The sequence below is a fragment of the Myotis daubentonii genome, chromosome 16 (genome assembly GCF_963259705.1).
Source record: "Myotis daubentonii chromosome 16, mMyoDau2.1, whole genome shotgun sequence".
NCBI lineage: Eukaryota > Metazoa > Chordata > Mammalia > Chiroptera > Vespertilionidae > Myotis > Myotis daubentonii.
This window is the reverse complement of record NC_081855.1, coordinates 19139771-19211859: the sequence shown is the minus strand read 5'-3', so window position 1 is coordinate 19211859 and position 72089 is coordinate 19139771. Positions and strand designations below refer to the sequence as shown.

Genomic DNA, 72089 nt, shown 5'->3' with positions numbered 1-72089 from the left:
TATTTGAAAATGCTACACTATCCGTGTAATAATAAATCGTTAGCAGATGCTGCGAGGATGGAGATTGTTATTGATGACTGTGGGAAATGTTTGATTCAGATGGAGGGCACCATTCTTGCTCAACTTCTACGGGCCTGGCTGGCACAGAATCTGAGGTTTATAGCCTGGTGTGAAAAGCAGAAAAACACAGTGTGGCTTAGCTAAGTTCGAGGGCGCTCTCCTCCCATAATGGGGGGTCTGGAGCTCCCCCAGGCCCCTCCTCAGAGAGAGTGCATCTGGGCAAGTCTCCAGTCCTTGGAAGTCTGTGACCTCGCTCCTCCTATGCACACCTGAGGGGCATCTGGGTGTAAGGGTCAGACTCTGGCCTGGAGAGGAGGAGCCACAGTTTGATGGATAATGCGTACTGGATGCACAGTGGGTAAGCGTGGGCTCTGAGGTCAGCCAGGACCAGCTTTGCCTGTGGCGTTGGCACTGGTTAATGGTGTGGTATGGTTTTTAGCAAATGGATTTACCTCTCTGATCCTCCGTTTCCTCAGCTCTTCAATGGGCAAACTAATAGCTTCTATACCCAAGTACATTTGAGAATTAAGATAAATAAAACACTTAGTCCCATCGTTGGCCAGTAGTAATAAGCCCTCACACATTTGTGATGGAGACACTTCACACTCCTTACCGTGAGGGTCTTCATAGCCCAGCTCTCCACCTCCCCCCACCCTTACACACCCTGCCTCCGTGAGCATTTCAGGGCATTAACTTTGGGCCCTACAGCCCTCCCGCCCCCCCCCAAGCCCTGCTCCTCCACTCACTCACTCTGTGGACACAGGATCAGAGATGGGAAGAGTGAAGCCTGTCGGCACTAGAATCCCCTGGCCATCAACTTGCTCAGGAAAGGATACGTGACCAGACTGGAGCCAGTGAAACACAGGATGGGGTTTCCTAGAGGACTCTGAGAGTAAAGTTTCCTTGTTCTTATGAAAAAACTTCCAGAAGTGTCCTCTTCCTCTGGATTTTATAGAGTGTGGATGGGAAGCCAGAAACTGCTAGCTGTGTTTGGCCTGCATCAAAGGACCCGTCTGAAGACAAAGCAAGAGGAGGCCACAAATGATAGGACTGCATGAAAATGGACCCTGGAGCCAGAGAGTGAGCCAGCCTGAACCCCACTGGACTTCACATTACATGAGCCAGCACATCTCCTTTTCTCTAAGCCAATTTGATTCCAAGTATACCCTCTCTGCAGCCAATGTCATCCTAACATCGCCTCTCATGCCATGAAGAATAGATGTCTCCCAAGTGACTCTGCGTCCACCCCGCCTACTCCCCCTTGCAAGCTCTTCTCTGATCCCTCCCAAAAGCCAGAGGTCCTTGGTCAGGGAATGAGCACCTCACTCCTTCTGAACCAAAGAATCTTGGCCTTGGGGATGTTTTCATTTGTGTCCTAGAGAGTCCGTCTCTTTGGTGTCTTTGGTGTTTAAAGCTGTGAGAAGTAAGATTCAGAACTGCCTTGTGTTCTGCCACATGAAGAAAGATATTCATCATGAAACAGAAAATGAAATAGACATGCCCAAGAGGCAATGTAGAGAGAGAGACACACACACAGAGCAATTGGCATCAAAGTCTTTGCTTCTAATTGTTCTTGGTACCCAGGCACTTTCCTGCCTTCTCCACAGCTTGATGAATCTGCCTTCCTAGGATGCTGGGGGCCAATAAATTATCCTTTTTGCTTAAGCTTGTTTGGAGTTTGTTTCTGTCATTTCAGTCTGTAGGATTCTTTAAAATGTGTTCTGCATCCTATCCCCTGATATCATCCTTGAATATCCAAGATGGTGGTCGTCTGGCACCCTGATCTTACAGTTCTGCACCCACCTCAACTTCAGTGACCTCCTCTACTCTACTGTCCCCCCGGCCTAGGGCCCTGTCACAACTCTGCAGTCCTCCACCTCTAATGTCCCAGATGCAGCAGCAACATAGTGCACAACATGCCAGATTTCAAGTCAGAGACCTGAATTGACATTTAAGCTCTTAAAGGATGATTTGAGGATCTGAGCTTGGAAATCAAACCTACCTATTTCCACAGGCCAACAGTCCAGCTCCTGGTTCACTCACCACCTTACAAATTCTGGGCCAAGGGCTATTCTTTTTGATACCGTGGGTTCTTTGGAACCTAAGCCTTACAGTCTTGCCCCCATTATGAAGGCCCCTGTCCTTTGATTCATTTCTAGCTCTCAGACCACTGAGTTCTGCTGGAAATTAAATAAACATCATGCATTTCTCAGTCATTCAGTCTACAAACATTTACTGAGCTCTGATTATGTGCAATGCACTGAGTAATCAGAGATTATTCAAACCCAGTTCCTGCTTTTGCCAAGGGCCCAGTCTAATGAGGGATGCATACCCTAAACAAGTAACATCAACATGATATAAGAAGTCCCATGTTTAAAACCAGAGTCTGATGATGGCCCAGAGGATAGGCACCCCCTAGGGAAAGTGCCCTAGAGTTGGTGACTCCTGAGTATAGTCACGAAGAATTAGAATTTGGAGGCAAAGGATATTCCAAGCAGAAGGTAAATGCAGTCACTAGAGTAGTCATTCATAATTTAACAAATAGTTATTGATCACCTACTAAGTTCCAGGTGTCATTACAGGCACAGAGCATACGGGGAACAAACTTCTGCATATTTATTCCCCTTTCCTCCTAAGTTAGCCCTCGACCAGGGGTATGAAAAACCATGGCACAAGTATGTAGAGGGCTGTTTGACACCTTAGTCACCCATGAATCTTTCTTCACCCCAGCCATTGAGAGTCATTGATCATAATCCTTTATATTAGTAACACTTCAACACCGTGTTCAGTGCCATCTTGTTAATTTCAGGCAATTCTGTCAACCTCTCAAGATATATTCAAATACTGAATAATCATGCAATGTGTTCACTATCACTTCCAAGTTTGTACTTCCTGCAAAGTTGGTAAAGCATTTGCTCCTGGCAATGTCCCCCCTCCCGCACCCCCTCCCCCACTGACACCAAACCATTCCCTCCCTAAGCAACCCCAAACTCTGACCCTGTACTTGGCATTGATGGATGACTAGATATGCAGATGTAACTAACTCTGCCCTTGAAGCGCTCAGTACCTAGCCAGACATACAAAGGAGGCAGCTACTAACCCTGACAGGGGAAGGCAGAAATATTCTGAAAGAAAGGGACAATTGGGCTGTCTCTGAGCAGACTCACGGGGATTTGCAATGCATGAAAGGAAAAGGACATCTGAGGGGAGGAAACAGGATGTGCAAAGCATGAGACACCTGTGAATCTGTGAGGATGTGGCTATGGCTGCAGCTTGGGGCTATGGGAGCTGGAAAGATGGGGGGGTGGAGAGGAGAACCAACTAGTGAGAGGCCTCATGTGCGGTTCTTTAATCCATGTCCTCATCCCTCAGGGAAGCCGCCCGGTTTTGTTGTGGGGCTGAGTGTGCCTAAGGTTCCAAGTAGCATCCCTTCTTGATAAATAATCCAAAGCCCAGTCTTCATGGACCCGCACACATTTCTCATTCGGGGAGCATTATTTATGGACACAGCTTTTAAACACAAGAGGCTCTGGTTCTATTTTGTTTTGTTCTATTTTTTTTAAATAAAAGCAGAAGCTCTCGGGTTTTACTGCACTGATAGGCATGCACAGAAAATGAAAGCAAGAAGGCCCGTGAGCTATGTGATAGAAATACACAGGGATGCTAATGCAGTCTAACTGAAGAACTGTCTCGCCACCTGACTCCCAGCCCCTCCATCCTGAGGGGCAGAGAGGGACAAGAGTACCATCTGTTGGCCCCCATGTTTCCCTATTACAGCTCAGCCCCTCTGCTTCAGAGATGGGAACATCGTCTAAAAGCACACAAGAGACGTGGCAGAATTGGACCACTTGGAGCGCTGCATCCCAAACTAATACAGTTTCTGCTTCTCTGAGGCCACACCAGTGTCTTCAAACCCAAAGGATTTGCTTCTGTGGACCCTACATGGAGACAGCCTGCTTGAACAGACAGAACGCATCCTGACGCCATGCAGGTGTGAGTTCAGTTTCTAAGTTCTGCCACTCACCAGCTGTCTGATCCTAGGCAAGCTACTTCATCTCTCCAAGACTCAGTTTTCTCATCTCTGAAATGGGGGCAATAATGCGTAGATGTCATGAGGATTAGAGAATGATTGAACCATGCTCCCTACACACACTCATCTTTAGTTCAACCTTATGCTGAAGGAGCTTTATGTCTTTTGCCATCTTTTTCTATGAGTTGTTGGTGTCTTTCATACTGTTTGTGCATGTCGATGGTGTAGAGTAGAGACTTCACTTACTTTTGAACTATAAAAATAACATAAAAGGAGCCACTTTAAAATGGAGTCAGAGCTGCCAACCCAGAAAAAAACTGCCTTCGACACCTTATGCCTCAAACCTTTGGAATGTTCAAACAAGGCAAAATAACCTTTGGGCTGGGCCTAAAGCAACATTGGGTCCCGAAGGACAGTTTGTAAGGATAACAAGAAAGCAGATATTAGGACTACTCAGGCGGGTGACCACCAGACTGAACATCAAAAACATTGTTTAGAATTAGCATCACTATGTTATGTTACCTGCACTTATAGAAATGCCTTCCTTCTATTGATGCAACTAGAATCCCCCTTCCCTGTCTCATAACCACCCCTTGCCTTTGTCTGCTAATCAGAACACTAGTTGGGCTTCTGCCTGAATAGTTTTTCTTTAATCTCAAATAAATGCTTATTGCCTCTCACTTGGAAAGGCCTCTTATTTTTAAGTTAACAGTACAAACATCAACATCTTTATCGTGTACAAAATTGGATGGTTCTTAAATCCAGCAGTTATCAGAAAGTCTGGTGTTACTAAAGTTGAGTAAGCAGGTTTTCTTATTACTCTGTCAGTGACAATATAATTGGCACTCTATTTTGGCAAAAATATATAAATATATCATCAAATTTAAAATATACGTACACCCTAAAATCCTGTGATCCCACCTCTAGAACTCATATCTTACGTAATTCCTAGCATGACCAAGTTATTCAACATTGCTTGTAATGGGGTGTTTTCTGTAAGTGGAAATACAGTGATGCCTTGCTTAATCGCAGGGATATGCTATGAGAAATGTGATCTGGTCATTGTGTGAACATCAGAGAGTGCGCTCACACAAACCTGGATGGTCTAGCCTACTACACACCTAGGCTGTGTGCTCGAGCCTACTGCTCCTAGACTATAAACCTGTACCGCATGTTACTGTACTAAACCCTGTCGGAAGTTGTAACAATGGTATTTGTGTAAGTAAACATCTAAATATAGAAAATTACAGGAAAAACATGGTATAAAAGATTAAAATGCTACATCTATGTCAAGTAGTTACCATGGATGGAGGTTGCAGGACTGGAAGCTGCTCTGGGGGAGGCAGTAAGTGGTGGTGAGGGAGTGTGAAGGCCGGGGCACTCCTGGGCACTGCTGTCATCTTTACAAAGACTTTCCCACAAGCCCTGTCCCTGCTGCCTGCCAACAGGATCAGAACTGGAACATCGAAACTGCCAGTGTTGCTCCATGAACAGGAATGTGGGCAGGATGACAGGAAATATCCAGGAGCAGCTGACCAGGGAAGGTGTAGATCACCGTAACAGTGACTGTCAGGAGGGAATAAAAGGCAGCCTGAGGATCAGTAGGAATAAAAATCAAGATGAAAAGATAAAGGAACGTGGTGATGTGGTTGTGGCTATTACACGTGGAGCAGTGGTCAGATTAAGAAACTTTGTGATCTCCGCTAAGAAAAAGAGGGTGTTAGCCCTGGCCAGGTAGCTCAGTTATTCAGCACATCAACCCAATTTGCCAAGGTTGCAGGTTAGATCCCTGGTCAGGGCGCATACAGGAGTCCACCAGGGAATACACAAATAAGTGGAACAACAAATCCATGTTTCTCTCTCTCCCTCTCTCTAAAATCAATTTTAAAAAAAATTTAAAGAGGGTGATTAACATGAAGAGGGTGTAGAACTGAGGGTTCAATATTTTGACTTCAGAAATTTGTCTTTGGTTCTGTCTGGCACAAAGGGCTCTCGATGGCGTTGAGCTGATGGAAGAAATAAACCATCTCTGCTTTACATCATTACAACCTGAAAGTACTTCCACAGTGCAGGGACAGCAGGGCCTGGTGGGCTCCACCCCACCCTACCACAGAGAGCTTTTCCTGAAGTGCCTGTGGCACTTACTGTGTGTTAAGGTCGCTCCTGTGGGCCTGTGTCCTGTATGGGATCTTAGGTCCTCAACAAAGAAGTGCAGCGATGCTCTCTGAAGCCCATCAGCGGGCCGGGGAGGGCTGCGGCGCCCTCTGAGTATGTAGCCTGGGGAGGCCCTCTGTGCTGAACCAGGTCAGTAGCTGAATGGCTAGAAGGGAATCTGTGCGTTCAAATCGAGGTGCTGTGATGGAGGAAATCTATTGCCGGGCCCCACAGATATTGCTCCCATCAGAGAAAAAAATCCCTCCTGAACCACCTATCATTCCATTTCTTAGAGGAAATTCAGCTCCATTATAATCTTATAGGACCACCGTTGTCTATGCAGTCCACTGCAGACTGGAACATTGTTATGCAGCACCTGACCGTAGTGTGAATGTCTGACCTTATTGAAAAGAATAAATGATAGTACCTTCATACAAATAAAAGTCTACAGGGACCATTTTAGGAAGCGCCATATGTACCGACTTGGAAAGAAGCCTACAACATATTGTAAAATGAAAAAAGGGAAGTTGCGGCACAACATGTATAGCGTTAACACTCACTTTGGATTTTACAAGCCATATTTAATAAAAATAGCTAATGATGTATTGAATATTCTTTGCCAGGCACTTATCTAAATATTTAATCCTTACAATAATCTCATGAGATAAGTACTACTATTCCATTCTTTCAGATGCAGAAACTGAGGCCCCAAGAAGTGAAGCAATTTTCCCAAGGCTGTGGGCTTGGTGAAGTGCTGGAGCCCAGAATCGGGCCTGGCAACCTGACCCCTGAGCCGGCACCGTCAACCACGTGTCAGGAGCTTAGGACCAGGTCTCAGACTGGGCTGGGAGAGGAAGGGCCTTTCTCTGCCCACTTTCCCCATTTACATGTTGTTTGATATGTTACAATGAGCATGTAATTGGAAAATAAAAATTTTATAAAAGCGCTCAACCATGTGGCATGCTTGCCTGGGATGGGAGCCAAGAGAGGGTGGAGGGAACCACAAACGTTCTTCTCAGGCTGGTCTGAGCTCAAACCTGACTTCGCATTATCCCCCCTACACGCACCTTTCTCATCAGCCAGCAAAGGGACAAGGGAAAGGGCCCAACTTCAGCGTAAGACAATCTGTCTTCCAGCTCTGTCCTGGCACTGGCCAGTGGCGAGGGCTTTGCACGGCATCATAACCACTGTGCCCCCTTCTCATCTGCAGACACTACCACCACCATCAGGGCTTCCTGCCAGGCTCAGAGAGCAGGACTGGCAAGCAGCAGGTGGTTGCTGAGGCTGCTGCGCCCCCTGCTCTCTGTAGCTGTGGCTCCTGGGGACCTGGTGGCACTTGAATTCAGGTGAAGTCTTGGGCTGTCCTCATCTGGGAAGGTGTATTGTCCCCATGGCATCCACATCCAGCCAGGTCCAAACTCAGTTTAGAGGAAGAGGGTTTCACAACAATATTACGAATTCAAAAACCCAATGACTCCCCGAGTCTCCCCCTAATTTCAAGTCCCCTCCCATCTCAAATAATAAAAGGGCAGGAAGAGAGGTTTCTGTTCCCATTTTGCCCTGTGATCCAGCCTCAGTCCGTGGCGTGGTGAGTCTGGTGCAGTGTTTGAAGGAAGTCATTTGCCTCAAGGTTCCTGCTCAGTGGGTCTGGGAACCGCCAGGCCTTGCCGCTAAGCTGGGACCAGGAAAGACAAAGCCAGACACAGAAGTCCTGCCAGCCGTTAGGAACCCGCTCTGGAGGCCGCCTCCAGGAGTGAGGGGTGGAGAAGATTGGGGAGGGGTTTCAAACTCTACTTCAACCTTATATAACTTTCATATTAGTCCTTCAACTAGTGCTCATTATCACCTGCATGGATTGGATTATCCAGAGAATGGCTCGAGTCTCCTCCACTCACCCACCCCCACCCGCTAACTGCATTCTGGCCTCAGACTGTCCACTCTTCCTTCTGAGGGTCCTTACTGAGCCCATGTGATCTCTGTAATCTCCCAGGCAGCTTTGTTCATCGCCGTAGCGCCATAGCGCGTTCCTACTGATTCTTCCTTAATGGCACCCTTTCTGAAGCAGCAGCGGTGGTGCCAAATGGCACTTGCATTTCCAGGAAAGCAGCCAAACTCATTAAGTTAATAAAGGAGTTTAGCTGTACAGAGATGCCCCCTCACAAGCATCCCGCAAAACCCGAGCTCTCGCTGCTGCTCTTCGGACCATTAGACCTCTGTGTGCACCTGCAAAGCACTCCTCCGCTGAGTCACAGGTAGTCACAGCAGTGGCCCCACAGGGCTGGGGAGTGCCAAGTGCTTCCTGTGAGAGCTGGCAGGGCACACCTCAGAGCCTGCCACCCCCTCCTCCATGCCAGAGGGAGCCCAGTGGAGCCCCCGTGTTCCTGGCCAGTGATGGGACAGGCCCATCGGTCCCCTTGGTTGTGACAGCAGGATTGTCCATGTTCACAGCACAGCCCTGGGTGGCAGGAAGCAGCGTCAGATCCACCAGTACGGCAGCTGCCTGCAGAGTTGCCGGCCTCAGTCCTACTCCTCTGCCCTCATGCTTCCCCTTTGCAGCCAGGTGATGATCTTCCTCAACCACAATCTGTTCCATCACCCTCCCCGCCTCATGCTCACAGAACCCCAAATCCACCAGCAGCATCAGGCCTTGCAGGACACCCTCCACCACCACTCACCTCTCCAGTCTCCCCATCACCACCCACCCACCCTCCACCTCACCCTACACCCACCCTACACCCCAGCTCCCAACACACGTCCTGCTCCCTCCTCACCTCAGGCCTTTGAGCACCATTCTCACAAGCCTTCCGCACCTCCCCTCCCCGCAACCCACTGCGTCCTCTTTTCCTGGGAAACTGCAACAGATCCTTCCAGACCTCGCCCCAAAGTCCCTGCCTCCTAGAAGCCTCCCCTGGCTCCCACGTTGGCCCGGGTAGGTGCTTCTTCTTCGAGCTTCCACAGCAACGGGCGTGCCCCTGTGTGAGAACACTTACCACACAAAATCGTGAACATCTGCTTTATTGTCTGTCTCCACACCAGGGCGTGAGAGCCCATCATTCCCTTCCCAGGAGCTGTGCCTTTTTCACCTCTGTGTTCCCACTTACCTGGCACCTGGAGGCACGAAGTCAAGGAAGACACTCCCGCCAGGTAGCATGGTCATCAGCGCCCTGCGTGTTGAGTTCCTGTCTTTCCTATCTCCTGGGCGACCTTTGAGAAACACCCTTCTCCTCTGGTGCCCAGGTCTCTTGCCCATGCTCACTCTTAGTGCATTCTTTCCTGCTCTCTCCTTGCTCAGTGAGACTCATCCTGACAATCAAACTGAAGCTTTAAATGTGTTTGTTTCTCTGCTCCAGGGGAAGCATCCTTCCAGTGGCCACTCCACCTCCTCTCCAGCCCCACTCCCTGATCTCAATCCCCACACCTTGACCTCCTCCAGAGGTAGGAAAGAGTCTCTTCACCTCCTGCTGTTCTGCAGAGGAGCATGGACCACCCCTGGGGCCAGCCCTGGTCCACCCAGACCCGTTCCTGGCTCCAGACAGGTCCCGGAAGGTCCATGATCCCTGCTCCAGTGGGATGGCCACATGACAGGCTCACTCCCCTTAATGATCCTACATAGTTCACTTGTGGAGTTCTGCCAGCCTCTCAGGAAGGGTTTTATATTTCCTACTGGCACCAGCTCTTGGCATAAGGAATTCCTGAATTTTACTTCCCTCTGAGTGTGGTTCAAACATCCTTCTTCCAAGTGTCAAGGCACAGGAGGTAAGGAGCATCCTGGAAATAGTGGCCACACAGGGGTTTGGTCTTGCACCACCGCCCTTACCTCGTTCTGCCAGGTTCCAAGATCCTCCTTCATGAGAACCACAGGGCACGTGATGATGGTTTAGTCAAGGACCCAGATCTCCAAAATCACCCAAAGGGAATCATAGGCATATGCTACATAAGGCACATTTATGTCATTGTAAGACAGGTAATGGCAGGCTCTTATATGGGCCAGTAATGGCTGCCTTACAGAAATACTGTGGTCAAGGCAAGGGACCCTGGTAAGTAGAAGCAAGGACAGAGATTGAGCCAGGACCCAGGTCTGAACCCTCAGCTGGTCTAAGCAAGAAGACTGGAATGGCCAGGGTCCAGTCAGGAAACTGAAACCACTCTGGTATGTCACATACAGAAAATGGGCCACAGTGGCATGAAAAGGCTAAATAAGAATCCAAACAAAGATGGTGAAGCAACACAAAAATGAGCAACAGCAGGATGCCGGCATCCCCCCAGGGCTGTGGGACATGGGGGGGGGGGCAGGGGGGGATGAGGGATGGTGTTATTACACACCCAGAAGCCAGGGCCCTGAAGCCTGAACTAGGATCACAGCAGAGGAGGGACATCCAGCAAGAATCTGGAACAGTCGGGCAGTTGGAGTCAGGGCCAGGAAATGCCCTCCTGCCCAGAGCAGAGAGAGAAGCAGAAGTGCCCGGACTTCTCCCTTCCTCCCCAGCTCTAAGCTCCTGCCAAACCTAGACAGAAGCCATTGGCGAGGGCCTGGGGAACAGCCTGCAAGAGCAAGGCAGGGATGGATCGGAAAGCAAAAGACAACTGCAGTCCAGGGACCAAGGAATAGACACACCCCAGTAGTTTGTGTGCCCTCTGTTTTCCTTAGGGTTCCATCGCTTTCATTCGTGTCCTTTCTCAGCTTTTGTCCTTCTAAACTCAAGAGTGTGTCACCACAGGGCAGTCTCTGTGTCCATCCTTTGGGCTTTATATATTGTACGTTTTTCAAATTCTTATGACACACCAAATACATGTCGAGCCACCTGCTGGGTGGTGGAAGGAAGAGAATATGAAAATAAATAAAAACAACTGTGTGTTTTTTTAAATAGAATTTCAAGTTGATTTTGAGAAAGAGAGAGAGAAACATCAATGTGAGAGCAAAGCATCGACCAGCTGCCCCTGCACGCCCAACCAACTGAGCCACACCAGCCAGGGCAAGGTACAATCCTTATTGTCAAGGAGCTTGTAGTCTGAGGCACAGGGGAGACAGATAGGCACACAGCTCTCTGTAACAATAAATATATAATTTCTGTGAGGCCAAGGAAGGAACTGTGCTTGGGGAAATGGGAAAGGGCTTCCAGGGAAAGGTGACATCTGAACTTAGATGAGAAAGAGTTCACTAAGTAGGAAAAAGGCATCCCAGAGGGAGGGAACAGGCTCACCCCAGGAACTAAGTGGGTAACAGGATATGGTGGCTCCTGGGCACTGAGAAAATACAGCCGGATGGGGAGTACCTGGGGAGGGCGTATAAATAAGGCCTGAAAGGTGACTGAGGTCAGAGCTCTTTGCATGCGCACCACAGTGGGGAGTGATGGGAGAGGTTGTGGCATGAGTAGGTTTGTGTGCTGAAAAGATCTCTCTAGCTGCCTACTTGGAGGATGGGTTGGAAGCGGTAAGATCAGAGGCAGGTAGAAGAGTTTAAGAGGTGACCATCACAGTCATCCAGAGAAGAAATAATGAGGCGCAGAGGGGATGGAGAGAAGGAGCAGACACTAGAAATGAAGATGGCTCACTGGACAGATTAGTGTGCGGGATCATGGAGAGACAGGGCGCCGGGCACAGGGTCTTTCACGTGGCTTCTGTAGTCTCTGCATATTTTCAAGGTGGTGAGGAGCCCAGAGCAGAGCCCAGAGTCCTGGGAGTTGTGGCCTCAATTTGTACAAAGAGAAGGAAGTTTTTCTGTCGTGCTCAATGCTCTGCCTGGTGATCCCTGGCCTTAGGGATCCTTTCCGCTGCTGGTGCAACGTGGGCACTGACATCAGGGCTCCGGGTGTCATGCCAGAGCTTGCAAGGTTTGAGTCATTTTCCCCAAGGCACTCCCCATATCCACCTCCCAGTTCATTTATTTCGGTGGCTCTGAAATTGCATCTCTTCACCCACTGGTTTCTGAGCTGGGCAGCAGAACACTAATTTCCTCAAAGCCTGTTTGCCAACCTAAAGTCTCTGGTCTTAGGCTCTACCTTTCGTTCCTGAGTTTAACCTTCTCACTTCCTGTCTTAATCTTGTATTATATGCGGGTGTGAGAGAGTGTGGAGCAATGTAGAATAACGAAGAACTGGTATCTTTCATCGATATAGATGTGAGTGAACAAATGCAAGTAAGAAATCACTGGACATAGCATCCTTTCTCTCCTACTCCTCAGAGAGTGCTGATGGAGCCAGGCCAGTGGCCGAGCTTAGAACCAGGTCTGCATTTCCCAGGGCCTCTGAACAGTCCTTCACAGCTAGACATTGTTCATCTTTTGCTGAGCAGTTGCTTTATGCCTGGAATTGTGCAGGACACTGTGAGTACTCAGCGATGGACAAAACACACACCCTGCTTCATGAATTCATTTCTGTTGAACTATCACCACCTGGTGGCCTACATCGAATTTTGTCAAGAAAAGAAAGCCTTGAGTCCTGGAGCTAATGATCAGTTGGCACGGGAGTGGTAGCTTTCTCAGGAGGCTTAGCAAGGCGGTCACAAGAGGCCTTATTAATTCTCCATGCTTAAGCCCAGATGGCTGAGGATTTGGCATATTCTGAAAGGCTATTAGAAGGAAATTCCATACTTACCTCCATGTTTAACTCCTTTTTGAAATTAGTCTCTCTCACTGGGCAGAAGTCCTACCCCAGAGCTAATCCCAGTTCCTCCTGCTACAGCTGAAGTCTTTTTGCTTTGATTGACATCAATGGGGCTTGTCACATACACTCAGAGGTCATCCTCTGACCTCTGTATTTTCCAGCTCAAAGCCTCCAGGGGGAAGGAGTGGGTGACAGTCCACTTAATGCAATGGACACAGGCCTCCCCCGTAGTGAGGGCCAGCACAAGCTCAAGGTGCGCCTCTGTCCTGCATCCCAGCTGCCCTTTAGAAGTAGCCTTGGAAGTTAAAAGGATAAGTTTCTTGGAGATGGATACACTCACCGGTCACCCTGCGAGCTCACCTGTCAGAACACTCATAGTTGAAGGGGGCATGGGATGAGGACATGGGCTTTAAGTCTCCCAGATCTGGTGTCACCTGCAAGCTGGAGACCATGAGCCCCATCTTAGAAAAGGGTTGGGAAGATGCAGTGAGCCAGCTCCACAAAGTGCCTGGTGAGAAGCAGATCCCACCAGGACCTGCTATCATCTGGCCCTCCCCCCACTCCCAGACCTGTCATGAGAAACCTCAATTCAATTGGTTTATGTACTCACAGCCCATCTGGTTCTGAAAGGACTCAGTATACAAATTAACATACATAAAAAGTAAAATAAAAATTGTATTAAGTTGCCACACATATCAAGCGAAGTTAAAACACAATTACAGAGGCATAAGATGAAACCAAAAGTTAAGGCGGCACATGAAGCATGTGCTTTAAGATGACATTTCGTACAAGCTTTGAGAGGGGTCAAACACTGGACTTAAAAGCTCATAGAGGACAAACTGAAGAGGCACAGTGGCCAGCTGCTTGATAAAGTGCTTGAAAGAGAAAAATAAGTCAGTTCTCAAAAAGAGCTAATTTCTGAGCCAAATTTGTTAAAAGTTTGTTCCCTTCAATCCAGAAATTGCTTTTCTAGGACTCTAACCCTTACAGGTACTCACACGTATGCACAGACATACATGTGTGCAAAGTGCAGAGTAGCTGTTAACAGCCAAATACAAATGAAAGCAAGCTAAATTACCATAGAAGTGGACTGATTACATCCGTTCTAGTCCATACAAACTATGGGATACTCTACAAATACAGAGAGGAAAAGGAATGACAGGGCCATAGGTATTAACATGAAAGGGTCTGCAGAAAAAGAGAAAAAGAATCAACCTTCAAAAAATTCATGTCCTCTGTCTGTAGTTTGTAGAGAACTATAACTCCATTTATATAAAAATGTTAATGCTGGTTACCCCTGGGGAGTGGATAAGATGGTAGGGAAAGTTAAAGGGACATTTTTACTTTTTACTCTACATATCTTTATATTTTACTAGAGGTCCGGCACACAGAATTTATGTGCAGGTATGGTCCCTAGGCCTGGCCTGCGATCAGGGCCATCTTCTCTGGCTGCCCAGAGCTGGCCCTGCCACCCACAGCTGGCCCTGCCACCCACCTCTGGTTCCCCATTCACCATCAGGTGATGGGTGCCTGATGGCCTGGAAAGGAACCAAGAGGTCGGCTGTTCCCACATGCTCACCAGCCCTGCCCCCACTATGGGTCACATTCCGTGTGTGGGGTGACTGGTGGGGTGGAGGCCTTGGCCTGGTGCTGCCCACTCCGGTTCCCCATTCACCATCGGGCGATCAGAGCCTGCTGGCCAGGGAAAGGGACCAAGAGGTGGTCAGTGCGCCTCACAGTGACTGGTCCAGCAGTCACTCCCGTCGTTTTGCCCTTAGGGTCAATTTGCATATTACCTTTTTATTACATAGGACTAGAGGCCCGGTGCACAAAAATTTGTGCACTCGGGGGGTAAGGGGGGCCCCTCAGCCTGGCCTGTGCCCTCTCACAGTCTGGGACCCCTCGGGAGATAATGACCTGCTGGCTTAGGCCTGCTCCCAGGTGGCAGAGGGCAGGCCTAATCCCTAGGTGCAGCCCCTGGTCGGGCTCAGAGCAGGGCTGATTGGGGAATTGGGGCGCTGCCCCCTGTCATGCACAGAGCAGGGCGGATCAGGAGGTTGCAATGCCACCCTCAGTCACGCTCAGGGTAGGGCCGATTGGGGGATTGGGGCACCACCCCCTGTCACACTCAAGGCAGGGTCGATGGGGAGGTTGCAGCACCACCCCCTGTCATGCACAGAGCAGGGCCCGTCAGGGGGTTGGGGCGCTGCCCCCTGTCACGCACAGAGCAGGGCCCATCAGGGGGTTGGGGAGCTCACCCCTGTCACGCACAGAGCAGGGCGGATCAGGGGGTTAGTGCGCCACCCTCTATCACCCACAGAGCAGGGCCAATCAGGGGGTTGGGGCGCCTTCCCCTGTCAGGAACAGAGCAGGGCAGATAGGGAGGTTGTGGCCCCGCCCCCGTCACACACAGAGCCACAGGGCGATCAGGGGGTTAGGGAACTGCCCCCTGTCATGCTGATCCCGGTGCTGGGAGGCATATTACCCTTTTACTATATAGAATAGAGTCCGGGTGCATGGGTGGGGGCTGGCTGGTTTGCCCTGAAGGGTGACCCGGATCAGGGTGGGGGTCCCCACTGTGGTGCCTGGCCAGCCTGAATGAGGGGATGATGGCTGTTTGCAGCTGGTCACACACCCTTCAGGGTGGGCGTCCCCACTGGGGTGCCTGGCCAGTCTGGGTGAGGGGCTGAGGGCTGTTTTCAGGCTGGGACTGAAGCTCCCAACTGCTCCTTTTTTTCTTTCTTTTTTTTTTTATTCTGAGCCAGCTTTAACTTTGAGGCTCCAGCTCTTAGGCCTCCGCTCCTGAAAGCAGGTATCTGGTTTGTTTAGGTTCTACAATCAAAACTCTGTATCAACTCCAGGTCTGAGATCCCAGCTAGCTGAAAGCTGGTTTCTGGGGTTTTGTTTAGCTTCTATTTTTGTAACTATGTTTCAAACTGCCAGCTCAGAGGCTGGCAAGGCAGGCGGGGAACGTTGGAGTCCTCCGTGACTGAAGCAAGCAAGCCTCATGTTAGTTTCAAGCTGCCTGGCTTCCGGCCGCCATCTTGGCTGACAGTTAATTTGCATATCCCGCTGATTAGCCAATGGGAAGGGTAGCGGTCGTACGCCAATTACCACGTTTCTCTTTTATTAGATAGGATTTTTTATTCCTAATAATTTGATTTAAATAAAAAAGGGAAACTGTCATTTTAAAAGTTGCATGTAATTAGATCGTGTATTACATTAATGTTACATTTTCTGATTTTGATCATTGTATTATTGTTATGTAAGAAAATATTGATACTTGCCAAAGTCCTTCCAAGTCAAAGGTCCTAACATCTACAACTTATTCTCAAATCATCAGGAAAAAATAAATAAATAAAATAGTAGTAAGTATACAGAGAGAGTTAGAAAGTCAATATGTCATAATATTAATAATTAGAGGATCTAGGTAATGCCTATGTGGGAGTTCACTGCACTACTCTTGCAATTTTTCTGTAAGTTTGAAATATTTTCAAAGTAAAATGAGTTTCTAACAGTCATGCATGATTTCTTCCTTCTAGGGTGGAGACTTCGTGTGTCTTACTTGGGTTCTAGGAAGAGACCCCCATTGCTGGGTCCTCTTAACCATGTAAGACAGGCACCAATCATTATGCTTGATTGAGACTTAAGTGCAGTTAAGAAGGCCCAGTGAGAATACTTGTGACAGGGTGCGTTCTGTTTAAATTATGTAAATCCGGTGTGGCCTTTGGAAGAACTACACCTGCAGGTTAGGTTAGAGAAGTGAGTTGGGTGTTTGTCCTTAATCTGCCTTGTGACCACTTTGCAACTGTATTGTTGGTTCTTGGAAGATGGCAATGTGGGTGTGTGTATTCCTGTCAAAGTTGCCAGGAGAGTAAAAGCAAACCATGCTAAAGGGAGACCCCAAGTCCTGATATTTTCTTCAGACTGGACAAGAGATTAGAAAGAGGACAAGAAGGCACCGGGGAAGGGAGAAACGGATGGACTAGATCAGCCGTGGGCAAACTATAGGCCGTGGGCAAACTATAGCCCGCGGGCCGGATCCGGCCCGTTTGAAATGAATAAAATGTAATGATGTTTACTTTGAATTTATATTAGTTCACACAAACACTCTATCCATGCTTTTGTTCCGGCCCTCCAGTTCAGTTTAAGAACCCATTGTGGCCCTCGAGTCAAAAAGTTTGCCCACCCCTGGACTAGATTGTATTTTAAACAAAAAATTTCAGCTTTTGGTGTTCGGTGCACAATGTACCTAAGCCTGAAATACACAGATGTTGGGGAAATGAATTGTCAAATGGCTGGGATTGCCTTGCTGGGCTCATAGGAACAACCACCCCTTTTGTTTCCCCTCCAGAAACTTTTATTTGTATGAACAGTTCCTAGCTCTTGACTGGACTTAGAACTTTAAAAGAGTAGAAACCTTATCTATTTGAGTTTGAAAAATGTTCCTCCTATTAATCAGAAATAATCCTTTCTACTTTTTTCTGGCTTATCCTTTGCAGTGGTTCTCAACCTTCCTAATGCCGCAGTTCCCCCAATTTCATTTGTTACAAATTGAACATAATTAAAGCATAGTGATTAATCACAAAAACAATATGCAATTATATATGTGTTTTCCGATGGTCTTAGGCGACCCCTATGAAAGGGCCATTCAACCCCCAAAGGGGTCATGACCCACAGGTTGAGAACCACTGCCTCAAAGGGTCCTCCACTGTTTCAAGGCACAGGAAGTACTTGACTGCCATCTAATGGCCAGAGTGAGTTTAGAAAGATAAAGGAAATAGTTCCAAAGGTATTCAATATATGCAGTTTTTACTGCTCTGATACTGTGGGCCAGGCACTGTGTTAGGCACAGGAAGTGCAATGGTAAACAAAGTAAGAAGCCTGTCTTCAAGGAGGAGCCTAGCATTCTAATGGCAGCTGAGAGTGACAGAAAGTAAACAAATAAACAAATCAATCAGGTCAAGGTGAGAAAAGGGCTGGACAGATAAATAAAGCAAGGTAAGGGGTCTAATAGGAGCTGGGGGAAGGAGGTTGCTGCTTTTTAGAAGATGAGGTGATAAGCCTTCTGTCTGGGGAAAATCATCTCAAGAAGATGCAAAAGCTGGGGCAAAAGCCCTGAGGAAGGAGATTTTGTTCCAGGGACAAAAGGAGTCCTGAGGGGCTAGAGCAGCGGGAGGGAGCGAGGCAGAGAAAGGTCGAGGCCAGATCACATGTGGCCCCGTGCACTTTTCCTCTGATTGAAACAGAGAGTATTGGAAGGCTTTGAGCAGAGAATTGTCCAGATCTGACTTGTTTTAAAGGGGTAATTCTGGCCATTGGTCCAAGAATAGACACTAGAGGGCAACCTCAGAGCCAGGGGAAGAGTCAGGGGGCCAGCGCAGTGATCTAGGACTAGAGGTGGCTGGATGTGGAGGGTATCTGTGCATGTGGTGACAATGAGGTTCTGGATCTAACACTGGCAGGACCAGACGAAAGATGGAATGTCAGGGTTGAGAGAAAGAGAGGAGTCGGTGTTTGGGGCCCAAACTGTCATTTCCTGAAATGAAGAGACTGTGGGCAGAGAAGGCTGAAAGGGATACGGGAAATGGTGAAATTGGGGGCCCCTGTCTGGGGAGTTCAGTCTGAGATGGCTGTGATGCGCCCAAGTAAAGAGCTGGAGGAGGCTGCTGGATAAAGGCTCCAAAATCAGAGGGATGGTTGAAGTTGGAGATAGAAATGTGAGGTCATCAGCCCATGAAGGGATTCACAGTCCCGAGCCTGGGTGAGGCCACCAGGGGAGGCGTGCAGCTGGAGAAGGGGAGGGGTCTGGGCACAAAGCCTGGCTCTCGGCATCCAGTGCACCGTCATCAGTCAAATTGCACGTTCAGGTCTCCCTCCCTGGGCATCAGGCAATCAGGTTCAAACGTGGAAGATGGCCATAGGTACAGGCACCTCCAGCTCTAGGCATGAGTGTGAGGGAGTGGTGCTCCATTAGCACTAAAGGTGACTATGGCCATGTCATTTGGAAGGGTTGCCTGTTGTGTTAACTAATAAAGACTTGAGGCCCTAAACGAAATTAAAGTCCATCTAGGGTCTTAAAGGTTCAAATTCCAGAGAGAAACAGATTTGAGTAGCAACCCAAACTGTGGTCTGGAGAGAACAAAGAAAGGCAAAAGCCTCAAGCTGTAATTCTTTCACTCAAACAAAGAATTGCTGACTAGTGTGGACCCTGAGGAAGAAGATACCTACTAAGAAGGGGTCCCTGCCTGGCCAATGTGGCTCAGTGGTTGAGCTTCAACCAGGAGGTCACGGGTTCGATTCCTGATCTGGTCAGGGCACATACCAGGGTTGCGGGCTCAAAGAGATATTTGTATACTAGTGAAATGAGTAGGAGCTAGGCCAGGGGTGGGCAAACTTTTTGACTTGAGGGCCACAATGGGTTCTTAAACTGGACCGGAGGGCCGGAACAAAAGCACAGATGGAGTGTTTGTGTGAACTAATATAAATTCAAAGTAAACATCATTACATAAAAGGGTATGGTCTTTTTTTTTTTTTTTTTTTTTTTTTTTAGTTTTATTCATTTCAAACGGGCCGGATCCGGCCCACGGGCAGTAGTTTGCCCACGGCTGAGCTAGGCCCTCTAAATGCCCTCAGAATGGAGGCGGATCACCACAAAACCAAAGGCATGGTGAGGGATGGGAGATTAAGGCAATCGCCAAGGCCTGATTTAATCAGCATTCTATATCATAAAAAGATAATATGCAAATCAACTGAATGGCAGAATGACCGGTTGCTATGATGTGAATTGACCACCAGGAGCAGACGCTCAACGCAGGAGCTTCCCCCTGGTGGTCGCTCAGCCAGAAGCCAGGCTCACAGCTGGTGAGCACAGCAGTGGTGGCAGTAGCTTCTCCTGCCTCCACAGCAGCGCTAAGGATTTCCGACTGCCAGCTTAGGCCCGAATTGAATTGTGGGATACCCAGTTGGTGTCCAGAGAGTGGGGGTCAAAATTAGTTAGGGTCAGGAGGAAATAAAACCTATCACACCCCTCCTCCAGGCCATACCTCCCACCACACTGAGTCTGAGGGCCCTTCATAGAGGCTCAGGTCCCTCTGATCAACCCAGTTCCTAGGGTAGCACTTTCCATGCCTGGTAAGTCTGGTGTTGAATGTCCGCCAGTGTTTATTGCCCACTTTTTAAAAACAGTATTATATAACATTTTTAGAGGTTACTAAGATCTTTTTGATTGATTTGAGCTCCTTGGCAAAACTATGATGTCCCATTTAATAGGTGAGCAAATTGAGGCTCAAAGAAATAAATCAGCCACACAAGGAGTCTGTGTCCAGGGGAGCAATGGGCTGAAGCCCCTTAGGCCTGGGCTCTATAGCCCAGGTCAATTCAAGGCATCTCCAGAAGCTGCTACAAACAGGGAAGGACTTAGATAACGTCACTCCTCCATCTACAGTCCATATCTCTGCTGATTCTACAAAAGAAGAAGCTCCCCAGAGAACTGGCTTTGCAACCAGGAGGCAGGCGCTGTTTCCCTTTCAGATGGACGATTACTAGTTAAGCGCTGAGCTAACACAAAACCAACAGCCCCCTGGCCAGAACACATGGCACGAATGCAATGGACCTCAGAAGCCCAGAAAACGGTAGAGAGAACCAAGATGGCGGCATAGGTTAACGCCAGAGTTTGCTGCTTTGAACAACTACTTCAAAAGTGAAACCAAAAAACAGAAGGGACATCACCCAGAACCACAGGAACGCTGGCTGAGTGGAAGTCCTACAACTAGGAGGAAAGAGAAACGCACACGGACACTCAGAGGAGGCGCAGTGGTGAAGTCAAATTCTGAGGTGCGGAGTGCGCGGAGCAGGCTGGCGGCAGAGGGCGAGGTTGGCGTTTTCAATCGGGAGGGAGTCGCAGACTCTGAGCACCAGATCCGGGCGAGTCTTTAGGGACCCAGACTCAAACGGGAGAAGCGGGACTGTCTGGCTTCGGTCAGAGCGAGTGCAGCTTTCTCTCCGAGCTTTGCAGCGGGTGCTGGGACTCAGAGAGGCAGAGCCCCTGGGGACAGGACTGAGAGCCGCCATAACTGCTCTCTCCGGCCCACCCTGTTGATCCTGTGCGACCCGCCCCACCCAAGCCCTGCACAGAGGCATTTGCCGGATAGCCTCAGGCAAAGGCTAGATTAGCACCTCCCTAGAGGACAGAAGTTCTCTCACTGCTGACACAGCTGATTCTCATAGCCACTTAGCCTGGAGGTCAAACCCTCCCTGGAATTAGCTACAACAATCAAGATATATCTATAAGACTGCGAACAAAGACCACTAGGGGGTGCACCAAGGAAGCATAACAAAATGCGGAGACAAAGAAACAGGACAAAATTGCCAATGGAAGAAATAGAGTTCAGAACCACACTTTTAAGGTCTCTCAAGAACTGTTTAGAAGCTGCCGATAAACTTAATGAGATCTACACGAAAACTAATAAGACCCTCGATCTTATATTGGGGAACCAACTAGAAATTAAACACACACAGACTGAAATAACGAATATTATACAGACGCCCGACAGCAGACCAGAGGAGCGCAACAATCAAGTCAATGATTTGAAATGCGAGGAAGCAAAAAACATCCAACCGGAAAAGCAAAATGAAAAAAGAATCCAAAAATGCGAGGATAGTTTAAGGAGCCTCTGGGACAGCTTCAAGCGTACCAACATCAGAATTATAGGGGTGCCAGAAGATGAGAGAGAGCAAGATATTGAAAACCTATTTGAAGAAATAATGACAGAAAACTTCCCCCACCTGGTGAAAGAAATGGACTTACAGGTCCAAGAAGCGCGGAGAACCCCAAACAAAAGGAATCCAAAGAGGACCACACCAAGACACATCATAATTAAAATGCCAAGAGCAAAAGATAAAGAGAGAATCTTAAAAACAGCAAGAGAAAGAAACTCAGTTACCTACAAGGGAATACCCATACGACTGTCAGCTGATTTCTCAACAGAAACTTTGCAGGCCAGAAGGGAGTGGCAAGAAATATTCAAAGTGATGAATACCAAGAACCTACAACCAAGATTACTTTATCCAGCAAAGCTATCATTCAGAATTGAAGGTCAGATAAAGAGCTTCACAGATAAGGAAAAGCTAAAGGAGTTCATCACCACCAAACCAGGATTATATGAAATGCTGAAAGGTATCCTTTAAGAAAAGGAAGAGGAAGAAAAAGGTAAAGATACAAATTATGAACAACAAATATGCATCTATCAACAAGTGAATCTAAGAATCAAGTGAATAAATAATCTGATGAACAGAATGAACTGTTGATTATAATAGAATCAGGGACATAGAAAGGGAATGGACTGACTATTCTTGGGGGGGAAAGGGGTGTGGGAGATGTGGGAAGAGACTGGACAAAAATCGTGCACCTATGGATGAGGACAGTGGGTGGGGAGTGAGGGCGGAGGGTGGGGCGGGAACTGGGAGGAGGGGAGTTATGGGGGGGAAAAAAAAGGAACAAATGTAATAATCTAAACAATAAAGATTTAATTTAAAAAAAAAAAAAAAAAAAAGAAGCCCAGAAAACTATGAGCATCTGGGAGGGCCCCTGACCTCGCTGTAGTGCCCCAAGAAGGAGCTTCCCTGGCAGACTTAGGAGCCCCACCCATCCTGAGAGTTGGGCCAGGCCCCACACCCATCACTAAAGAACCTCAACCAAGGCTCTAAAGAAAGATTCACAGTGGCCCCACCCATTTTGAGAGTTGGGCCTGGCCCCACACTCAACATTCTGAAGAGCTTCAACCCTGGGTCTGTGGGTAGGCTCTGGGTGATGGACAGGCAGAGTGCCATGTGAAGATGTGAGTACTGCAGGGTACATGGGTCTGCACCTGAAGTATGGTAGCAACCATGAGGTAGAAACTATAGTTTAACTCTAACCCTGCTGTTTGGCTTAACAATAGAAAAGTTATTTTGATTTTCTGAATTGTATACATCATCCCATTTGATTGAATGACTATCCCATTGATTGTTATCTTACTGGTTTTAGAAAGCACATTCTTCTGTACCTGGGAAACAGGACAGCACAATTATCCTAAATTGTCTTAGTGGACACAGATAATACGTTCCAGTTGACTCTGGTCCCAAGACCAGGACAGCACAATTACTCTAAATTGCCTCGATGGCTCTAGATAATGTATTTCTGACAACTCAGTGGTCTCGAGACCCGAGGGCTCTAGATAATGTGTTCCTGTCAACCCAGCAGTCCCAGATAATGTGTTTCTATCAACGCAGTGATCCGGAGACCCAAAACTGTAATTAACATGCTTAATTCTGCTTCTTTTTTTTTTTTTTTTTTTTTTTTACTGTTCATCAGATTATTTATTCACTTGATTTTTAGATTCACTTGTTGATAGATGTGTATTTGTTGTTCATAGTTTGTATCTTTACTTTTTTCTTCTTCTTCCTCTTCTTAAAGGATACCTTTCAGCATTTCATATAATACTGGTTTGGTGGTGATGAACTCCTTTAGCTTTTCTTTATCTGTGAAGCTCTTTATCTGACCTTCCGTTCTGAATGATAGCTTTGCTGGATAAAGCAGTCTTGGTAGTCATCACTTTGAATATTTCTTGCCACTCCCTTTTGGCCTGCAAAGTTTCTGTTGAGAAATCAGCTGACAGTCGTATGGGTACTCCCTTGTAGGTAACTGTTTTCTTCCTCTTGCTGCTTTTAGGATTCTCTCTTTGTCTCTTGCTCTTGGCATTTTAATTATGATGTGTCTTGGTGTGGTCCTCTTTGGATTCCTTTTGTTTGGGGTTCTCTGCACTTCCTGGACTTGTACGTCTATTTCTTTCACCAGGTAGGGGAAGTTTTCTGTCATTATTTCTTCAAATAGGTTTTCAATATCTTGCTCTCTCTCATCTTCAGGCACTCTTATAATTCGGATGTTGGTATGCTTGAAGCTGTCCCAGAGGCTCCTTACACTATCTTCGTATTTTTGGATTCTTTTTTCATTTTGCTTTTCCGGTTGGGTGCTTTTTGCTTCTTTGTATTTCAAATCTTTGACTTGATTCTTGCGACCCTCTGGTCTGCTGTTGGGAGTCTGTGTAATGTTCTTTATTTCAGTCAGTGTATGCTTAATTTCTAATTGGTTCTCACAACATTGAGGGTCTCATTAGATTTCTTGAGGATCTCACTACATTTATCGGCGGTCTCACCAGTCGTTTCGAGGGCCTTATTAAGTTTATCGGCAGCTTCTAGACATTTCTTTAAAGACCTTAAAAGTGTGGTTTTGAACTCTATATCCAGCAGTTTGCTTTCCTCCAATTCTGTCGTTTGTGTCCTGTTTCTTTGTCTCGGCATTTTTTATGCTTCGCTGTGTCGATAGAGTGCCTTTCTGTGCTAAGTGTCCCAATTACCTGAGGTAGACACTCTTGGTGCACCCCCTTGTGGGCTTTTTGCACAGTCTTGTTGTAGTTAAGCCTTGATTGTTGTAGTTATCACTGTGAGGAATTGACCTCCAGGCCAATTGGCTGTGAAAATCAGCTGTGTCTGCAGTGGGAGCGCTTCTGTGCTGGAGATACCCCTCTGGGGCTAGACTTATTTCGATGGGGCTTTGGTGCTCACTCAATTCTGCTTCTGTAAACTGCTTTTTGCAAACCAGGTTCTTCATTCCAAACCTTGAGATATAATCAATACCTTTGTGATCTTTGCCTATATAAGTCTGGTTTTGCCACCATCTTATCACTGTGAGATTTGGGGAATGGCCCCTCACAGTCCCGGATTGCAATAAATGTGACTCTTTAATTCAACTTCTTGAGGCGTCCTTCTGTGATTCACGGGGTACATTACAACAACCCTGCACAGCAACTTACCTGACCTTGTGCCCCTGACCTCGCTATACATGTGGCCTGTCTGGGTGTTTGGCTCTAAGTTCCTGTTCTGCTCAGAACTATGATGGCCCCTCCCCACCTCTGGTCCCACCCCCATGTGGGAATACCTTTATAGCTCTTTCATTTCTTTACCTATGCTGGGTAAATTATTCTTACCTGTTTTTCTTTCAGCACTTTGAATATATCATCTACTCTCTCCTGAACTGTGAAGTTTTTGCTGAAAATTTTGCACATAGCTTTGAGGGAATCCCCTTGTATGTGATCAGTCATTCTCTTGCTCCTTTCATATTCTCTTTGTTGTTGATTTTTGACAATCTTCTATATATATAAAAGCTTAAGCGACCAAACAACCGAATGACCAGTTGACCGGTCGCTATGACATGCACTGACCACCAGGAGGCAGACACTCAATGAAGAAGCTGCCCCCTGGTGGTCAGTGAGCTCCCACAGTGGGAGCACCGCTCAGCTGACTGACCTGTCCCAGCAGCCCACCAGCCTGGCGGCAGCTATTCACTCCCTCAGTAGTCCTGCAGGTCGAATCTCCAGAGAATGGCCAGGCACCAACTGACTGGGACAGATGGATTGGCGCCGCTGCAGGCACAATTCAGACAGCATCACAGGCCTCCTGGAAGTCAGCCTGGGGCACCAGGGCCACTTCCCCTCCCTAGATGACCCTCAAGGAAGAAATGATATAAAAGCAGCCACCAGATGGCTCCCAACAACGAGCACTAATGTCAGAGGGATGGATCTGGATCCCAGGACAACAAGGGTGTCCCTCTGTCACCCAGAGGGCAGATCACATCCCGCCCCCGCCCCCCACCCCTCAGGACAGACGCCAGACACAGGGCTCATAGCAGGTGAACTCTGCTGTGGTGGCGTGAGCCTCTCCAGATCAGGACTAACTGGGCACCAGCTTGGCAGGCACAGCAGGGTCAGGATGAGCAGGAGCAGCAGGCAAGAGCCTCAGGCGGTGTTGGACGCCAGTATCAGCCCAATCCCCACAGGCCACGCTGAGGGACCCCACCAGTACATGAATCCATGCACCAAGCCTCTAGTTTTATATAATTTTGATATCCTGAAATATTCTTCTTTGACTTTTTCAACCATTTTAAAATGTAACAATCATTTTTAGCCATCTTGATGTAGCTAGAGTTTGCCAATCCCTGGCCAAAAGTATAATATTAAAATGTAACTTATTAGAAGTATTAGTGAGAGGGGGAGAATTTTGAAAGTGTTACTAACTCAAGAGGATTTAGGTATGTGGGATGCTAGCAGAGCCATTAAAACCAGGATATTTTAAAGAACGTGGCACCAAAAAGCCCTAAGCCCTCTCTTGGCACCTCAGGCAGACACAGGATTCAGAGTGGGGTGGGCCATCGCTATGACCCCGAGTGGCTTACTGATGCACTAGACTAGAAGATCTTCACTTAGCCAGAAATGTCCTGACCAGAGACAACAAAAGTGGATCTTTAGATCATGATTCCAGAAGTGGGGGCGGCCCCTGACACCCTAGTCTTAGCAAGCTTCGGGTGAAAATTGACTCCACATACACTGGAGGTCCAGCAGGTGTCCCGAGATGAACTGGGCTTCAGGAACCCTGCTTCTGTAGGAAGGTTCAGGGCTCCCCGCCCTTCCTGAGAGCTGCCTCTGTCTCTACACTCAACTTCCTGAAGTTTCTCAACCCTGACTCAGCAGCAAGATACGGGAAGGGCGTGGGGGGCGCACAGGGTGTCATGTGAAGATGCAAGTACCTCATGCTACTTGGGTCTGCATCCAGGGCATCAGGCTGTCTGTCCTTGTGCCCCTGGCCTCACTATAGATGGAGACTGTAGCTGTGGCCTGTCTGGGTGTTTGGCTCTAAGTTTCTTCTCTGCTCAGAATCATGATGGCCCCTCCCCTCCCCTCACTTCACCCCCATGTGGTTTCCTCTTGGTGATTTCTGTTCTTCTCTTGCTGGGTGAGGCTGGTCTTCCTGGGTGGTGTCCTGGGGCCAGAAGAGGTCTGAAGAGACGTGGATGGGGCAGCTCTGAGCCCAGCCCTGGGCTCTCAAAGCCCACCCTATGCTTTGCCTTCCCCATCCCCCACCTCCTGTCAGCATTGCAGCTCAAGGCTTGGTCCATAGAGTCCAGGTCTCAGGAGACTGAGGACTGAGGAGCACAGAACAGTGAGTGTCCTGAACATCCCATCCTCCCATCTCTGCCCCCTTCAACTCCTGCCTGCCCCCAGACCAGACCCAGCAACTCAGTAACTTGTCTTCCAGCCCCCTCTGGACTCCTCCTTCCTATGCCTTTTCCTGCCTCTCTCCTTCACATCCCTTCTCCCAGCATCTGTTGGCAGATGCCCTGGGGTTTACAAAAGTGGGTTCTGAATGCTGAATAGGAATTTGCCAGGTGACCATAATGACCCAAGTAGAAGTGTTGCATTGGGAGATGGTAGGGACCAAGGATGACTGCTCTTCTCTGCCTGCCTGATTCCTTCATCACTCATTCCCTCCCCAGTGAGCCACCCAAAGGGCTTCCGAATCCCACTGAGGGCAAGAGACATAACCGGTGCTGCAGAGCAGGTTGGTGCAGCAAAGGTGGCTGAAGGAGTCCAGCAGCGGCTGGCATGGATCTTGGAGTTTATGAGCAAGAAGCAGCTGAGGGAGTTCCTGCTGCGGCTGCCTGATAAGCATCTCTGCCAGCACTCCCCTGGGGCGACCCCAGCTCAACCAGAGGAGGTGGGTGGCATGGAGGTGGCCTCATGCCTGGTGGCTCAGTACGGGGAGCAGCAGGCCTGGGACCTGGCCCAGCAGACCTGGGAGCAGATGGGCCTAAGCCAGCTGTGTGCTGCAGCCCGGAAAGGGTCAGCTATGCAGTCAGGTGAGTAGACAAAACTCCCACTGCCTGCGGTTCATCTCCTTCCCTCCCACACCCTGCTGAGCCTCCCACCAAACCTGACACTGGGCAGTGACTGGGAACTGCCTTGTCAAAGGGGGGATCCAGACCCAGACTCAACTGCAGCTAAGAGGCTTGTGGGGGAAGAATGCCAAGTGCATTCCCAGCAACCCACGGGTCCCCACAGCACCTGGGAGGGAGCGCTCAGAGGGCCAGAGAGATGAGAGGCTGACTCTCAGGAGGCACCAGCAGGAGGATGTGGGTTTCACACCCACCTCCCAAGAAGCCACTTGCCTGGTTTGTGCTATAAGCACAGAAGGGAGTCGGGGAGAAGCAAGTTCCAGTCCTGGCACCACCACATTGGGCAAGTCGCCTCACTGCTCTCTGCATCTTCTCTCCATCTGTAAAATGAGAGGGTAGGAGCCTGCCCCCTGGACTGTAGGAGGGTAAAGAGGTAATCCATGTTAGACACCTACCAGAGTCCACTTCCTAGTAAGTGCTCAATGAAATGTTCTGTTGCTACTGTTGCTGCCCCCACGATGTTATTACTACTGACAGCTGTGGGTGGCAGAGGCTCTCACCCTCATGTGAGGGGACTTGAGGCACAGAGAGGAGTCATGACGTATATGGGGAGGTAAAGACACAAACTTCCTGGAGGCCAGATCGGGACAGTTGCCCAGCAGTGTCAGGGCACCATTCTCCAATGAGAGGGTGGGGCAGGCTGCAGTGGGCTCACTGGTTCCTCCTGACCTCTCCTAGTTAAGACCGGTCTCTTGTTTCCTGGTGCTGTTGACCATGACGGCGAGAACAGCACCAGGTGTTAGACCAGAGGGGTCAGACCAGACCTTGGTATTAGAGTTCTGACTAGGGAAGAATTCAGAGCCAAGACTCAAACTGTAAGAGAACTTTTACTTAGAAAATCACAGAGGTATCAGAAATGGATGATAGAAGAAAGGGGTTCAGAAAACACCTTACAGCAGCAAAGGAAGGGCCCTTGGAGCTTGGGAGTGAGGAAGGTAAAGGTAATGGTAATGGGGGATGTGAGGGAAGGGGTGGTGAAAGGCATGGGCATGCTCCCAGGAGGGAGAGGGCACTGGGTCCTGAATCCTAAAAACTTTTAAGAGTGGAGATCTTAGGGGAGATCCCAGGGAGGATCTCAACAGAATATTCATCAGCTTTTCAAGTGGGTCCTTTCAGGGTTGTGGTCTGATATAATAGTTGCTAATCCCGCTCTCATTGGTTTCCTTCCTTTTACACTAAACATTTTGCCATCCCTTCCCTTTAGTTTATGTGTGTCCTTAAAGCCAAAGCGAGTCTCTTGCAGGCAGCATAGAGTCAGTCTTGGGTTTTATTGTTGGTTTGCTTTTATTTTTTATCCATTCAGCCACTCTATGTTTTGTGATTGGAGAACTTAATTCTTTCACATTTAAAGTAATTACTGACAGGGAAGGATTTGTCAATTATTTTTATGTGCTTCCTTTATTTCTTTCCTCATCTCTTGGTGTTTTCCTATGTGGTTTGATTATTTCCTTTTCTTTTTTTTCCATTTGAATCTTCAACCAAGGATATGATTGTATTGATTTTGAGAGAGGGAGAGAGAGAGAGTTGGGGGAGAGAGAGAAATGTCTATCTGTTGCCTCCCCTACATACCCAGACAGGGGATCAAACCAGCCACCTTCTGGTGGTGCATGGAAAGACACTCCAACCAACCCAGCCTTGTGGCCAGGGCTTGATGGTTTTCTAAAGTGGTGTGCTTTGATTCCTTTAGCTTTATGTTTTGTGTATCTGCTATAGGTTTTTGCTTTGTGCATAGCATGACACTTACATAAACTATCTTATGCTTATTAATCTATTTTAATCTTATAACAATTTAATTTCAATCACATACAAAAATCTACCCTTTTACTCCCCCATATTTTTGTTTTTGAAGTCACAATTTATATTTTTTATATTGTGTCTCCATGTCCAAATTATTTTAGCTAGAGTTATTTTTAATATTTTTTTCTATTTTTTCCTCATGGAGTTTCACTCATTAAATTTATGATTTCAATGTAATAAAAAATGTTGTGACACAAAAAGAAAACACACAAGTAATAAATGTGTTAAACTCCTCCCTTAATGCCCTGAGCATTCAGTAAATGCTCAGTCATTGCTGTCCTATCATTGAGTCAGAGTTTACCTAAGATAAATCACACACAGTTTTGTCATACTACTGTTTATTACAATAGCCAGGAGACTCAGCATGCAGGTTTAGGAGGTGTCAAGACCCCTTCTTCAACTGTAGGAATGTACCATCTCAAGACTATTGTTTAAAAGATAAAGAAGTAAAAATGTAAAGAAAACAGAATGCAATTCCTTCATAAACTTTCTTTGTCTCTTATTACCAATCACATATTCTTTGTAAATCCTGGAAAACTTCCCTGTAAAAAAAATTATGCATATGTGTGTGTGTGTGTGTGTGTGTGTGTGTGTGTAAAGGACACCAAAAAGGGCTGCTGGGACCAGGGACCTTCACCTTGGAGGGCACCTAGGTCACTTCACCAAGGGCAACTTCAGTGCATCCCCACTGGGCCCACTGTCTTTACTGAGGGGCGCTGACAGCATAACACTTTGAAGAGTCTATGGCTGTTTCTAATTGAGAAGAATAAACTGGACAAACTTGCCCTCTTCCATCTTTCATTCCCTAAAACTAACCACAGTAGGGAGGGGTGACCTTGAACCCTGGAATGAGGTCGTGAGATGGCAAAGGGGAGGCAGTTGGAAATAAAGAACCTGACAGAAACATCAACCAGGCAAAGGACCCAGTAGGGGAGGAGCCACTGGACAGAACAGGGGCTGCAGGAGAGCAGGTGACCCACCATGCCTTGGAGCCACCAGCTCAGCACTGGGGAAGTAACTGTGGCACCAAGGCCTGGAGGTGGCAGGGCCCTGGGGAGGACATCACTGAAGCGCTCCGATGAGGTACAGCTTCTCCCCATGCCCACAGTGAGGATGGGGACTTTTTGTAGTGTCCATAGTGGGAAACTGCCGCAGTCTGATGCAGTTGACACGCTTCACAAGCTGCACCTTGTAATGTTTGTTCTTTCCTGGTGCTTGGAGAGACACATGACAAGTCACTGGGAGAGGATTCGCTGTCCCCAATGAGGATGTCGCCCTTTGGCACCTGGCCTGGTGGTGTGTTATTGCCATAGTACCACTCTCTGTCTGCAAAGCACCCGCTGCCCCTACCCCGGGTAGCTGATGTTGGGGCATGCAACATGGACAGGGCAGGCCCATGGCTGAGCACCACCATGTAGTTGGGGGGGGGGGGGGGCAAAGCCTGCCTGCCCCCAGGCGTTTTTGCATTTCCACCTCTCCTGGTCATTCCCAGGCTTCTTGATGACCTTCACAGATTCTCCCTTCTCAAACTTGAGCTTGTCAGTGGCCAAGCTGAAAAGGTAAACTTTATAGACCACATGCAGGACACAGGGGATGAGCCCTTCAGCAAGCTGAGTAAGGTTGAAACTTGGTGGCCAGCTTGCCTACCTCCTCAGGATGTTGTTGAAGGGGAAAAAGTCCAACTGCCCATTGTGGCTGCCACATCACCAGCCATTGCTGCATGTCTCCAAGGCAGTGAAACATGACCCCTTCACCAGGGACAGGTCACCTAACCTATCAGTCATGTAGGCAAACTTGACAAAGTCCAGGATGTTGAGGTCATAGATACAGTTAGCAACTCCCCACTTGGCAGGGTACTCAGCATCGGTGCTGGGTACCAGGGACGAGTCCCACAGGCTGGCCTTCCTCTTGGTGTTGCCAAGGCTCAGTGTATTCTTCAGGTTCTTCATGAGGGAGCCCTTCTTCAGGCCATTCTTCCTCTCCATGTAGATGGACAGCACCATGGCCTGTCCTGTTGGCCACCTCTTCACCCGCCACCACGTCTTGGAGTCATTCATTAGCCACATGTGCTGATTCATTCTGATGTTAATTAAGTTTCTGGTCTTATTGGGCAATTTAGCCTCCACAACCCCCCCCCCCACCACACACACACACACACACATGCACACACTTGGCTATAACAGTGACTTCTTATTAGCCATTGCAATTAGACAAGAAGAAGAAATAAAAGGCATCCAAATTGGAAAAGAGGAAGTAAAATTGTCCTTATTTGCAGACGACATTATATTATACATACAAAACACTAAAGACTCCATCAAAAAACTACTAGACTTAATACATGAATTTGGTAATGTAGCAGGATACAAACCTAACCCCAAAAAATCTAAGGCATTTCTATACACCAATAGTGAACTTTCAGAAAAGGAGACTAAAAAAACAATCCCACTTACCATCGTACCAAAAAAATTAAGCTACCTAGGAATAAACTTAACTAAAGAGGTAAAAGACCTCTACTTAGAAAACTACAGGACGTTGAAAAAAGAGATAGAGGAAGACATAAACAGATGGAAGAACATACCGTGTTCATGGATTGGTAGAATCAACATCATTAAAATGTCCATACTACCCAAAGCAATCTATAAATTCAACACACTTCCCATTAAAATACCAACGGCATATTTCACAGATCTAGAACGAACTCTCTAAAAATTGATCTGGAATAAAAAAAGACCCCGAATAGCTGCAGCGATCCTGAGAAAGAACAAAGTAGGTGGGATCTCAATACCAGATATCAAACTGTACTACAAAGCCACTGTTTTAAAACAGCTTGGTACTGGCACAAGAACAGACATATAGATCAATAGAATAGAATAGAGAACCCAGAAATCGACCCAAAGCACTATGCCCAATTAATATTTGACAAAGGAAGCAAGAGCATACAATGGTGTCAAGACAGTCTCTTCAATAAATGGTGTTGGGAAAATTGGACAAATACATGCAAAAAGATGAAACTAGACTACCAACTTACACCATGCACAAAAATAAACTCAAAATGGATAAAAGACTTAAATGTAATATGGGAAACCATAAAAATACTAGAGGAATCCACAGGCAGCGAAATCTCAAACATATGCCGAAGGAATTTCTTCTCTGACAATGCTCCTAGGGCAATGGAAACTAAAAAGAAAATAAACAAATGGGACTACATCAAAATAAAAAGCTTTTGCATAACAAAGGAAACCATCAACAAAACAACAAGAAAGCCCACTGCGTGGGAAAACATATTTGCCAATGTCATACCTGATAAGGGCCTAATCTCCAAAATTTATAGGGAACTCATACAACTTAACAAAAGGAAGATAAACAATCCAATCAAAAAATGGGCAAAGGACCTAAATAGACACCTTTCAAACGAGGACATTCAGAAAGCCATGAGACATATGAAAACATGCTCAAAGTCACTAATCATCTGAGAGATGCAAATCAAAACAACAATGAGGTACCATCTCACACCTGTCAGACTGGCTATCATCAACAAATCAACAAACGACAAGTGCTGGAGAGGATGTGGAGAAAAAGGAACAGTTGTGCACTGCTGGTGGGAATGCAGACTGGTGCAGCCACTATGGAAGACAGTATGGAATTTCCTCAAAAAACTGAAAATGGAACTCCCATTTGACCCTGTGATCCCACTTCTAGGAATATATCCCAAGAAACCAGAAACACCAATCAGAAAGGATATATGCACCCATATGTTCATAGCAGCACAATTCACCATAGCTAAGATCTGGAAACAGCCTAAGTGCCCATCAGTAGATGAATGGATTAGAAAACAGTGGTACATCTACATGATGGAATACTATGCTGCTGTAAAAAAGAAGGAACTCTTACCATTTGCAACGGCATGGATGGAACTGGAGAGCATTATGCTAAGTGAAATAAGCCAGTCAATGAAGGAAAAATACCACATGATCTCACTCATTCATGGATAATAAAGACCATTATAAACTTATGAACAAAAATAGATACAGAGGCAGAGCTGCCTCAAACAGACTGTCAAACTGCAGTGGGAAGGCCGGGGAGGGTAGGGGGGCTGAAGGGGGGGTAAGAGATCAACCAAAGGACTTATATGCATGCATATAGGCATAACCAATGGACATAAGACACTGGGGGGTAGGGGAGGCCAGGGGATTGTCAAGGGTGGGGGAAAAAAGGAGACATATGTAATACCCTTTGTAATACTTTAAGCAATAAAAAAATTAAAAAATGTAGAACACACACACACACACACACACACACAAAAAACAGTGACTTCTACTGTAATCTTTCACAGAGTCCTTCTTGAGGCTCAGTTAGGAGGGATGACTGACAAAACACAACTCCACAAAAGGTGAACTTTTTAACTGATTACACCTCTGAAGTTACAGAGATGCAGGTGTTCCCCAAATTCTCAAATCCCACTCAAATCTCAGCAGAGAACTGTGATCTGGGAAATCACTTGTAAAAAGGAGCATACAAATTCTGAACCGTTTGCAGTGACAGGGGTCAACTCCACACATGTTCTCACGTGGTCCCTTAAGCTGTTACAAAGCTAAAAGTTAAAGTCAGATGCCTGATCATCAGCTAATGACGCCCTGCGTACCCCAAAGACTTTCCAAGGTCATCATACTATCCTGCACCAGTGCCTCCATGCCCCGCTTCACCAGCTCCTAGGATTTACTACATTCTGACAACCCCACACCCACCCCACTCACACAGCATTAGCTAATACTTTGTCTTTTCATCACTCTACTAGAATTATTTATACACCATCATTACTGTATAGCATATTCTGAATTTGAGTATATATTTACCCTTACCAGTGAGATATATACATTCATATATTTTCATGTTAACAATTAACATCCTTTATTTCAGCTTGGAGAACGCCTTTCTGCATTTCTTGTGAGTCCGTTCTAGTGGTAATGAACTCCCTCCACTTTTGTTTATCTAGGAATACCTTTATAGCTCTTTCATTTCTGAACCTTTGCTCATTCTTAGCTGACAGCTGTTTTTTCTCTCAGCACTTTGAATATGTATATCATCTACTCTATCTGAACGGTGATGTTTCTGCTGAAATTTGTTCATAGCTTTGTGGGAGTCCCCTTGTCTGAGATCAGTCATTCTCTTGCTCCTTTCATATTCTCTTTGTCTTTCATTTTTGACAATTTCATTATAATGTGATAAATGAAGTCCTTTTAAAGTTGAATCTGTACCAGGACCTATGAGTTTCATGTACCTGGATGTACATCTCTTCACATGTCTTGCATTTTATATAATTTTCATGTCATTAAATATAATTCTTCTTTGACTTTTTCAACCATTTAAAAATGTAACAACCATTCTTAGGTCACAGGTTGTACAACAGGTGGACACTTAGATTTGGCCACAATTTGCCAACCCCTGGTCAAAAGCAAAATGCTAAAATGTACCTTGATAGAAGTATTGGTGGTAAGGGTAGAATTCTGAAAGTTTTACTAAATCAAGAGAATTTAGATATGTGGAATGCTAGGAGATCCATTAAAACCAGGATATTTTGGAGAACATGGCACCAAAAGACCTAAGTCCTCTCTTGGCACCTCAGGCAGACATAGGATTCAGAGTGGGGTGGACCATAGCCATGATGCAGAGTGGCCATATTGATGCATTAGAAGATCTGCACTTTGTCTCACGAGAGACAATAAAAGTGGATCTTCAGATCATGATTGCAGAGGAGGGAGTGGGACCCTAATACCCTATTCTCACCAAGCTACAGGTGAAAATTGGCCCACGTACTCTGGAGATCCAGCAGGTTTCCCAAGATGAACTGGACTTCAGGACCCCAGATGGGTCACTTGCATCATCTAAAAAATTCATCTATGAAAAGAGATGAAAGTCACTCAAAATATTCTGAAGGAAAAGGATGTAGCAGTAATTTGACTTGGAAGCTGACACAAATATGACCGTGAGGTTCATCCCAGGGGCACAGTCCCTGACATGTGCTCAGCTCCTCACAGTTCATAAACCACTTTCTCTTCTGTCCAGGTGGTTTCCCCCAGAAGCTGACATTGGAGAGCAGGTGGCTTATTCAAGAACTGGTTCCCTGGAAGCACCATTAGGAGAGAGAAGTGGGAAGGGAAAGGGGGAACAAATGAAACCTGCATTGTGGGGCAACTGAGGTTCAATGAACTAGGGATCTTCAGAAGACAGTGTCATCTGTCCTGGGGGTCAGGGTACTGCCATCTATCACTGGTTGAGAGCTCACCCTGGAGCTTTAGTTCCCCAGGGCTTCTGGCCTGTCACACCCAATGCCTGAGAGAGAGTCCTCAGACAGAAAACCACAGGTGCGAGTAGAAGAATAATCTTGCCATGTGGTTAAATGGGTGGGTGCAGAGGAGGTACTCTCAGGAACCAATCATATCTGCTTCACCATCCATCCATTATATCCTTCACTCAACCATAACTACTTATAATTTATGACTGAAAAACTGATGCTGAGTGGGGCTAATAGCTCAGGTCATGGAATTAGTGAGAGCAGACAGTTGTGTCTGTTTGTTCACTCTTTATTCCCAGCCTCTAGATAAGTGCCCCGCAGTGTAAGCCCTAGATTAGATATTTGCAGAAGGAAGAAACATCACCCTATGAGAATGATTTGTCAAGTCAACACTTAAGCTGGAGATCAACCAAAGGACTTGTGTGCATGCATATAAGCATAACCAATGGACATAAGACACTGGGGGGAAGGGGAGGCCGGGGGAGTGTCAAGGGGGGGTGGGGAGGGGGGAAGAAGGAGATATATGTAATACTCTTTGTAATACTTTAAGCAATAAAACAAAATTTAAAAAAATAAAATTATGTATACGTATACAATCCTATTTTTATAAAGCAAATCAATAATTCAAAAAAATTAAGCTGGGATCTTTTCCTCAGGACCCTGTTTTCTCTACTGGCCTAGCAAGAATGTACCATATCAGCAGCCAGCACAGGGTGTAGCTTCAAGTGGGTTCAGAAAACAATTGTGGAATAAATGGAGAAACAATTGAACAAATGTTCCATCTTTCTCTCCTTTCTGTAGGAATCAAAGAAAAATACCAGAACCAAAGGAGAGAGAGTTACTGCCCTACACAGTCATGGAGAAATGAGTATTTGCACCAAAAATTCACACAACTGCTACTTCTACACAGATCTCAACCCAGAGGCTATGACTCCCTGCTCAGGAGAAGAAGGAATCATGAGGTGGTAGATAAACAAAGACATTTGATGGAGATCGGAGACTTATTTGGCCCAGGCCTGAGTACCCAGGAGGAGCCTCCCACTGTCGTGGTGCATGGAGTTGCTGGAATCGGGAAGTCAACCCTGGCCAGGCAGGTGAGGGGAGCCTGGGAGGAAGGCTGGCTGTTCAGGGACCGCTTCAAGCATGTCTTCTACTTCAACTGCAGAGAGCTGGCCCAGTCCAAGACCATGAGTCTCGCTAAGCTCATCACAAAAGACTGGGCTGCGCCCAAGGCTGCCATTGGGCAGATCCTGTCTCAGCCAGAGCAGCTGCTCTTCATTCTTGATAACTTAGATGAACCAAAATGGGACTTGAAGGGGCAGAGTTCTGAGCTCTGTCCACACTGGAGCCAGCAACAGCAGGTGCACACACTGCTGGGCAGTTTGCTAAAGAAAACCTTACTTCCCACGGCTTCCCTGCTGATCACAGCTCGGATCACAGCTCTGTGGAGGCTCAAAACTTCTTTAAAGCATCCTCGCTGGGTGGAGGTCCTGGGATTCTCCGAGTCGGCCAGGAAGGAGTATTTCTACAAATATTTCACTGATAGGAGGCAAGCAATAAGAGCCTTTACCTTGGTTGAATCCAACCCAGCTCTCCTGACCATGTGTCTCATGCCCTTGGTGTCCTGGCTGGTCTGCACTTGCCTGAAGCAGCAGATGGAGCAGGAGCAACCACTCTCACTGACCTCCCAGACGACCACAGCCCTCTGTCTCCACTACTTTTTCCATGTTCTCCAGGCTCAGTCCCTCGGGACTAAGTTGAGGGGCTTCTGCTCTCTGGCTGCTGAAGGCACCTGGCAAGGAAAGACTCTGTTCAGCCTCAAGGACTTCAGGAAACACGGGTTAGACGCTTCCATCATCTCCACTCTCTTAAACATGGGTGTTCTTAAACAGCACCCCACCCCTCAGAGATACAGCTTCATTCACCTGTGCTTCCAGGAGTTCTTTGCAGCAATGTCCTATGCTTTAGGCGATAGAGTGTTGAAACGTGGTCGCTTTACAAACATGAAATTTATAAGAGACTTGACAGATGTATATGACAGGCGTGACCTGTTTGGGAAACCAACCACATGTTTCCTGTTTGGTCTTTTGAGTGATCAGGGGATGAGAGAGATGGAGAGCATCTTCAAATGCAGCCTGTCACAGGAGAGGCATTCCTATCTGCTGCAGTTGGCCAAGAGGGAAGTTGACTACAAGCGTCGTAACCTTGAGCCATATTGTTGGCACTTGCTCCACTGTTTTTATGAGAATCAGGACAAAAGGTTTCTGACAGAAATGATGTCCAATTTCTATAGAATGAGGATATGTGTCCAAACTCACATGGAGCTCCTGGTGTTCACGTTCTGCTTTAAATTCTGCCATCGCTTGATGACGCTTCAACTGAATGACGGTGGAGAGGAAAAACTAGCTCAAAGGCCTTCAGGTGTAGTTCTGTGAGTGTTCCCCCTCCCCTCTTTCCAGCTCCTCTGTTGGTACCACCGCCCTCAGAACTGGGGGCACTCCACTAAGCCTGGCCCCAGTGGCTTTAGGACTGAGGTCACCAGTAACTTTTTTTCTCAATAATTTTTTTTAATATATTTTATTGATTTTTCACAGAGAGGAAGGGAGAGGGATAGAGAGTTAGAAACATCATGAGAGAGAAACATCGATCAGCTGCCTCCTGCACATCTCCCACTGGGGATGTGCCCGCAACCCAGGTATATGCCCTTGACCGGAATCGAACCTGGGACCTTCAGTCCGCAGGCCGACACTCTATCCACTGAGCCAAACCGGTTTCGGCTCAATAATTTTTTAAAATATATTTTGATTAATTTCAGAGTGGAAGGGACCTTCATTATAAAGTAAAGTATATATTCTCTGGTCTTATTTTTATGCACATTTCTAGAGCAAAACTGAGTCATACTGCACCTTTTATTTTACAGTCAGCTTTCTTTCTTTATTTTTATATCAAGACTTTCTTCTGTGTTATGAAGTAGCCTGGTACAACACCATTTTGAACGACCATACCGTTTCCCATAGGGAAGGTGCCACAAATATCTGACCAATCCTCTATTTTCAGACATTTAATTTATTTCTAGTTGTTGTGGTTATATAGGTAAGGTGGTCCTTAAAGGACCAGGGGGCAGGTGTTGCAAGTGGTGGTGGCCTTCAGAAGTGTCCTGAGCAGGCAGAGAGGTGGAGGCCAGAAGAGAGCAAGAGGAATCAGAGGCACCAAGACAAAGTAAGACAGTTTGCAATAGATGGTGACACAGAGTCTGGAGAGACTCCCATGGGAAAGTCAGAGGCTGCAGCTGCTGTGGGCAGGGAGATTGTAAAGGCATTGAGTCAGCCAGGCAAGGCAGGGAGAATAGCAAGGAGGATACTGTAAACAACAAGTCTGTGAAGAAATGATGACAACTGGCCCGAGGCTGTGGGAGGGAGAGGAAGACCAATACGAGAGAGTAAGGATGAGCAGCTCTAGGAAGTTGGTTTGTAATTAAGCACTGTGCGTCTTGTTAATAAATTTTTAAGCTTTTCTTTTAGCCTCTCTGATTAAAGTTTAAAGTTGGCTAATGTTTCAACAAAACAAAGTGTTTAAAAATGTATTATTCAAATTTCCCAAAACTACATAAATGTTTACAAAACACATAAACTTTCAAATGATACGTGTTTGGTACCTTTGCAGCATGGTGTGTCTTAGAGCTGTTAAAGCTAAAACTGCACTAAGATTTTAGGGATTCTCGGTAACACCTCTACCTCCTCACAAAACCCTCCGAGGCAGCTCCTCTTCTCCCCTCCCTGCAGCAGGGGGAATGACTGAGGCACTGACAAGTGGAATTGCCACGCAAAAGGATAGCTCCAGAGCCTCTTCTCACCTCGGAACAGCTCTGCAGACATGAAGGGAAAGATGAATGGAGTGAGGGACATATTGGGTGCTCTTTTCTGGCAAGAAAATACAGATGGCAGTTTGCAACTTGAAATAGAATTTGAGTCATTGAGCCATGGGAGTGGATAAAATCACTTTGATAGTGTGTGGAATGTAGAATTTAAATTGGTGGAAATGATACAGGCAGTTTACCCTAAAACTCCCAGAAAAAAGCCCATCATCCTCTCCCCACATCCTGCAAATGTTCTCTCCTGAGACATTCCCCTTTGACATCTCTCTCCTGGAGACCCTCTCTGTGCTCTTGCTATCCTGGGAAGGGGATAGGGTCCCACACAAGCCAATCTGGACAGCAGCATATATAGTCATAATCAACAATCCCATCACAAAATCATCTTAAGCCACCTCTCCTAAAGTCTGTTACCTTCTCTTACCTCTTCTGTTCCTTTCTGGAAATTGGGACTTTACAGTATCTATGCCAGAGGAAGAAAGGCATGTCTGCATTGATGAGAGGAAGACTGTCTGCATCCCCAGGCTCTGTGCTGGGCACTGCAGATAAAAAAAAAATGAACATCTGCCCCAGCCCACAAGAAATTCCCAGACTGAGGCAGAAACAGACACACTAAATGAGCACTGCAGTGTAGAATGGCAAGGGCTGTACTGTGAGAAACCACACGGAAGGGGGCAAATTGGCCCAGGGTGATGGAAACAGAGGGGCAGTTCCAGAGACTGATCACCCCTGGCAATAGCCCTGCCCATGGCAGCCTGGCACTCAGAGGGGCCAACCCCATGGTGTTGAGCACAGTGTGCACATAAGACCCCCCACACACCGGTCACATCTCCCCTGTCCCTCTCTCTCCCTCAGGTACAGCTGGGGCCCGTTTACAGATTCCTGGTGGCAGATGTTCTTCTCTATTCTCAAAGTCCCTAGAAGCCCGAGGGAGCTGGACCTGAGTGGGAACTCTCTGAGCTGCTCTGCAGTACAGAGTCTTTGTGATGCCCTGAAAAGCCCACACTGCCACCTGGACTCCTTGAGGTGAGTCTGGCCTGGGTTCTGATCTGAAACAGGAGATCCAAGGTAAAAGTTGTGTCTAGGATGGGTGTGTGGTCTTTGTAGTCAACAAATATTCATTGAGCCTCTCTCTGACCATGGCTACTTCAGTAAGCAGATAGGATTCTGTTTTCACAGAGTTTGCAAGTGACTGACATTAACCACACAAACAAATGTGTCATTACAGGCTCAGGTCAGGGCCTCCATTGGAAAACAACCTGAATAAAGTGAATATTGAAGGGCATATGAAGAATACAGAGGGTTTACCTAGGTGAAGCAGGAGGGCACAAAGGTCAAAGGCCCTGTGGCAGGAGGGAGGATGGGCTGTCATGGGATTGAAAGCAGACAAGTGAGGCTGGAGGATGGAGAGCAAAGGAGCCACAGGAGGAGGCTACAGAGATCAGGAAGCCAGACTATCTATGCAAGGCCCAGGTGGAATCTGGGGTGGTTGTTTTTTCTAATGCAATGTAATTATAATCAAAAGATTGATATCATCAGTACATTTTCAAAGTAGAAACAAACTACCATATAAAATCCAGAATGGAGGAGAGCAATAGGAGAGGTTGGAAAACCAGTTCATAGGAAAGTTCCAGTTGTTCCTGTAAAGATGGGGAGAGCTTGGGCCAAGGGAAATTAACAAAGTTTCTGCAAGAAATGGTACTGTCTTGGACTACAGTGTTGGCCATGAAAATGGAAAGAAGTGAATGGTTTTAAGAGATCTCAAGAAAAGTAAAATCAACCAGACTGAATAATAGATTGGATTAATGGGGAAAGGGAAATGGAGCTATACAAGATGATCTTAGATTCAGGACAGAGATATGCATAGGATAATGGTACCTCACTGAGATGGAAATACTGGGAGAGGGGTGTGGCGGAGGAGATGTCATGGGTATGATTTTGTGCATGTTTCAAGTGCCTTTGAGGTACCAAGGAGAGATGTCCAACAAGTATCAAATAAAGCTGTAAACAAAAATAAGATGCCCCATACAACAAAACTCAACAAATTTAAAAGAATTACAATCATACAAATTATATTATCTGAACATAATAAAATGAAATTGAAAATCATAACAGATGGAAATTTAGGAAATTCACAAATACATTGAAATGAAACAACATATTCCTAAATAAACAATGGGTGGAAGAAGAAATCATAAGGCAAATTTAAAAGTATTTTGAGCCCGGCCAATGTGTCTCAGGATTTGAGCACTGACCCATAAATCTGGAAGTTATGATTCCTGGTCAGGCACATGCCCAGTTGGTGGGTTCAATCCCCAGTTGTGGGTGTGGAGGAGGAAGCCAATCAATCAATGACTCTCTTTCATCACTGATGCTCTCTCTCCCTCTCCCTTCCTCTCTGAAATAAATGAGTAATATATTTTTTTAAAATTATGGAAAACAAACAAACAAAGTATTTTGAGCCCTAGCTGGTTTGGCTCAGTAGATAGAGCATTGGCCCGTGGACTGAATCGTCCCAGGTTTGATCCAGGTCAAGCACACTTGCCTAGGTTGCAGGGTTCAATCCCCAGTAGGGGGCGTGCAGGAAGCAGCCAATCAATGATTCTCTCTCATCATTGATGTTTCTATCTCTCCCTCTCCCTTCCTCTCTGAAATTAATAAAAATATATTAAAAAATATATATTTTGAGATGAATGAAAACAAAAATAAAGCATACCAATCTTATTTGATGCAGCTAAATCAGTGCTGACAGAGAAATGTATAGATAGTAATGCCTAGATTTAAAAATAAGAAAAAGGGATACAACTGCACACTCATTGGAATCGCCAAAATTGAGAGCACTGACAACACCAAATGCTGACAACGTTGTGGAGGAAAAGGAACCCTCATACATTGCTGGTAGGAATGCAAAATAATACAGCCACATTGTGGATTCCTACAAAATTAAACACACCCTTACCATATGATCCAGCAATCATGCTCCTTGGTGTTTACCCAAATGAGTTGAAAACCCATATCCATACAAAAACCTGCACACCAATGTTTAAAGAAGCTTTATTTATAATTGCTCAAATGGAAAAACAATCAAGATGGCCTTCAGTAGGTGAGCAGATAAATTAACTGTGGTACATCCATACAATGGAATATTACTCAGTGTGCAAAAATGAGCCGGAAAGCTATGAAAATACATGAGGGGAATATAAATGCATGTGACTGGTTATAAAAAACACAATCTGAAAAGCTACATGCTGTATAATCCCAACAATGTAAAAGTCTTTAAAAGACAAAAATATGAAGGCAATAAAAAAAATCAGTAATTGCCAGCGGCTGGGGGCGGGGGGAGAAAAATGATAGAGGGTAGTGACTATTCTGTATGACACTACAATGGTGGCTATATGTCATTTTATATTTGTCAAAAATCATAGACTATAAAGCATCAAAAGTGAAGCATAATGTAAACTATGGACTTTGGGTGATCATGATGTGTCAATGTAGGTTCACTGATTGCAACAAATTCACTGCTCTGCTGCCAGGTGTTGATAATGGGGGAGGTGTGCATGTGGGGGCAGGGCTATGTAGGAAATCTCTGTGTTTTGCCCAAATGTTTCTGAAAACTAAAACTATTCAAACAAAACAAAAGTCTATTTAAGAAAGAAAGGGGAAATGGTCAGAGGGAAAGAAGGGGGAGAAAAAGAAGGAACTCAGATCAATAATGTTCCACTATACGAACCAAAAAGAAATAAAAACAGGAGAAAATATAACAAAAAGCAAGCTGGTCCTAGCTGGTTTGGCTAAGTGGATAGAGCATCGACCTGCGGACTGAAGGGTCCTGGGTTTGATTCTGATCAAGGGTTGTGGGCTCGATCCCCAGTAGGGGCATTCGGGAGGCGGCCAATCAATGATTCTCTCTCATCATTGATGTTTCTATCTCTCTCTCCCTCTCCCTTCCTCTCTGAAATAAATAAAAAGTATTTTCTTTTTAAAAAAAAAAAAAGCAAGCCAAAGAAATAAAATAATATGAACTTAACTGGGAATAAATAAACCCGAGAATACAAAAACAATACAAAAAATAATGACACCAAAAGTTAGTTCTTTGCAAAACTCAGCAAAATTAACAGACTTTTAGCTAGACTTACTGGGATAAAAAGAGATACAATTCAAATTAGTAATATCAGGAATGGAAGAGAGGTAATCACAATTGACCTAACAGAAAAAGTTTTTAAAGAACTTTAAAGAAATATTAAATACTGTAAGCCAACAAATTAGATAACCTAAATGAAATGAACCATTTCCTAAAAAACACAACTACTGAAACTGACTCAAGGAGAGGTAGGAAGTCTAAATAAACCTATAACAAGTAAATAGGTTAAATTATTAAAAAAAAAAAAAAACATTTCTACATAGATGAGCCCAGGCCCAGATGGCTTCATTGATTAAGTCTACCAAACCTTTAAAGAAGAATTAACACCAATATTCTCAAACTCTGAAAAAGAAAAATAGAAGAGGGGATAATTGCTAACTCATTCTATGACAGCAGCATTCCCTTGATATCAAAGTCACACAAAGACAAGCAAAGTCATCACAAGGCATTAAAAATACTACAAACCAATATCTCTTATGAATATAGATATGAAAATTCTCAACAAAATACTAAAAACAAATAAAAAGGATGGTAAAGGATGACAAACAGGGATATATCCCAGGAATGCAAAGCTGGTTTAACTCAGGAAAACTGACCAATACAATACATCATGCTAATAGAATAAAGGACAAAAAGTACATGATCATCTCAATAGATATAGACATGGTACTTGACAAAATCCAATACCTTTCACATTGATAACACCATTTCAATTAACTAGAAAAGAGGAAACTTTCTCAACCTAATGGCTCCACTTTTCCCTGTGAAGTAGGAATTCAGTTATTTACTGACAATGAGTGTGAGGTTAGGGTGTTGGAGACTTGGGGAAGTAAAATACTGAAGTGGGAGATTTATAGAGTGGGAGATTTCTGCCTTCCAGACATGGTTGGAGCCCATGCAATTCATGATTGTAGCCACCAAGCTTGTTACTCTGGTGGGAGTGAGAGTAGGGTAGTGGGACAATGGCCGAGTTTGGGTTAGCTAGAGGGATATGGTGAGAGGTCAGAGAGTAAGTCATTCAGTCATATTACCGATGACATATCATAGAATTTAAGCTAGATTCCAAGCAAAGTGAAAAAAAAAGGAAGTGCTGAGAGACTGGGAGAAAGAAGAGAATCAAGGAATTGCTCATTGAAGAAGAGTCCTGGTAGGATAAGTTGAGCACGAGAGGATGGTAACAAACCCAGTCCTTGGGCTTCCTGTATCCACATGAGGCTTCTTCACCTTTCCTAAAACCCTTCTTAATAAGGACCACCTGAGTCCAGGAGGAAAAGCCTTTGAAAAGGTCTCAGAAAACTTTATTCTACCTTAAACTTCACAGCAAGTGGAGAGACACCAAGGTACAATGTACTGCTTACGTTGTGATCTTTACAATCTAAATATCAAGAAATATTTATTTTGGCCTCCAAAAAACTTGTGAAAATGGCAGAGCAGGGACAATGATTTCCATTTTCCAGATAGTAAGAACTGAAACTCAGTGGAGTGAACCAACTTGCTCAAATTTAAACAGCTAGAAATGGGAGAACTGGGACTGGAACTCAGTGAGCACACGGCCCAGCACCACCTGCAGCACTTCATCATGAAAGCCAGGATCTACTTCATGCTGACAAAGTGGGGCAGGGCAATAAAAGAGATTTTTCACGGGAACTAATGATGGATCAGGCAGATGTGATCATTTCCTCACTACAAAAGCTAATTCTATATGAAAGAACTGGAAGATTTACTGCCTTTGGATGTAGGAATATCTAAGACCTTTGAACAAAGTCCTAACTAATAATTAGATTTCTCTGGAAATCAGTTGAATATGCTAGACTCAAGGATTCTGGGTGCTTTGCTTGTTATGGACATATAAAACTGAGCTTAGTACATGGACAAAGGAGAAGGAATTGGTAAAGGAGAGATTGGAGGTCTGAAGAGGGGATTCCAGAAAGAACAGGTCAGAGGGGAGGCAGGAGGGTTTGAAATCAAAGGCACAGGAGAAAAGAGCCTTGGCCCTTCTGGGACAGAAGGACAAGAGAAGGGCTGCATGAAATCTGTTTTGGCTCAGTGGACAGAGCGTCAGCCTGTGGACTGAAGGGTCCTGGGTTTGATTCCAGTCAAAGGAAACCCCTTTGTAGGTAAGTAACTGCTTTTCTCTTGCTTCTTTTAAGATTTTTTGTCTTTGTTTCCTATAAATCTCCCAGTACCTGTGCATTTCTGGGGGTCTGGGGGGTCTTACTTACTGCCTGACCCAGAAGAGGTGCCCATGGGTGCTCGTGGGTGTCTGTGGAATCAAGAGGTAAGGAAACGCAAGGCTATCAGTGTTTGTCTCCCACAGGTTGGCCAACTGCGGCCTCACAGCAGAAGGCTGCAGGGCCCTTGCCCGTGTGCTGAGTGACAACAGGCACCTGATAGAGCTGGATCTGAGCTTCAACAAGCTCCGAGACACCGGAGCCAGGCACCTATTCCGGGAGCTGAGACATTCTCACTGCAAGCTGTGGTGGCTGCTGTAATTGCTCCTCTTTGACACTACTTTGAGGGGTGGGTAAAGGAGGAGAGGGAGCTGCCTAAGACCCTGGGTCAGGGAGAAGCTGAGAGCTAGGTAGGATGGGGTGATTTGGGTTTGAAGCAAGTAGACACCCCAGTGTTGAAACCCACCAAAGAATCCTGTGTCAACTCCCTGGGCACTTGGTAGGGCCAATGTAGTTAACAATCAGACCTAGTGCACAAGTGGAACATTGGGTAAATAAATCATATAATGTTGATGTGGGGAGTTGCAAGATTGTTGGTAATCTCACAGGAGTGAGAAAGGGAGGTTCTCTGATCCTGAGGGGCTCCTTGGCTGCAGGAGAAAATTAAAATCTCCCGGATTACTATTAACCAGACACGTGTTTATCTTCCTTTATGTCACCAGGGACCCCCAAAGGGACACAGGTGCTAGAGATGGAAATCAGACCTCCCTTTACCCTGAGGAGAGGGCCTTGTGAACAATGACTTCCAGCCCATGTGCTTTTCTCCCACAGGCTCGTCAGCTGTGGCCTCACATCTGCCTGCTGCCAGGACCTGGCCTCCATGCTCAGTAACAACTATATGCTGTCAGAGCTGGACCTGCAGCAGAACGACCTGGGCGACCTCGGTGTGAGGCTGCTCTGTGAAGGACTCAGGCATCCTAACTGCCGCCTCAAGTACCTGAGGTAAGGCCCTGGGGTCATTTCTGGGCAGAGGGCAGGGAAGGGGAGGGAGAGCAATGGAAAGGGGTGTGGGGGCATGAATTGGACCGGGAAAGTAAAGGGGCAGCAAAATGCCTGGGCAGCCTGGGTTCCCTACCGGATCCACCACTGACTTAGGCCATGAGACTTGGTTTCTTTATCTTTGTAACAGGACTACCATATCCACCTCATAGATGTGATGAAATAAAATGCATCACAGCACTGGAAACAGATTTGAGAGGCTGAAATGATAATTACTAGTGAGACCACATGTTCTTAGAGAATCCTAGGTTCATTTCTCCTCCAGAACAATCTCTCCTTCCTTCCTTCCTTCCTTCCTTCCTTCCTTCCTTCCTTCCTTCCTTCCTTCCTTCCTTCCTTCCTTTCTTCATGGTCTCTTTCAATCACTCATTCATCCATTCATTCATTTCATGGCTCCCAATTGCCAAGCACTGGGCCAGGCACTGAAGGGACAATAGTGAGCCACAGACACGGGTCCTGTCCCCTTAAGCTTCCACTACAGTGACAAGGAGACAGTTGTTGATGACATGTTAACACACAGTGTGTATCTCTGAGCTCCATGCAGTTTGTGAATGGAAAGTGCACTGTGTTATGAGCGTGTAACAGGGAGGGGGTGGGGGAGAAGGATGCAATTAGACTCAGGGGCAGGGAGGGCCTATCTTAGGAAGTGACATCAGACTGAGACCTGAAGCAGAAAGAGGAGCTGACCAGGCCCAGTAAGGAGGAGCAGTCCAGGCTGAGAATAGCGTGGGGGAGACCCCAGGACAGAATCAGGCTCAGAACACTGGAGAGCGGTGTGACTGGGGTGCAGTGACCCCCAACCCTTTTTACCCACACTGTCTCCTGGCCACTTCCTGTCACCCTCCAGCCTGAAAACAAGTCCACAGCCAGTTTCTGACTGAACATTTCCTGCAGCTCCTGGCTGGGGCCTGTCTCACACTCAGAGCTGACAGGGCTCCAAACATCCATGTCCTGACCCCTCAGTCTTGGCCGAGGCTCCAGCTGGCTCTCAGCCTTTCATCCGCAAGTCCTCCTTTCTCAAGCCTAAATGAGCAGGAGGTGAACACTCTACATGTGGATCCTCACAGAGCCCACTCTGACCCTTCATAAGCAAGGGAACTCCATCCATGGGGCTACCACCACCCAGCCCCCTCCCCTCTGAGCATGTGTGGCTATCACCATCTCCTATATCCTGAAGGGCCTCTCCAGAGCTGGGCCTTTGCAGTAGGTCTGCACCCATGCCCCGCTCACCCGTTACTCCTATTCCTATATAATAAAGATGTAATATGCAAATGGTTATTAGGCTGTGATGCGTAACAATCAGATCAGGGATCAGCAGGAGGGTGGGGCAGCAAGTTACAAGCAGCTGAAGGAAAGCTACAGGAGAGGGAAGGGCAGCAAGTTGTGAGAGGAGGGACAGGGATAGGGGGTTAGGGGAAGAGGGGAACTACAGGAGGGCAGGGCAGCGGGCAGAGAGCTACAGGAGGGCATAGGCTCATATTACGCGGAGCAGGTCCCTCCATGTTGGAGGTGAGGACATGGAGGCCCAGAGAGGGCAGCAGACATCCCAAATCCAACAAAACCCCAGAGCACACGGAGTGAGAGAATGGAAACAAGGCACACTCTCTCCAGGAAGCCTTGTAGCCTCTGAGAAGGAAATCCCAGGACCTACTCCTGTGTGATCATTGGAGGCCATGGACACTGGGTGTCCTCTGGTGGATGCTGCGAAGTCCTGCCCAGTCCCCTTTAAGGAATGAAGACCCAACCCCCACCCTGGAGTGCTGCCAGCAAGAAGGATGGCTCTGCCAACTATGGCCAGCTCACATAAGGTCACTGCCCTCCAATGACTGGGGTAGTGGTATAAGGACCCTCCTCCCAGTATGGACAGCTCTGGGGGGGTCATCCCCACATCAGAAGTCCCACAGAGAGGAGAAACCAAGATGGCGGCATAGGTAAAAACCAGAAATTGCTGCCTCTGACAACAACTTCAAAAATACAATGAAAAGACAAAACGGACATCATCCAGAACCACAGGAAGGCTGGCTGAGTGGAAATTCTACAACTAGAAGGAAAGAGAAAAGCACACTGAGACTCAGAGGAACTGCAGAAGTAAAGTGCAGAGGTTCGGAGGCTCGAACGGAAAGGGGCTGGCACCTGAGGACGTGGCTGTCTTTTTGAATCGGGAGGGAATCACAAGCTCCCGACTGCTCTGAACTCCAGTTCCGGGAAGTCTCTGGGTACCCAGGACTCATAAGGGGAGAAACTGGACTGTCTGGCAGCAGGCAGAACTCGGAACGTGAGGGCGGCTTTCCCTCAGAGGTGCTTGCAGCAATTACCAGGACACTGAGATACGCGGCCCCTTAGGGCAGGGCTGAGGATCAGCCATAGCTGCTTGCTCCGACCTATTGATTCCCAGACCCCACCCCACAGGCTGCGGCAGAAGCTTTTGCATATGAATGCCCTGGCCCTTTGCAACCTGAAAATTACCTAACAAATTGCAGCTGGGCCAGACAGACACAGAACTTCCAAGAGAAGGCCCAAGGCCCCACAGCAGCTTGCATTCCTTCACAGCTGGGCCTCATCTGGGCACCTCCAAACCCTCCAAAAAAGGAAGGGGTATCTGCAGATCTCTTTGTAGCTCCTGCTGGGTAACCTCAGGCAGAGGCTAAATTAGCACCTCCTTAGAACCAAGAGCCAGTGTACCCAGTGGTCAGAGTGGGACCATCCAGATTACAACTCCTCAGATCCATAAGGAACACACTCAGGGGGCAGACTCAGTGAGCAACAAAGCCCTACTGAAGCAAGTCTTGCCCCAGAAGGGTGTCTTCAGCACAGAAGTTCTCCCACTGCAGACACAGCTGATTCTCACAACCAATTGGCCTGGAGGTCAATTCCTCCCATTGATACCTACAACAATCAAGGCTTAACTAAAACAAGACTGTGCACAAAGCCCACAAGGGGGTGCACCAAGAGTGTCCACCTCAGGTAACTGGGGAGGCTGAGCCACTGGGCCCTATAGGACACCTAGAACACAAAACCACTCTACCAACACAGGGAAGCATAAAAAATGCGGAGACAAAGAAACAGGTCACAAATGGCAGAAAAGGAGGAAAGCAAATGACTGGATATAGAGTTCAAAACCACACTTTTAAGGTTTTTCAAGAATTTTATGGAAACCGCCGATAAATTTAGTGAGACCCTGGAGGATATGAATAAAGACCAACTAGAAATTAAGCATATACTGACTGAAATAAAGAATAATATACAGAGATCCAACAGCAGACAAGAGGATCCCAAGAATCAAGTCAAAGATTTGAAATAGGAAGAAACAAAAAATACCCAACCAGAAAAGCAAAAAGAAAAAAGAATCCAAAAATATGAAGATAGTGTAAGGAACCTCTGGGAGAACTTCAAGCATACCAACATCAGAATTATAGGGGTGCCAGAAGAAGAGAGAGGAGAGGGCAAGATATTGAAAACCTATTTGAAGAAATAATGACAGAAAACTTCCCCTACCTGGTGAAAGAAATAGACTTACAAGTCCAGGAAGCACAGAGAACCCCAAACAAAAGGAATCCAAAGAGGACCACACCAAGACACATCATAATTAAAATACCAAGAGCAAAAGACAAAGAGAGACTCTTAAAAGCAGCAAGAGAAAGAAAGTCAGTTACCTACAGGGGAGTACCCATATGACTGTCAGCTGATTTCTCAACAGAAACCATGCAGGCCAGAAGAGAGTGCAAGAAATATTCAAAGTGATGAATAGCAAGAACCTACAACCAAGATTACTTTAACCAGCAAAGCTATCATTTGGAATAGAAGGTCAGATAAAGAACTTCACAGATAAGAAAAAGCTAAAGGAGTTCATCACCATCAAACCAGTATTATATGAAATGCTGAAAGGTATTCTTTAAGAAGAGGAAGAAGAAAAAGGTAAAGATAAAAATTATGAACAACAAATACATATCTATCAACAAGTGAACCTAAAAATCAAGTGAATGAAAAATCTGATGAACAGAGTAAACCGGTGAATATAATAGAACGAGGGGCATGGAAAGTGAGTGGACTGACAATTCTTTGGGGGGAAAGGGGTGTGGGGTGCAGGAAGAGACTGGACAAAAATCGTACACCTATGGATGAGGACAATGGGGGAGGTGGTAAGGGCAGAGGGTGGGGTGGGAACTGGGTGGAGGAGAGCTAGGGGGGGGGGGAAGAGGAACACCTGTAATAATCTGAACAATAAAGATTTAATTTTTAAAAAAAAAGAAGTCCCACAGAGTCAGCTGTACCCCATGGGACTGCATCATACCCCAACTTGTCCCTCTCTCCAGTGCTGTTTTCTCCCTTCCTTTGCCCTTGTGTTAACCCAGCAACACTCCCTAATAAACCTCCTAACTCTTCTTTCCAATTCAAAATCAAGAGGTTCCTGCAGGACCTGGAAGGTTCCATATGAATCTGGGCCCTGAGGCCCTGGAGATGGTGGGTGGCCCCAGGATAACGAGGCTCCCTTTGTGCTTGCAGGCTGGACCTGACTCGGCTGAGTGAGGAGGCGACAGAGACGCTGAGGCTCCTGCAGCAGGAGAAGCCTCATATGGTCATCAATTATGGGTAAGAGGGGAGACACAGAACTCCCTGGAGCTGACCCAGGCCCAGGGCTGACTCCCAGAGGCTGGCCCAGAGACATGGGCCAGAAGTGGGGTGGGGTGGGGTGAGGTTGGAAGCAGAGACAGACAGAAGCAGGACGATGCCAGGAAACCACAGCAGCCAGAGTGAGGTTGTTGTTTGTGCGTTTGTTTAGTTCAAACAAGAACATGCCCCTCCTTTGCTCAAATCCTTCCAAGAAATGATGAGTAAGATGATCAAATGAAGAAAAGTGAATGAGTCAGTTGATGGCAGTTAGAACATGGAAACCAATGACCACAAGGGGGAGACAAAGACAAGGAGAGAGAGAGCTTTTGCAGAAAAAACCACCCTCCTTCACCCTCCACACATATCAACACCCATGTACACAGCCCAGCTGAGGAGAAGCCTTGGGAACAGGAGAATACGGCTCCTCCTGGGCATCTGCTGCAGCCCCGTGGCCTTTCATGTTGGTGTATTCCGGCCTGTGACTGCAAAGTGCGCCTGTGCCTGGTTCTGACTGCTCTGCCTCACCTGGGCTTAGGAGGAGCCATTCCTCAAGGAACAACCATTCTCCTCAGACCCACAGTGTGTTAGGCACAGAACCCTGAACACAGGCCCAACTCCCAGGAGCTTAATTCAGCAGGGACACAGGCCTAGGTTACCGCCGCCCCCTTGCTCCCCTCCCCCCCATTCCCCTCCCCCATCCCACCCCCCGACACACACACACACACACACACACACACACACACACCTGTGTCATTGTGCCCAATATCAGGGTGAATACATTGATTGGCCTATTAAGCCCTGTCCAAACCACCTGTGAAAGATGTGACTGCTTAGCTGGGCCAAGAGTGGGTAAATTCCTGGCCCAGATAGAGATCTGATCTCAGCTCCTGGGAGGAATAGAAGGAAGCCAGGGACCAGGAACACTGCTACTCGAAGTGTGGCCTGTGGAACAGCAGTGTCAGCGTCAGCATCACCTGAGAGCTCATTAAAAATGTACATGTCGGGCCCACTCCAGACCTGCTCAATCAGAATCTATGGGTGAGCCCGGGAATCTGTGTTTTAACTAGGCTTCCAGGTATGGGCTTTGAGAAGCATTGGACTAGAGCTGAGTGAGCGGGAAGAAAGGCAGAGGTGGGAATGGAGATAAGGTTTCAGTGGAATTAGAGGAACAGGACACAAGTAGGCCTTTAGGCCATGGTAAGAACTTTGAATTCTACCCCAAAAGCAATAGATTTCATGGCTTCAGTAGCAAAGTGCTCAGTCAGGTTCCTATTGAAGATAAACTGCAGTGCAGAAATGACCAGGAGATGAACAGGAGAAGAAGAGGGGAACTTAAAGGGGAGGGTGCAGTGGTTTGAGTCGAAAATGCCAGGGCCTGGACATGGGGTGGAGACTGTGGAGATAGAGAGAAGGAATAGAAAGGGAGCTATTCTAGAGCCAGTGAACAAGGTGGCCAATCAGTTCTCAGAGAAAGAGAGGAGTCAGGACTACACCCCAGTTCCAGCATTAATGGCGGGGTGGATGGGGGCCATCATGGACACAGGGTCTACGGGAGAATCTCAGATGAAGGCCATGAGTTCAAATTCAGATGGTTGAATTTAAGTGAGGATGTCATGTAGACAACCGCAATTTTCTCCAAGATCTCAGGGAGAATGAACAATTCTGTGTGTAGGAAGCCAAATCTGATGATCACTAAGGAAGACCCAGGGAAAGAACAGATGGATGATGAAACAACTCCACTCAAATGGCAGGAACCTGAATCAGGTACTTTGAAGGGCCAGGCTGGGAGCATCATGACTTGGGATGGGAGAGGGAGAATGTGGAAGGTGAGCCTCACCATGCTCCTGCCTCTGGTGTGGGACATGGAAAAATGCCCACCTACAGGAACTCGCTCCATGCAAGATCTTCCACACCTAGACCCTGGGAACTGGCAAGATCTCTGCTTTCCTCTCTCCAGCCTCAGGGTCTGAGGCTGTTCCTCCCCAGAATATCCCTGGAGCGTCTCAGACTCTGATCCATGGTCCAGTCTCCCAACGTCCTTTTCATCGCTGCCCATCCATTTTTTTTAGCCATGTTTCTTTCACAAGTTACTTTGCCATTGGAGCTGGGAATAACAATATCTCTGTGCCAGTGGGAAGGCGGAGATGGGTAGGGTTGGGGTCAGAGGGCAGCAGTGTTGGGTCTCCTCAGATAGCAGGCAGGCAGCCCCAGTATCAGGCACAGAGGATACAGACACATTCCTTGCCAATGTCCAGACAGACAAACCTTGGGGAGGCCCCCTCCTTGGTACAGGCTAGGGATTGGGGGAGGCAGCCAGGAGCCCTAATGTTGACCATTGCCCTGCCTGTTCCAGAAAGCTCCCAGCAAGTAGTACAGGCAAAGCCCTTCTGTCTGTCTTCTCCTGAACCCCTGGGGAACATACCAGTGGAGTCTATAGGGACAGATGATGACTTCTGGGGCCCCACAGGACCTGTGACTCCAGAGGTGGTGGACGAAGACAGAGGTCTATACCGGTAAGTGAGGGGGCTCCACGGTGCCAGGCTGGCCCCCAACCCCTGCCATCCCCACACTGGGTCCCAACAGACACTCAACACCCCACTCATGGCATTGAGTACCCTCCCCCTGCCAAGTCACTAGGCAGAGACAGGGCTGAGAGACTGGATTGGTGCTTTTATTGTGGAAACAGAGGTTTTATTATGAATAGTTGAAAAAAGAGCCTAAGGAACTTCCACTTACCCATTATTCAGCTTCAACAATCATTTTACCAAATTTGTTTTAACTATTCACTTTCCCCCTCTTCTGTAGTTATAGTATTTTATATCCATGATATCAGGTGATTTTACCCATAAATTTTTTGTGATGCATTTTGAAGAGTACAAATGAAGACTTCTTCTCTTATAACCACAATCCATTATATCTGACAACCTTTACAATAAGCCATTTTCATAACATCTCATACCTAGTCTGTATTCAAATATGCTCAATTGTCCAAAATTTGTCCTTGTAGGTGGTTTGTTCTAATCAGGATCCAAACAAAGTCCACTGGTTGCATTTGGTTTGTTATGTCTCATAAATCTCATTCTATCTACCCATTTCTGTTTTATTAGCATCTGCTACGTGCAAAGTACCATACCATTAACAAGGGCCATGAGATGAATATGGTAGCCTGCCTTCCAACGGTTCCCAGTTCTAAGTAATAAATGTCTATAATCTTAGTTCTGATCTCTTACATAACACATTCCCACTCACTGTCACGGACATGATCTCAATGGAATGGAATATTACTCCAAACTTACACACACAGAAGGTGACATCCCAGGAACCCACTCTTTACCAATGGGGACCTGGGGAAAGTCTCTGTAATATCTCTGCAAGTGTTTTTTTTCAGCTCTAAGTGGTTACCAATAATATCACCATGTAGATTTTTATTAATTATCGAAAAATATACCCTTCAAAAACAAGAAAATTTTCCTATTTTGTTATTAATTAACTAGAGGTCTGGTGCATGAAATTCTTGTACGGGTACAGTCCCTAGGCCTGGCCTGCGATCAGGGCCATCTTCCCAAGCTGCCCTCAGCTGGCCCTGCCCCCCGCTGCCACCCAACCCCGATTACCCATTCGCCATCAGGTGATCAGTGCTTGACAGCTGAGGGAAGGCACCGAGAGGTGGTCAGTGCACCTCACAGTGACTGGTTCTGGTCGTACTGCCATCAAGGTCAATTTGCATATTACCCTTTCATTATATAGGATACCGGCCTGGTGCATTGGTGGGGTCCATCTGGCCTGCCCTGAAAAGGGTCCCAAATTGGGGTGGGAGGAGCCTGTAGTGGGGCGGGGCCACTGGGGCAGGGGCCATGGGGTTGCAGGCCAGCCTCATCCCCTATCAGGGTAGGGGTCCCCACTGGGGGCAGGGCTGGCCTGGGTTTGGAGCCTGGGCCAGTTTTCAGGCTGGTCACACCCCCGATTGTGGTGGCGGTCCCCTCTGGGGGTGGGAATGGCCTGGGTGAGGAGCTGAGGGCTGTTTGCAGGCTGGCCATGCCCCTGATTGGGGTGGTGGGGTCCCTACTGGGGGCGGAGCGGCCTGGGCAAGGGGCCTGAGGTGGTTTGCAGGCTGGCCATGCCCCCAATCAGGTATGGGGGTGGTTCCCCGGTTTGGCGTGGGGCTGGCCTGGGCAAGGGTCCGAGGGCACTTTGCAGGCCAGCCAAGCCCCCGGCTTTGTCAGGATGGATGTCAGGAAGGTTGGCCAGAAGACGTCCACTCTAATTAGCAAATTACCCTTTTATTAGTATAGATAGTATTATTATTATTCCCTTTATCATCGCCATTATAGAAACAGCTCACCACCCCAGGCAGATATTAAGCTGTCAGCATACATTAGGTCACTTATTACTCACACTCTTTGAGATGGTGCTACTATTACTTTTACTTACAAATAAGAAAACTGAGATTAGGGAGGTTCAATGACTTGCTCAAGAATCCACAGTAGAGAGCAGAGGAGCCAAGACTCCACCCCAAATCCCTCTGGCTGTGACATCTGAGCTTGCAGTCATTCTACTAGATACACAGGGTACTGCATGGGTCGGGCACCCAGTAGATAGTCCGTGAGCTTGTGTAGAGTAATTAATTCAATGTCTACCTCTCTCTGCTACCCCCAGAGTTCACTTCCCTGTGGCTGGTTCCTACCACTGTCCCAACGTGGGTCTCCACTTTGTGGTGAGAGGGCCTGTGACCATTGAGATAGAATTCTGTGCTTGGGACCAGTTCCTGGACCAGATTGTCCCACGGCACAGCTGGATGGTTGCGGGGCCTCTTTTTGACATCAAGGCTGAACCAGGAGCTGTGGCAGCTGTGTACCTCCCTCACTTTATAGCCCTCCAAGGTGAGTGAGAGGGAGGTGGGAGGAAAGGTGATAGTGGTGAGAATGGGTCTGAAATGACTTCCAATGGCTTTCAATATCCTGAGGGGAGTTTGTGACTTCCTTAGACAGACTGAGAGAAAGTTGTAGAATTGGCAGCAGCTTTCTTTCTCATTCCACAGTGCTCTGGGCATATCTATTTTGAAACATTGTGTCCCCAAGCATCATAATCATTTTTGTCTGAATTACTGGAAAGTTTCCCTCAATAGAAAGTGGTCTCCTCGCTCTCACCAGATTGGCTCAGTGGATAGAACACCAGTCTGTGGACTCAAGGGTTCTGGGTTTGATTCTGGTCAAGGGAGCATGCCTTGGTTGCAGGCTCAATCCCTGGCCCTGGTCGGGGCACGTGCGGGAGACAACCAATTGATGTGAGACATCAGTGCTCTCATATCGATGTTTCTCTCTGTCTGTCTGTCTGTCTGTCTGTCTGTCTCTCTCTTCCACTCTCTCTGAAAATCAATGGAATAATATCCTCAGGTGAGGATTAACCAAGAAAGAAAAGAAAGAAAGAAGGAAAGAAAGAAGGAAGGAAGGAAGGGAGGGAGGGAGGGAGGGAGGGAGGGAGGGAGGGAGGGAGGGAGGGAGGGAGGAAGGGAAGAAAGAGGTCTCCTCAGTAACAATAATAGCTGTCATTTATTAAGTTCTCTTCACATAGATTGTATCATTCAGGTTCCCAGCAGAAAATATATGATATATTCATTTGAGATTTTTGAAAAGACTTTTCAGAGCTCTGACCGGTTTGGCTCAGTGGATAGAGTGTCGGCCTGCGGACTGAAGGGTCCCGGGTTCGATTCTGGTCAAGGGCATGTACATTGGTTGTGGGCATATCTCCAGTGGTGGTTGTGCAGGAAGCAGCTGATAGATGTTTCTCTCTCATCGATGTTTCTGGCTCTCTATCCCTCTCCCTTCCTCTCTGTAAAAAATCAATAAAATATATTTTTTTAAAAAGAAAGAAAAGACTTTTCAGAGACAAGATCATTTGAAAAGTAAGGCTAAGTGAACAAACAAGAAAGGTTGGGGCACCTAAAAATTAAGAACAAATGGGAAGTGATTGCTACTACTAGAGGCAGGGAGGAGAAACAGTGTCACCAGACTCCATATGAGAGCTCAAGCCACAAAAGAAGAGCATTTCAGTAAGAGACGTAGTCACAGAGTTACATGGTTATCAGAACCTCTCTCACCTCCAAAGACTTTCCACAGAAAAGTTCCAAAAAATATAAAGTTCACAATCAAAACCTCAGAAGCACTGAAAACCAACAGAAACCTCAACCAGATATCAGTCCCATAAAGACCTCAGACAGTGCTCGCTTCGGCAGCACATACACTAAAATTCGAACGATACAGAGAAGATTAGCATGGTCCCTGCAGAAGGAGGACACACCAATTCATGAAGTGTTCCATATGTTTTTTAAAAAAGACCTCAAACATTTAAATTATCAAAAGGAGAATGCAAAATAAGTATGTTTCTTATGCTTAATGAAATAGTCCTTAAAATATGAGCAAGAAACAATAAACCACTAAAAATGACAAATTGCCCTGACCAGTTTGGCTCAGTGGATAGAGCGTCGGCCTGCGGACTCAAGGGTCCCAGATTCGATTCCAGTCAAGGGCATGTACCTTGGTTGCGGAGCACATCCCCAGTAGGGGGTGTGCAGGAGGCAGCTAATCAATGTTTCTCATTGATGTTTCTAACTTTCTATCCCTCTCCATTCCTCTCTGTAAAAAAAAAAATAAATAAATTTATTTAAAAAATGACAAATCAAGTTTGAAAATAAGCTAAATTGCCAGAAAATATGATAAAGTATAGATAAGAAAAGATTAAGTGACATGGAAGATACCAAGAGGCCTAATATACATGTAATCAGAATTCTAGAAGTATATTATAGAGAGAATGGAAAACGTAATATTCAAAGAGAGAATTTCCAAGAAATTTCTATAATTGCTGTAAGAAGGAGAAATCCCAAAAACTCAAAGCAGGAAAGAGGAACAGAGAGAAATCAGCACTAGACCCACTGAAGTGAATCTACAGAATGCAGACATCTAAGGGCAGGTTTTAACAGCAGCAGAAAGATTATGGAGCAAGGTACTGCCATTAGGATGACAACTGATTTTGAACAGCAACAACAGAAGGCCACAGAAGACAATGGAATGAAAACCTCAAAGTATTAAGCAAATAACTGTTAATCAAGAATTACAACCACAAAGAAATTATTATTTAATAAGTAGTAAATTAGACATTTTAAGACAAACTAAAACCACGATATCTTTACACAAATACTTACTGAAAGAAATCCTAAAGGATGTAACTCAAGCAAAAGAAAAATTATCTCATACAGAAGGTGTGCGGTACAAGATGAAATAATCAGCAAAGACACTGACACACAACTGGGTAAAACTAACAAACCAATGACTGGATAAAGCAACAGTAATAATGTCTAATGTGTGGGGATTTTAAAGAGAGAGAGAAAACTAAAATGTCAACAGAAATAGCAAGTAGAGTGTTAAAAAATACAAAGGACTTGGCGTATAATTCACAAGAAGGGTGAAGGCCGCATTAGAACTGCCTCCTGGGTTAAAATGCTAAAATATTTCCATCCTGATCAGGAAAGAGAAATTCTCCCCTTTTTGAGACCACAAATGACCTGACAACGTCAGCCAGTGTTGGCCACAGAGTCAAGTAATGGGTCTGCACATGTGCAGGCTGAGGCAACACAGGCTTTCCAGTCCAGCCATGAGTGGCATCAGATGCACCCCAGACAACGTGGGCTGCCACAAAACTAATGTCTATCAATTTAATGTGAAAGTTGGAAGAACCTGATTCAGTTCCCATGTCAAATCATGATTCAGACAGGAACTTTAATTATGATAGAACTAACGGTCTGGTGCAGGAAATCGTGCACAGGTGGGTCCCTCAGCAATAATTTTTCTGTGGCTGTAATTCTTGATTAAAAGTTATTTGACGTTCAATGCACGTATAGCGAGTCATCGAACTCCAGGTCTCCCAATCAAACTCCCAAGGAGACAATTTGCATGTTAGCCTTTTATTATGTAGGATGATAGCACACTTCCAGTAGTTAAATCCGTTCAGTATCATCTCCAGGTACAGGCATTGGTTTACTTTAGACTTTAAGTACACACACTAAAATATTAGGATCCTCGGTCAAAAAATATATATGTATATAAGAAGAAGAATTTACAAATTAGTAGAAACAAAAACATAGAATGAGAAAACTAAAACAGCAAAGAACTGCTCAGATCCCAAAGAGGCTCATTTGTTGAGACCACAAGATTAAGTAAACAATTCAAGCTGCCCATTAAGAGGAGAGCACAGGCACAGGAGCAACAAAGGCCAGTCCCCAGGGGAGAGACTCCAGGGTCCAGGGGCACCTGGCTTGGTAGACAGGGTCAGTAGGGAAGAGTAACTAGGGAAGACTCAGAAGTAAACCAGTGGTGGGGAGGTGTGAGATGGCCAGGACAATGGGTCACCCTAGCAAGAAGGCAAGTTGGATGCACACACAGCACCTTCCAGAATTCATGCACACGCACACACACACACACACACACACACACACACACATCATCATCATCATCATCATCATAAAATTTTAAAATGAAACAGAATTCAGGCACAGAGTGTCTGTAGTGCCGCACACTGTGCTCTGAGAGCAGGGATCTCACCCAAAGGCTGTAGGTGACTCGTGACCTTCTGAAAAGCACTTCCCTCCAGGGACTTCAGTTCACCCGACTAACATGTGAGAATATTTCAGTTTGTGGAGGACGAGGTAACATCCACTTAGTGTCACCAAAGCAATGCAAAGTGCACCACTTCATGGAGAAGCAATTTGGCAAAACCTGGCAAGTCATAGAATTGCTCACATCCTTTCACACCCTGTTCTCATTCCTTGGGACTTATCAATCCGAGGTAGTAGCTCAAGGGAAATAGCAAAGTTCTCTGCAGAAACATGTGCATTGCGGGACTATTTATCACGGCAAAGAGGTGGAAGCAACCCCAACGCTGAAACCAGAAGAAAGCGGTGAACGAGGGATGCTGCATCCACAGCAGGGATCATGCACTGCAGTCACTAGAAAGGCCCACTTTAAACCAGTGTGGGAAAGGCAGGAGACAAAGCTACATGACCAAAATGGAAACACAAAAAGGTGCTGCTACACAGAAAGACTAATAGAAAAGGGGAAAATGGTAATAATAGTTGTATTGTTTAGTGAGATCAGAGGTAAACACTTCTGTATTTTTTCAGGTGGTATACACCACCATGATAATATTTTTCATGCAAAAAAGCAACTAATAGGTCTAACCAACTTTGCTCAGTGGTTAGAGCATCAGCCCTCAGACTGAAGGGTCTTGGGTTTGATTCTGGTCAAGGGCATGTACCTCAGTTGCAAACTCAATCCCCAGCCCTAGTCGGGGCAAGTGTGGGAGGCAACCAATTGATGTGTTTCTCCCACAATGGCATTTCTCTCTCTCTCTGTCTCTCCCCTTCCCTTCCACTCTCTCTGAAAATCAATGGAAAAAATTATCTTTGGATGAGGATTAACAAATATATATTTAAAAAAATATATTTTTACGCACTGAAAAAATTGGTAAAGTTAAGTAGCAGTCCCCAAGGCTCCTCCTGGTATTAAATCAATCCAAATGTGCTGATTGGTGCCCGTACAGACTAAGGCTGATTTGGACAGAAAAAGAATATATGAGAAGATTATTGAGTAGCTCATAGACTTAAGAAACAATTAGGCTAAATTCCTATAGAGAAAAGAAAGAAAAAAAAAAAAGCAGTGATCAAAGACTGTTGAGAAAACAAGAACACAGCCAAGGAAAAATATAGAGACTTCTAGGGCAGACACAGCCACTATAGAGCCCTCCTGCCATGGTGGCTGCTGGTCTCTTGATCCTATTGCTGCTGCCAAAAGAATCTCTGTCTTTTCATCTGTGCTTCATCACATCTAGATCAAGACCCTGGTTAGAAGCATCCACTTGGTCAAGTCTTGGTCACACACCTGTGCAACAAGCTTCCCAAGTGGGAGGCCCAGCTTGTATTTAGCCAAGACCAACACAATGATGGAGGAGGAGGTTCTTCACAAAAAGAATAATCTGAAAATGGTGGGTGACCAAACACGACAAATGTACACTACCTTGGTCACTCCATTTCCGACTTTCTTTCTCCTTATTTCTATCTGCCTGGAGTCACACCTGCCAGCACTACTCAACGGCCCTCAAAGTTACAGAATGCACAGTAACACAGGTACCATGGGATCCATATCTTTCCCAGCTCAAGGACCTGGTGGTGTGTATAGGTTTGGCTTAAGAAGATTCCAGCGGTCCTCCAACTGGAGAGAACCTACTGACCACAACCCCAAAAGGCCCCAGACACAGGCACACTGCCTTCCTGCAGGGTCCCCCAGAAAGGCCACTGAACCTCTGCCCAAGGACCACACTGCCCCAGTCAAGCCTGACTCAGGGAGGGCACTAAGTACTCATCTCTCAAATCCATTTTTTCACAGAGGAACATGTGGACATCTCATGGTTCCATGTAGCCCACTTTAAAGAGGATGGGATACTTCTTGAGAAGCCAACCAGGGTGGAGCCACGTTATACCGTCCTTGAGAACCCCAGCTTCTCCCCCATGGGAGTTCTACTGAGAAAGATCCACTCTTTGCTGAACATTCCTGTCATCTCCAATGTGTTGCTCTACCATCGCCTCCATTCTGAGGAAGTCAACTTCCACCTCTACCTACTCCCCAGCGACTGCACCATTGAGAAGGTACTCCAACAGCCAGAAAGTCAGGCCAAGGTGGGCTGACAAAGACATAACATGCATCCAGAAAGCCCCCTGGATGGGTCCAGTGGGCATAAGGATAAGATACAGACTAGTCTTGTAGGTCCCTAAGACCTCCCCAAATTGGGCTCACTAGTCTATTACTCATTGCTGGACACCCTTTCGCAATCTCTTTCCAGGAGTCAGAAGGATGGGAGGGCTCCATCCACAGAGGTGTACCCACTTCTCCATTCTCATTTCTTCTCTATCAATGCCCAAATTCCCACCCTGAACATAGCTCAGGCCAAGTGGGGGGATTTCTGTAGCAGTCATGGGGGATAGGGGAGGGAGAGTTCATGGTGGTATAGCCCCCCCACCAACATCAACACGTGAAAGCCCCACTTCACTTTGTTCAGATCAGAGTCCACAGAGTGGAATCTCTGAGGAAGACAAAGTTGCCCTCCTCCCTTGATCAGTGTTCTTTATGCTCCTTAGGCCGTAGATAATGAAAAAAAGAAGTTCCAGTTTGTGCGAATACACAAGCCACCCCCGCTGACTCCGCTCCACATAGGCTCCCGATATATTGTGTCTGGTTCACAGAAAATGGAAATAATCCCTGAGGTGAGCAGTGCAGATATCCCCCCCTCCCTAAGGCCAGAGGTCATGTTTGGGAATACCTGTGGGTCAGGTCTCAGAGCTTTCCAAGGGACGGGCCCAATTGTGGTTCAGGAGATAGTGAGTGGAATTTGGGGTGAGCAGGAATCCTTCAAAAATTGGAAAAAAATCACTAGTAGGATGAAGGGTTACATTCAGGATAGGGATAGCAATGGGGTTTGACTTAGGGCAGTGGTTCTCAACCTTCCTAATGCTGTGACCCTTTAATACAGTTTCTCATGTTGTGGTGACCCCCAGCCATAAAATTATTTTGCTACTTTATAACTACAATTTTGCTACTGTTATGAATCATAATGTAAAGATCTGATATGCAGGATGTATTTTCATTGTTACAAATAGAACATAATTAAAGCATAGTGATTAATCACAAAAACCATATGTAATTATATATGTGTTTTCCAATGGTCTTAGGCAACCCCTGTTAAAGGGTGGTTCGACCCCCAAAGGGGTCACGACCCACAAGTTGAGAGCCGCTGACTTAGGGGAACTGAGAAGTATTGGGCTGTAGGGTGTTGATGCTCTCCAAGCAAAACACCAGGAATACATCCATAGTGAACACTGGGGTTATTATTCATTGCAGTGAGAAAACACACACTAGTGAGAACCATGGGGTCCCTCAGATTAAGAGACTCAGAAAGAACCTATTTCAGGATTTAGGTAATTTGGGGGAAGATCAAAGGAAATGGAGATTTGGTCTAGATCTGGTATTTTGAGAAGGTAGGGCAATTCTGTAATTGGGAACCTCTACACATTTTCTCTCTAGGAAGGACAGGCAATGAAGTGTGAAGATATAATAGCTGAAATAGTCAAATCTGCATTATGTTTGGCGATTGTGAGATTGTATATGTCCAACAGGAGGACAACACAGCAGAGATGGCAGCATCAGATTAGTTTGTAATAACAATGGGTTCTAGTTGTGAGCATTACGTCAGCTCTGGGCATCAGGAGCTGTCTTCTATCCTTTCTCAGTCTCCCCTTTTCACCAAAGGGAATGACGTCAGGCCACTGGACATTCATCTGTGATATCCAAATGTTCACCATTGCCAAGATCTTGCTGCTGAGGATCAGAGTTTCACCTGAATGGTAGTCTGTTGTTGAACTAAAGTCAATCCTTTCTTTTTCTTCTGTTCTGAAATGAGTCCTTGGACCAGTTGAAGTGACAATGACAGATGGAATACACTTCCAGGAGTAATGAGGAAATGTTATATATATTTTGAGTTGAGAAACATGAATCCAACAATGAATACCTTAGATTTTCCTGCTGTGTCAGATCTTAACAGGGATGAGAGACATGACTCAGTCATTCACCACAAATTTACCCAGTGAAACCATGTGCTGTCTTCATTTGTGATAGTACAGTGAACAAGAGAGAAAGGCCTTGCCCTTGGGGAGATGACATTCTCATGGATGAGACCTACATCATTAAAGAAATGAACCAAGAACCATGAAGTGCCATGATAAAAATGCAACTATGGCAATTAAAAGAGTGACTTGGGCTGCTTTATACTGGGTGGTCAGGGGAGGAGCCTCTGAGCAGTGACATATAAGCTGAGACCTGAGTGACAAGAAGGGCCCTAGGAGGTTAATATTTGTAACAGAGCACTTCAGGTCCAGACGATAGAGGAGCAGGCACCCTGATTCCTCCACAAGACAAATAGGACAGTGTGGCAGAGCTTACTGAGTGTAGCAAAGAGAGAAGTAAGCTGGGGTCACACAAGAGACAGAGGTTTCCTAGGGCCCATCAACTCTGTTGCCTTGATGTGGAGTTTTGGATTTTGTTCAAAGTGCAATAACAAGATCTCAGAGGTTGTTGCTTGGTAATACAAGACCTGCTTTAGTTTCACATAGATGCCGCTGGCTGCTGGGTAAAAATGGGTGATAAGAAGACAAGAGTGAAAACAAAAGACTGTTGCTATGGTACAGGCAGGAGCCACAGATGCCTTGATTAGGGAAGAAGCAGCTGAGATGAAGATAAGTTGATGGATTGAGGGTATATGTTGCAGATACAGCCAATAGGACTTGGCTTATGAAAGCGAAAGGTAGGAGTTAAGGATGATGCCTGAATCTGAAACGTGAGTGCTCAGTGGGTGGTAGTGCCATCTACTGAGTGTGGGGAAAATGGGAAGAGAACATTTATGAAAGACAGTTGGGAATCAAGAGTCATCTTGAATGTGATGAGCAAAAGGGATGGATATAAATTTTCTATTGATTGAAAGTGTGTCAAGCACATGAATTTTGTGTTGATTCAAAGTGTTTCAAACTTAGGACACTTTGAGAAGACAGGCTTTGGGCTGGAGAAATGTGAATTTGGGTTCAAGATAGAGGAGGTGGAGGAAAAAGGATCTGGTTCAAGATGGAGGGAGAAGGATCTGGTTTAAGATGTGTGAGCTCTACATTAGAGATGAGTCCTGACCCAGCCATGTCCTCTTCCTTCTGGTCAGGATTTGTGAAAAATGAGGAAATGAGAAGGGCCTAACCTGGCATTAATTTCAGTAGAGATCATTCAAGGGTCCCCATGGGGCTGAGCAGGACCAAGAAGGTATCAGGTGGGGAGACACCTCACTTGCAGGATGAATGGAAGCTTCTCACATCACCACTGTTTCTACAGGAACTGGAGCTCTGCTACCGAAGCCCTGGGAACCCCCAGCTCTTCACTGAGTTTTACGTTGGTCATCTGGGGTCGGGGATCCGGCTACAGATTAAAAGCAAAAATGATGCGACTGTGGTATGGGAGGCCTTGGTGAAATCAGGTAAAGTCAAGACAAATTCAGGAAACTCAGTAGTGGGAAACATATAATCAATAAAATATTCTGCGTGTGTGTGTGTGTGTGTGTGTGTGTGTGTGTGTGTGTGTGTGTGATTACAATTTTCTGATGAGAAGAAATACCCAGGGAAGTGACTTTTTCTAGTTATATAACAGTTGGCATGACTAGAATTTGAATTCAAGTTAATCTGACTTTAAGCTCCATTCCCTCTCCCATGCACCATGGTGTCTCTCACAAGGCATTTGGCAAAGTTTCTCATAATAGATTGGACATGAGATGAGAAAAAAGTTAGATGGTTATATGGTTGTATGAATTAAGCCAGTTATGGCAATAGCACATACATTTAACCTGGATCACTCAGATATTTCAAAGTAGACAAGAGGGAATCAAATAATGAACTTTCAGGAATGATTGCAATTTTATAGTCTTTTAAACCAGCACCAACACTTCCAAGGCCCAAATCCCCCTAAAAAGTACTTCTAGGAAAAACCAGCCCATGTTCACTGTTGAAATATGGTGAATCTGCCTTCTGAGTTGCTACAAACAGTCTTCCCAGTGCAGAGAAAGAGAATGGTTGTGACTTAGTCATGGCGTGGGTGCAATCCCAGGTGTGGACTAATCAGCCCGAGCATGAGACCTCATTTGAATCTCACTCTGACACTTACTTGCTAGGTGGTCTTGGGAAAATTACTTAACTCATTTGAGTCTCATTTGTAAAAGTAGGGTTATGGGGAGAAACCAAGATGGTGGCATAGGTAAAAACCGGAAATTGCTGCCTCCCACAACAACTTCAAAAATACAACAAAAAGACAAAACGGACATCATCCAGAACTACAGGAAGGCTGGTTGAGTGGAAATTCTACAACTAGAAGGAAAGAGAAAAGCACACTGAGACTCAGAGGAGCTGCAGAAGTAAAGTGCAGAGGTACAGAGGCTCAGGAACATGAGCGTGGAAAGGGGCTGGTACCTGAGGATGTGGCTGTCTTTTTGAATAGGGAGGGAGTCACAAGCCCCTGACTGCTCTGAACTCCGGTTCCAGGAAGTCTCTGGGGACCCAAGACTCATAAGGGGAGAAACTGGACTGTCTGGCAGCAGGCAGAACTCGGAACTTGAGGGCGGCTTTCCCTCCCTCAAGTTCCGAGTTCTGCCTGCTGCCAGACAGTCCAGGTGCTTGCAGCAATTACCAGGACACTGAGATGTGCGGCCCCTTAGGGCAGGGCTGAGGATCAACCATAGCTGCTTGCTCCGACCTGTTGATTCCCAGACCCCACCCCACAGGCTGCGGCAGAAGCTTTTGCATATGAATGCCCTGGCCCTTTGCAACCTGAAAATTACCTAACAAATTGCAGCTGGGCCAGATAGACCCAGAACTTTCAAGAGAAGGCCCAAAGTGCCACAGCAGCTTGCATTCCTTCACAGCTGGGCCTCATCTGGGCACCTCCAAACCCTCCAAAAAAGGAAGGGGTATCTGCAGATCTCTTCGTAGCTCCTGCTGGGTAACCTCAGGCAGAGGCTAAATTAGCACCTCCTTAGAACCAAGAGCCAGTGTACCCAGTGGTCAGAGTGGGACCATCCAGATTACAACTCCGCAGATTCATAAGGGACACACTCAGGGGGCAGACTCAGTGAGCAACAAAGCCCCATTGAAGCAAGTCTTGCCCCAGAAGGGTGTCTTCAGCACAGAAGTTCTCCCACTGCAGACACAGCTGATTCTCACAGCCAATTGGCCTGGAGGTCAATTCCTTCCAGTGATACCTACAACAATCAAGGCATAACTACAACAAGACTGTGTACAAAGCCCACAAGGGGGTGCACCAAGAGTGTCCACCTCAGGTAACTGGGGAGGCTGAGCCACTGGGCCCTATAGGACACCTAGAGCACAAAACCACTCTACCAACACAGGGAAGCATAAAAAATGCGGAGACAAAGAAACAGGTCACAAATGGCAGAAAAGGAGGAAAGCAAATGACTGGATATAGAGTTCAAAAGCACGTTTATAAGGTTTTTCAAGAATTTTCTAGAAACTGCCAATAAATTTAGTGAGACTCTGGAGGATATGAAAAAAGACCAACTAGAAATTAAGCATACACTGACTGAAATAAAGAATAATATACAGAGATCCAACAGCAGACAAGAGGATCCCAAGAATCAAGTCAAAGATTTGAAATAGAAAGAAACAAAAAATACCCAACTGGAAAAGCAAAAAGAAAAAAGAATCCAAAAATATGAAGATAGTGTAAGGAACCTCTGGGAGAACTTCAAGCGTACCAACATCAGAATTATAGGGGTACCAGAAGAAGAGAGAGGAGAGGGCAAGATATTGAAAACCTATTTGAAGAAATAATGACAGAAAACTTCCCCTACCTCGTGAAAGAAATAGACTTACAAGTCCAGGAAGCACAGAGAACCCCAAACAAAAGGAATCCAAAGAGGACCACACCAAGACACATCATAATTAAAATGCCAAGAGCAAAAGACAAAGAGACAATGTTAAAAGCAGCAAGAGAAAGAAAGTCAGTTACCTACAGGGGAGTACCCATATGACTGTCAGCTGATTTCTCAACAGAAACCATGCAGAGCAGAAGAGAGTGGCAAGAAATATTCAAAGTGATGAATAGCAAGAACCTGAAACCAAGATTACTTTATCCAGCAAAGCTATCATTCAGAATAGAAGGTCAGATAAAGAACTTCACAGATAAGAAAAAGCTAAAGGAGTTCATCACCACCAAACCAGCATTATATGAAATCTTGAAAGGTATTCTTTAAGAAGAAGAAGAAGAAAAAGGAACTCTTACCATTTGCCACAGCATGGATGGAACTGGAGAGCATTATGCCAAGTGAAATAAGCCAGTCAGAGAAGGATAAATACCACATGATCTCACTCATTTGTGGAATATAATGAACAACATAAACTGATGAACAAGAACTGATCCAGAGACAGAGAGGCATTGATTGGACTGTCTGGCCTTGGAGGGAAGGTAGGGGAGGGTGGGGGTAAGGGGGAAAGATCAACCAAAAGACTTATATGCAAGCTTATAGGCCTAACCAATGGACACGGACAACGGGGGGAGGGGGGGGAGGGTATGATGGGGGGGATAACATGGGGATAAGGACACATATGTAATATCTTAATCAATAAAAATATATTTTAAAAAAAGTAGGGTTATATTGTCTAAATTGTAGGATTGTTGGAAAGATTAAATACACGGTGTATGTACATATCTCATGCTTTGGTCCTTATAAATAGTAGTGATATTGTTAATTTTTCTCATATTAAGTGTTCCTCTTCTTCCTCTCAATCTTAATCCTGCTTCTTGGAACTGAGAGAAAAATCTATCTGCATTCCTATGAGAAACCTCTTTAGGTACCTGAAGACAGATCACAGCCTATGTTAGGTCTCCTCCTGTGCAAGTTAAACATCTCTATTTTCTTCTAACATTCCTTTTATATTTTGGATTTTATGTCTTTGCCTTGTCAGTCGCCTTTATCAGTAGATGTGCCCATATGAAGATGAGTCAGGATGGACTCTAAGACTGTCCAGTCAGCATGGAGGACATGGAACACCCTCCTCCCTCCATCCAAGTGAACCCGCTGCTCCCAGCACCACAACCCGAGCTCCCCTGTGCTTGGCTTCCCTCCCACACTGTCAGGTCACACTGAACTTGGGTCCTCTCAAAACCTCAGGCCATGTCCACAGGGGCTGCTGTGGACTCCCCCTTTCTCTCCTAATGCAAGTAATTTTTTAAACCCCTCCTTTGTGTTGTTTCCTTTTCCCATTGAAATTCATCCATTACCCTAGTGCTAAGATTTTCTTGATCTTGATTCTGATATCAAAATTCAGAACAGTGTGAGTCTATAAGCCAAGGACAAAGAGGTAACCTTCTGCTCAAAATAAGGAGATCTCATAGTTGAAGCTACCTTGTAAGGGTCTCGGTTATTTCTCCACCAGGGTTCCATTCAGGTCAAGACTAAATTAAACCATGTCTGCATTGTTGAGGAAGAACTTTTCCTCTCACTCTGTCTGTCTGTCTATGATGATGGCTTCTGGGCCTCAGTTTCTCCATACACATATGGAAGGGATTCCCCTACATAATTTATAAGGCCCCTTGCAATGCTTACTCCAACTCCTATCAGGATTAGTCTGTAGCCACGTCTAGGAATCAAAGAATCTCAGAAGTGAGACATGGGTAGGATTTTTAAGGCTTATCATTTGTGTTAGTAACTACCACTGATACTGATGCTTATTCATATATTTTTTCCTCCAGGAGACCTCAGACCTGCAGCTCCCCTGGTCTCTCAAGCCCTGACAGGTCAGTGACAGTGTTAGAGACCACAGGAACCATAGCAGTTCTGGAGTGTGCTACCTGGTCCTGGGGGGAGGGAGGAGAGAAAGAAGGGAACTCTTTACACCTCACAAGGGATTGGTCCTAGGAGAGTGGTGTGTGTCCCAGGGCAGAGTCCTTTCCCATCACCCTTATTTCTGCCCATGGAGGCCCTAGCACCTTCCATGGGCAACCTAATATGCCTCCATCAGGTATTTGAGGGTAGGCAGAGGTGCCTCTCTGTGGTTGAATGTTTTCATAGGTGGGGGGGGGGGGGGGGGGGAGGAGCCAAGGACGCAGATCAGGTGAGTGAAGAACTACAGGTGGGGATCAGATGCAGAAACTGTGTTGAGAACCCTTCTTTATTCATTGTCAGCCTCACCTTCACCCCCCAATGCTCCAGACTTGCTGCACTTTGTGGACCAACATCGGGCCCAGCTGGTGGCTCGAGTGACATCGGTGGATGCAATCCTAGACAAGCTGCATGGACCGGTGCTGAGCGACGAGCAGTATGAGAGGGTGCGGGCTGAGCCCACCAATCCGGACAAGATGAGGATGCTGTTCAGCATCATCAAGTCCTGGGACAGGGCCTGCAAAGATCAACTCTACCGAGCCCTGAAGGAGACCCATCCTCACCTAATTGAGGATCTCGGGGAGAAGTGACGCAGTGGAGGAGACTAGGGGAGCTACTGACAAGTTCGGCAGCTGAAGTCTGAATACCTGCTTCTGAGTCCTGGCTCTGACTGTTCAGGCATTAGGTCTAGGTTTTTTCATGTCTAAACACATTGCCATTGCCCAGCCAGAGTGGCTCAGTTGGCTGAGTGTCGTCCTGTTCACTGCACGGTTGTTGGTTCGAATCCTGGTCAGGGCACATACCTGGGTTGCGGGTTTGAATGCCGGGCATGGCATGTATGGAAGGAAACCTATAATGTTGCTGATATTTCTCTCTCACATCAATGTTTCTCTCTCTCTCTCTCCCCCTCCCTCCCTCTGCCCCTCTCTCTAAGCATGTCCTCAGTAAATAAATATGCAAACACATTGCCTTCTAACCCTAAAGTTATGGTGCTTTGATGATGCCTTTGCTGGGCATTACATGTCCATGCTCAGTGCTGCCACACGGCCTTCCAGGCTGCCTCCCTTGGCTCTCACAGGCCAGCTGTCTGGGTAGAATGACAGCCTCTGGAGGAATGTGCCTCTGAAGCTGGCAGGATGTCTTCCAACCTTGTAGAAGCCTCACCAAAGAGCCTTGTCCAGTGGCCCCCCACAGCCCTCCCTGTGCCATCCAGATGCAAAAAGGTCACTTCTGGCTGAAGACAGACAGTGGAAATGGACACCTTGAAGGTTTGGAATGGCTAGGAGTAGGGGCAAAAACAGATTTGTTTTTCACTTGTCCATGTTGAGCCGGGTTTTTCTATTAGCCCAAATTGTGCTTTTTGTTGATTCTGATGTCTACTGGATTCCTAGAGCCACAGGAGAGGTGAAGATCAAGGGCACAGGGGGAATGGTTCTCGGTCTTAGCTTAGATAACTCCTCCTGTGGAAAGTGATTCCATCCCCTTACACCCGACTTAGGTACCACTGCCTGTGCCCCTATATAAGTCCCAGTTGTTTCATAATAATTTGCAGAGGAGCCACCTCCTGGACTCATTACTTTTTGCTCAGGTCACATTGCTAACATGTTCAATACATTTGGCTGACTCTGGCAGGACCTCCTTCTGAATGAGATTATTACTGAACTTTGGATCCCAGCTCTTGGAACTTTGGATCCCAGCTCTTGGAGCTGGCCTCTAATGGAAGTGGAATCAAGCTGGACACCTGTACTTTTACTAAGATCCATGTAACAATGGCTGCTTTCTGACCCCAGGCAGGTAAACTTGTGCGGAAGGCAAGATATCGTCAGGACACTGAACCCAAGACTCTAGCTCTCCACTTCCAAGAGCAAGAAAGCTTACCAATGAACTTGTTGATTTAAGTATAATCCTGTGTCCCCAGTTTTCTGCTGAAGGTGGCAGGTATATGATTTGAT

General features: G+C 46.3%; 1 protein-coding gene and 1 non-coding gene across 2 annotated transcripts; both read left to right on the top strand.

Moving 5' to 3' along the window:
- The first annotated feature begins 26660 nt into the window (after positions 1-26660).
- Positions 26661-71880, top strand: NLRP1 (NLR family pyrin domain containing 1). Its single transcript, XM_059668995.1, is given in 17 exon segments — positions 26661-26880; positions 27215-27577; positions 36564-38193; positions 40489-40659; positions 46092-46262; positions 46777-46947; positions 51508-51580; positions 52597-52608; positions 53094-53132; positions 53998-54128; positions 56272-56495; positions 62049-62308; positions 62798-62923; positions 65586-65727; positions 70008-70052; positions 70441-70724; positions 70727-71880. Coding segments are annotated over 17 exon segments (3897 nt in total). The 5' UTR covers positions 26661-26879; the 3' UTR covers positions 70781-71880.
- LOC132219517 (U6 spliceosomal RNA) lies at positions 57832-57938 on the top strand. Its single transcript, XR_009449508.1, has one exon. It is a non-coding gene; the product is annotated as a U6 spliceosomal RNA (small nuclear RNA).
- Positions 71881-72089: the final 209 nt, after the last annotated feature.